This window comes from Rhipicephalus sanguineus, chromosome 4, assembly GCF_013339695.2.
Source record: "Rhipicephalus sanguineus isolate Rsan-2018 chromosome 4, BIME_Rsan_1.4, whole genome shotgun sequence".
NCBI lineage: Eukaryota > Metazoa > Arthropoda > Arachnida > Ixodida > Ixodidae > Rhipicephalus > Rhipicephalus sanguineus.
This window is the reverse complement of record NC_051179.1, coordinates 60,737,491-60,809,308: the sequence shown is the minus strand read 5'-3', so window position 1 is coordinate 60,809,308 and position 71,818 is coordinate 60,737,491. Positions and strand designations below refer to the sequence as shown.

The window sequence follows — 71,818 nt, the reverse complement described above, 5'->3', positions numbered from 1 at the left end:
AATCATGATAGACTGTGCTACGCGATACCCAAATGCGGTAGCCTTGCCGAGTATTGAAACGGAGCGAGTAGCAGAAGCGCTACTAGAAATGTTCGCTCGCGTTGGAGTCCCACGGGAAATCGTGAGTGACCGTGGCAAGTCATTTACGTCTCGTCTGATGCAAGAACTGGGACGATTAATGTCGTTTAGACAACTCCCCACTACGCCGTACCATCCCATGGCGAATGGGCTTGTGGAAAAATTCAATGGGACCCTCAAACAGATGATTCGGCGAATGTGTCAGGAGTGCCCTAAACAATGGGACAGGTACTTGGCTCCACTACTGTTCGCTTATCGCGAGGTCCCGCAAGCGAGCCTTGGTTTTTCGCCATTTGATCTCCTTTACGGACGATTCGTGCGTGGCCCAATGTCCATACTTAAGGAATTGTGGGCAGGCGAAAACGTCGATTTTGAGATCAAGACCGCGTACAGAGATGTCATCGAGCTAAAAGAGAGGTTGCAGATCACCTGCAAGATAGCTCAAGAAGAGGTCCAGAAGGCAAAAGCTTCACAAAAGAAGCCTGATGACAGGAAGAAAAGACTTCGAGAGCTCTCTGCAGGCGATAAAGTGTTGCTGCTCCTTCCATCGGCCAAGAATAAGCTAATCCTCACGTGGAAAGGTCCCTTTACGGTCCTAGAGAAACGTAGCGAGAATGATTATCTATTAGACCTAGGTTCGCGAGTTAGCTTATTTCACGCTAACCTCCTCAAAAGATATGAGGAAAAGGAAACACAACCCCGTTACTGATAGTGCCTGTTAGAACGAAGGTGTGCTGACATTTGCTCAGAACTATCGCAAAACATGTGCGACTTCATGTAAATAGCATTACTGCGTTGTTGGACTTGATGACTGTGGAAAAGTTGTTGTACCGAACAACTTTCTTGAGTGGGGGGATAATTGTAGTGAATAGAGGGAATTTGTGGAAGGAATTTATGTTTGTGAACTTTTGTTGAAATTTTGAAATGTTTGTGAGAATGAAGACGACGGCGACATGAAGGCGAGCCAGGGGCAGGTGGCACGCGCGGCGGCGGCACGAGAGAAACAAAAACAAGAAAAGAAGAAAAAGAAGAGAGGCGCGTGTGGAACGCGCAGAGGGCTGAGCGAAGCAAGCCGAAGGACACGCCGGACCAGGGCGCTGTCCGAGAAGTTGTGGTGGCCGTGCTCAGCGAGGACTGGTGCTTGCCTGGTGTTTCGGGCGTTGGCGGTGGCTCCAGCGAGGACGTGCCGGACCAGGGCGCTGTCCGGGGAGCTCCTCCTGCCTGTTCTCGGTGAGACCGGGGAGCCGAGCTACCTGCCTGAGGCTACCGGTACCGGGCGCGGCTCCTGCTGTGAAGCACACGGGACGTGTCACCTGCGTGTCTGGGCTTGCCTTCAACGACACTCGTCGCCGCATGTGGACTGACCCTCGTCAAGGCAACGTCGTCTACGAGTCGTGAGACTTCGTTTTCTTGCTACCTTGAACGGACATTCCGCGGTTAAGACTTTCAGAGTAATTTATGTGTGTTTATCTCCGTGCTTGTTTTTCGTCATCGTCCCTAGCATACCTTGTCCCTATAAATGTTGATCGAAACTTATTCGTGCGTATTCTCTTGTCGCCCGTTCCGTTGAGCCACGCACTCGCACACGTGACGAACCACCACTCGGTCCTTACAATTTTCTCCTTCCTAACTCCTTCCCTAACTCAACGAGAGCTCTCTTTTCGTCCATTGCCGCCCACCACACACAAGCAACGTGAGGCTCTAAGGTGTACGGAAGAGCTTGGTCCTGTCGCGGACGCCAGAAAATTGTAAGGACCGAGTGGTGGTTCGTCACGTGTGCGAGTGCGTGGCTCAACGGAACGGGCGACAAGAGAATACGCACGAATAAGTTTCGACCAACATTTATAGGGACAAGGTATGCTAGGGACGATGACGAAAAACAAGCACGGAGATAAACACACATAAATTACTCTGAAAGTCTTAACCGCGGAATGTCCGTTCAAGGTAGCAAGAAAACGAAGTCTCACGACTCGTAGACGACGTTGCCTTGACGAGGGTCAGTCCACATGCGGCGACGAGTGTCGTTGAAGGCAAGCCCAGACACGCAGGTGACACGTCCCGTGTGCTTCACAGCAGGAGCCGCGCCCGGTACCGGTAGCCTCAGGCAGGTAGCTCGGCTCCCCTGTCTCACCGAGAACAGGCAGGAGGAGCTCCCTGGACAGCGCCCTGGTCCGGCACGTCCTCGCTGGAGCCACCGCCAACGCCCGAAACACCAGGCAAGCACCAGTCCTCGCTGAGCACGGCCACGACAACTTCTCGGACAGCGCCCTGGTCCGGCGTGTCCTTCGGCTTGCTTCGCGCAGCCCTCTGCGCGTTCCACACGCGCCTCTCTTCTTTTTCTTCTTTTCTTGTTTTTTTTTCTCTCGTGCCGCCGCCGCGCGTGCCACCTGCCCCTGGCTCGCCTTCATGTCGCCGTCGTCTTCATTCTCACAAACATTTCAAAATTCCAACAAAAGTTCACAAACATAAATTCCTTCCACAAATTCCCTCTATTCACTACAGTCAGAAAACGCTGCCGATCGGTAGTCGAGGCTCCCGAGAACACGCGAGCCAAACATTATAGCGCAGCACGCGGCCTGGGATTTACAGTTAATTCTCAGAGTCAGCTAGAAATCGCTTCCTTTTCTCTCTGCAAATGATGCCGTAAACCTAAATGACCGCGCTATAAACCCAAAGTCCACGGCCACTGGCTGATTCGAGCATCCTGAGCACGGCCGGGCTAGACCGCACGCGAGCGCGCGCGTGCGTGCGGTCTAGCCCGGCCGTGTCCTGAGCTGCATAATTACCGTGGCCGCCGCGGGAGGCCGCCACGTGCCGCGCGCGCACTCTCCATCACACTGTGACGCGTTCGAAGAAAACAAGGAAATAAAGTGCTGAAAGTGATCACGCGCGCTGACGAACGGACCTAGCTTCCACCCCCCAGCGTAGCTTTCTGCGCACTGGCTGGTGCGAATGGAGAGAGAAAGTGCTTAAAGGGACCGACAACTGCCCAGAATATGAAATGAGTTGACTCCACTGATGTAAAGATTGTCCGTTGCACTGACTCAAACCAACCCTGTTTTTTTCGTGAGAGATGGATTTATATTTTTATTTATTATTGAAAGTCGCGAAAAATGACCTGTGGCGCCTCTGGCGGCAAAAACATGAATGATCCGATGAAGACGGCCACGTGACCGTTGATTGCTGTACGCGGTCGACGATTTTTTTGTTAGTATTGAAATATTGTTCCTTTCTTTATAATAAAAGGTATTACTCCATAATAATGTACATATAGGCCTGCGTTAGTAGTATGCATTAAAGTGGCGCTGCCTTCGCGTGACGTAATGATCCCATGCTCGTCAGCGCGTCTTGAGCAACTTTTCAGCGTGCTCATGCAACCGTGCACGCAGTTTCCAGGTCGCTAAGATGTTGGAGTGACATAGTTTTGCTACCTACACTTCGTCTCAGAAATGACGCGCGCTGCTACTCGGTGCGGCCGTGCATATGCACAGTTACGTTTTCGATTGCTTGGCTTGGCTCGTGTATCGAGAGAGTAACGACGCCGGGACAAGCCATCCATGACACAGGCACAGGCAACCTTGGGCGCAGGCGCACACAACGCTGTACAAATGCCGGGAAGGTGTATAAAGCCACACATCTCATTGTAACAGCTTGCTATTTTCAAAAATGGTTGGAAAGCTCAAAAAAAAGGTGGTCAAGCATAGCTACAGTAACTCCTGCGAAAGCAGAACAACGACAGCTTTCACAAGGGCTAGCGGCATCGCTATCAATTCTCAGCGTTGCTGGAGCAAGCCTCCATGCGTGTTTGGAGTCTTTCAGATCGAAAAATACTGCTTTTAAAATAACTACGTGCTTTTCGGATAAACCACTGCAGCTACAAACGCCATGAAGGGTGGGCTTCCTGTCGCGCCGTAAAAAACTGGGTCGAGAAAAATCAGTTGTCGGTCCCTTTAAAGCATGCGGCAAACCCTTGCAACTTCGCTCGTACTTCACGGATTCTAAAAATTCTTGCGGCAGTTGATTCGCGAGGCAAAAAACTCCTTTGACGAAGTCATTCGATGAATAGTTGAAAAAGTGTTGCAGGACTCCTTTAAAGGTGTTTTACTCAGCCTGATTATGCATGCGATTACAGCGTATAGTGAATGCTGTGGTATCGTGCTTCTCTGTCGCAGGCGCAGGGTTCAAGACCCACTATCGTGACGAATTTATTTACGGATTTAGTTATTTGTGAACACCACTCAATAAGCCGCCACACCATCCCACTTTCGCCGCAGTCTTCCCGCCAAGCTCGCTGCTGCGCACACGCCATCGGCTCGCGATGTACTAAACCATAGGCGCGAGCACAAAGGAAGCAGCGAAGGGGAATTCGAATTCGGTGAGATTTCTACACTCTGCTAAATTACCAGGGGCCGCTTTTAGGAAATCTCAAAGTGGCAATGGGCTTTTCGAAGGAAGGACTCCAATTCTCCTATTTGAATCAACCGCCTGTATCCATTAATTTAAAAAGTTCATTAATTTAATTTTCTTAAATACTGCCGTAATTTGTGCGCCTAGGCGTCTTAAGATGCCTGCTGCTACACAAAAAGTAATTATGAAGGCAGCAAGGAAATGTTCCACACGGCTTACTGTTCAGGATTTTGGGACATATCCCTCGAAACAACCTGCATATATATTCATAAACATGAAAATTTTTTGATCGTTCGAAGTTTATTCAGCTATGAACATAGTACTCCACGTCCTCTTACGAAAACGCGGATCAGCATACTGCCAGAAGCAAAATAATTGACAGAAAGCACGTCTGGTTCTAAAGCAAAGTGTAATTCTCTCTCTTGCTGTTTAAAACTTAGTACCTCATGAGACGTATACTTATCAGGACCATGAATAAAAGAAAATCTAACAGGAAGAATATAATATTAGCTAACTAAGGAGGAAATTTGCTTAAGCTGCCATGTATTGCAGTTCAAAAACGCAGTTAGGATCCGGGATCTCTGTCAGCGCTGTAAACAGCTCCTTAGTTCGTTTTCGCTGCAGCTATATTGACATTGCAGTGAAGATGTACTATCCGCGTCAACTGAAACCCGAATACCGGCAAGCCTTCGCAGTGGTATAGTGCGCGCCGTCCAGTTTTCACCATGGACAGGCGGGCATATATGCGCAGTGCGGTCAAACCGGATGCGCGCGCCTGTCAATGGTGATAACTGGACGGCGCGCACTATACCACTGCGAAGGCTTGCCGGTGTTCGGGTTTCATTTGACGCGGATAGTACAGCAGAGTATGTCGCAGGGTACCCTGCGCGAAATGGAATGCATAGTTAAGACTCGATTTAACAAAGTGATTACCACGCGCGAATTATTTCACGAAATCGTAAAGTTCGTAAAATTGAGAAAGCGATTTTTCCGTCCTTCGATATCTACAATGGTAACGCAGTAGCGACACCCAAAAGCTACCACGGCATTGTTTTTGCCGCCAACCCACGCCTGCGCATATAAAAGAACGCGCGATGGAGCCCGAGGGCAACCCTGACATGTCGCCCGAGCATGCGGGACGAAACATGCGCCAAGGCGGACTTCTTGGCGTAGGAGTACATATGCAGAAGCTCCGCCCCCGAATCTTTGTCTTCATTAGAGTACTTTAGCGAGTTACGGAAATATGGTACATAAATACGACACGGTATCCATACCACTCCTCGTTTCCCGCTCGCTGTGCTTAAAGAAGTACTGACAAGAATTTTAAATAATTTAGAATTATTGCTCTAGATGAAAAGGCTGGTGTCGATAACCCTTAAAAGAGTATTGTGGTTCCTGGAAATGCATCGAATATATTTTTAATACCGCTACCTTAAAAAGAAATAGACACTTTCGGTTTCGATATTGTGATGTGCGCGCGAATGAGTTGTGGTTTGTACGCGTGAGGTGCAGCGGTGGAAGAAGACGACGAGGACGCTGAGGCACGCGCAAAAGGGGCGCGAACACGGAGGGTCGCGTGCAGGAGAAGAAAAGGAAGAGGGTGGCAGACGGTGCTGGGCGTTCGATCGAGTCGGGTGGCCCCGGACCCGAGTGTCGTACCACAGCATCGCGGTCCACGAGTTGAGGCTTCAGGTGGCCGCCAACTTCCTCCGTCTCCGAACGCTTCGCAAGCGCAAGGATCAAGCTCCATCGCCAGTCTTCAGGAGCCAGTGCCAACCTCCCTGAAGCTCCCTTCTCACTGCCCTGTACCTCACCTCGCCACCAGGCCACAGGACTACTGCTCGTTCAACTCCATGGACTGTCAAGTGGGTGAGCCAGTGTCATCCTTGAGACCATGACTTTGGTTTACGATTAGGGACGCTCATTGGCTAGCTCGTGCTTTTTCTGTGTTTGAATAGTTTGTTTTAGTGTGCGTGTTTCTTGTGTGCATAAAGTGTTGTTCCAAACCTACAAGCAGCCTCGTCGGGTTGGTGGGAACGTCCGTGCTCCCAACCATCCACACCATAAGAACCACACGTTCACATTACAGATATTGAGGGGGCAGCTTCTCAGTGACGTGTCATTGCAGTGTGACGTCACGGGCAGCCAGCAACTTGCGACGTACTATTATAGCGGCAGATCTGTCATTGTTTGTGATGCACGTTGGCAATTATGAGTAAATTGTCGTTCAGTGGCCCCGACGGTGATTTTTGTGATTTAGGCTGCATGCAGGACGCAGAGTTCGCAAAGTCAGTGAAACTGTTGTGATAATGCCCACTGCGGTAAGGCTGGCTTACAGATGCTCAGTGACGAAAACATTAATATCAAAGTAATATATTTATAGGTGTTTTCTGACTCCGGTGTGGGGCGAGCGTTAACGCTACATACCAAGAAAACGAAAAATGTCCCTTTTCCGATGTGTCAAAATTGTGTCAGTACTCCCTTAAGCCGTTCGCAGTTCCAATGAAAGTGCGTCCCCCGAACGACAGGTTCCTCGTTAACAATGCATAGGCTGACCGTCAACAACGAGGCCTGACAACATCACAGTAATGCTTGAAAAAAGCTTTCGGGGTGTTGGGATGCCTTCACTCGGCAAAAGCACAACGAGCGAGAAAGGAGGAGCGGTACCGAATACCGCACCGTATTTGCGTACCGTATTTCCGTAACTTGCTAAAAAACTATTTTGTCAATAAAAGCCCGCGGGCAGGGGCGTAGCCAGAAATTTTTTTCGGGGGGGGGGGGGGTTCAACCATACTTTATGTATGTTCGTGCGTGCGTTTGTATGTGTGCGTGCCTATATACGCAAGCAAAACTGAAAAATTTCGGGGGGGTTTGAACCCCCCCAAACCCCCCCCCCCCCCTTGGCTACGCCCCTGCCCGCGGGGAGACCACCGTCATTGGGTTTACGCATGCGGTTACGTTTTCTTTTATTCTTGAACCTCATTAGTTCACGTAAAGTGCGTGTGCTGCCACCTCTGGTCGAGAGGTCGAAACAAGTTCAACGTACTTTGCGAACGCCACCGGGAGATGGCGGCAGCAGCGGCTTTATTGACTTTCTGTTTCGGTTGCCGATCTCTAGTTGCCGTGTTCGGAAACGGAGAGTGGTGACATATGGAGCAAGCAGAAGCATTACGATGTGATCGTGCACTTGCGCAAGATGGCCGCCTCTGACGAAACGGGCGAAGAAGTAATTGTAAGACGCGACCCAGCCAGACGCGCTTTCGACATATCTCGCGTAGTGTCGATATTCGGCAACTGCAAATGCTGCAATCACCAGACTGTGCGGAGGCGTAGAGCGTGTTCGCTGCAATCACGTCTGCAGTGCGGTTGCATAGCGATTGTATTGTGCAATAATGTTTCTTAATCTTTATATGAAGAGAGCTTATTTTTTCCTACATGTCCCAAGACGAAGGTTGGAGGTTAGGAGGGAGGGGGAGTGGGAGTGTCCGTGTACTACCCCCCCCCCCCTTTTTTTTTTGGTTTTATAACAATATTTCTTGCGACAGAATTTCGCGTTTACGTTCCACAAGATGACATCGGGGGAACTAAACGGCACGTGCTATAGATAACTCTTACTTATTTACGCTTAGTCTACCAACTATATATAGCACATAGCGCAGCGTAGTACCGTCAAAGCTGTGTATGTAATACATCTAGTGGAGGTACATTCGCGTCCGGAAGTGTCAACCTGACTTTCCTGCCAAGGTCTTCTGCGAATCACGCGTCGCTAATCGAGCAACGCAGGTGCATGCAAGCTGATGACGTAAGGGTGGTGAGCCGAAAACAGCCCGTATTGTTTTTCAGCCTTAAATTGACGAAAGGAATGCATTCCAGCAGACTAGAATCAACGTGCTGCATTAAAAAAAAAAGGGGGGGGGGGTTGGTTTTATAAAGCGCAGCTCTCGTCAAGGGCAGACGCAACTTTAACAACGGGCGCCATGCATGCACGTTGTGGCAAAGGAAAAATTGGAGTTAAAAACTAATCGATTTTCTCGCTATAGCCCGACACCAACTCGGTCCGGCTTATTTAACATAGCGAGATCACATTAACACCCTCAAATATCAACTCACGTGCCAATAGCGCAGATCGTGCAGTAAGCTTTGAAAAACCGTGCCTAAATATTGCTAATTTTACAACCTATTTGAGTAATACCGCTTTCTTTCATCTCGACGAATACAACGGCTGTAGTTTAGGGTAATTAACAATTTCCTTTTGTGAAGGGGTGAGACATAGAAGACAAAAATAGTGACGTGTTTATGTTCTGCATTTCGATCGCTCTTTCGAAATCGTAATTTGCAGAACTTCTATGTCGATGGCCTTGCTTCACCTTGCGCTGGGCTGAACCGACAAGAGAAAAAAAAATAATATCGACTGCTGAACATCTTCGAGAAATTTTAATTATGTATCAGTTAAGTGCAAGTCCACTAAGTGAGTTCGTCACCATTCGTTCGAGGAAGCGCCATACCATTTCGAAACGGTCACTTATTTGCCACGTGGTGGCAAAGTCTTGGTCTCGAAACGTCGGGTTTCCTCCAAGAATTTGTGGCTGGAGGTATTTCGACTTCTTAATTCTTCCACCCAGCCAGACAGACTTCTGTCGAAATGTTTACATTTAGGTCCTTCGAGCGTGTAAAAAAAAAAAAGAACGCAAAATGAAAAAAAAAAAAACTGTTCCTGCCAGGGATCGAACCTGGGACCTTCCGCGTGTTAGGCGGATGTGATAACCACTACACCACAAGAACTTTTTTTTTTGTCTTTATTGCAGGGCTTCAGTTTTCAACCGTGAGAAGAGAGTACATCCTGTCTACAATTGTTTCATGTGCAACAGCAATTCCATGCGAGGTACCCAATCGGGTACATCCTTTTGCATTTTTTGCAATTCAGGAAACGAAGTCAGCGTCTCACAAAAGTAATCTATGGCTCGCCGAGCGTCAACATCAGCGTTACGTACAGCCATTCGGGACCTCCAAATGCTGTAAAGCGCCAATAACATTGTGATATCATAAGGAAATCCATCATCATTTTCAATCATCAAATACCTTATGCCCTGTGCGTCCAATGGGAAATCTTTCTTTAGTGTCCTTTGCAGGACGTCCCAGAAGAACACCCCGTCCCAGCATTCCAGAAAGACATGCTCAATGGTTTCTGGTTTGCGACATAAAAAGCACTGGTCACCCCACGGAACGAACAACCCCTTTTCAGACAACCACGTCTTAACTGGCAAGACACCAGCATGAAGCTTAAAGAAGAAAGTTTTAACCCCCGGACGCACAGGCATGCCTTTTACGCGTTTTAGCACTTTGCTCCATTTTTCACCACAGTACTGAGAGCGGTACAAGGGAATGGGGAGAACAACATCACATAATTCTTTATATAACTTTTTACGGGACACAGTGCCTAAATATTTAATAGAAAATCGTGCCTTGAGGAAGCGAAATGACTCGATAATCTCTTTAAAGTAACCTTGTGTTCGACCTTTCAACCTAACAGAAGACACTACAAACTCAGGCAAAGCATTGGCCAACCGCACTTGGCAGACCGTGCGCAAAAACGGGTCTTGAACGTCACGAAGGTACAAGAAGCGATTTACAAGCTGTCGCAGAAACAAATGCGACAAACCCAAACCACCGTCACGCACACGTCGAAAAAGATTCGTCCTAGTAGTCTTCTCCCAGGTGGAACCCCAAATAAAGACGGCAAAAATACGATGAAGTTTTTGAAGGTTGACTCGAGAGCAATGAAGTACTTGCAACACGTACCACAATTTTGTAATAAAGAACACGTTACAAATGGTAGCGCGTGCAAAAATGGATAAATCCTTGGCCTTCCATTTTTCTGCTTTTTCTCGGATTTGAGATGTCTGCCCGTGCCAATAAGGTTCACTGTCGCTGTAATTTTCGAGAGGAATGCCTAAATACTTAACCGGTGTTGTGAGCCACTGGACGTTCATGAAATAATTTGGCGTGAGCTCCCAATCTCCATGCCAGAAACCAAGACATTTTCCCCAATTCACTGCGCTTCCACTAACCTCACAAAAGCGTTTTACGATGTTAACTGCTTCTGCAATACTTTCGAGGTTTGTACAAAAAATCGCTATGTCATCAGCATACGCCAGTAGCCGCACTTCACATGCATGAAGCCTGAATCCTTGAATTGCGTTACTGTTCAATATACTGAGACAAAAGCTTTCAATGAATATGCAGAAAAGGAGAGGAGAGAGCGGGCACCCTTGGCGTACAGAGCGCTGCAATTCTATAGACTTTCCTACCTCTTTGTTAACTATCAGGCGAGTAGTACATCGTGTATATGCCATCTTAACGGCTTCTGTTATCACTTTACCAACGTTCACGTGCTCTAAGACTGCTATGAGCAAGTCATGCGGAACGCGATCGAAGGCTTTCTCCAAATCAACCTGAAGCATCGCAACCGGAGAGTTCATGACATCGCTGCATTCTAGTACGCACCTCGCTTTATGAATATTCGTGAAGATGCTCCTCCCCTTTATTCCACATGTTTGATGCGGACCTACAATTTCTTTTATTACGCCCTGTAACCTACGTGCAATTATTTTCATAAAGATTTTGTAATCTACATTGGTTAGACTGATTGGTCGATAAGCGGAAACCTGCCGCAATTTGATTGGATCATCTGTTTTAGGAATGAGAATAGTATGGGAGGACAGAAATGACGGAGGCAGAGATTTCACCTCAAATGCTTCGTTGAAAAGGTGCGCCAAAATTGGAGACAACTCGTGCTTGAACTTCTTGTAAAAAGCCGCACTTAGACCGTCCGGTCCAGGCGACTTGCCGCAGTTGAGGTGATCGATCGCTCTCTCTACCTCACCCACCGAGACAGAGAGTTCCAATCTATCTTTAGTTTCATCAGCGACCTGCGGCATGGACGACAAAAATTCTTTTGTGAAGTGGTCACGATCTACAGGACCTATTGCAAACAGCTTGCTGTAATACTCGTAAAAAGCCTGCGCAATGTCATCCCTGGCATTTGTTAGAACACCATTGTACACAATCTGTGTTATTAAATTACGCTGGGCATAACTCTTTTCCATACCCAGAGCGCGTTTCGTCGGACTCTCATCAGTTACCATTTTTACCGCGCGGGCCCTAATTATTGCTCCATGATATTTCTCGATGTCTAGAAGTTCCAATTTTTCTTTAACAGCACGAATGTCTTCCTTAAAGTTTCCCGGCATTCGGCTCTCTTCCTCTAAAAGTGCCTCCAAGTTTGAACGTAAAACGTGCTCATTTCTGCGTCCTTCGAACTTAAGAATAGTGGACTTTTCTATAGCTTTCATTTTTATTCTTTGCTTAAATGTTTCCCACTTTGGACCAGTTCTAGAGCTATTGTCGTCATTAAGCTCTTCTATGCTCTCTTGTATTAATGTTTGGAAAACGTCGTCATCAAGGAGTTTGTTATTCATTTTCCATAAATCCCAATTAAATTTTCCTTTCCTTTCTTTTCTGCTGCAAATGGTAAACTTAACCAAACAATGGTCAGTGAAAGATAGAGGAGTTACAGAATAATCTGTACACAAAGGTACAATATCAAGCGACACGTAGGCACGATCAAGGCGAGAGTGACTTAATCCCTGAAAATGCGTGAATTGGACGCGATGGCCACTCGAAATACTTTCACCTAGATCCTCAAGGGCGTAATCATTTATCATATCTGCTAACTTAATTGTACTCGCCTCGCGATATGGGGTAGAACTCGTTTTGTCCCGTGCCGAACAAACGCAATTAAAATCGCCGAGGAGGATAAGAATGCGGTCAGTGTTACAATAATCACATACACGGCAGAAAAAGTCTAGACGCTGAGCAACGTCAGTTGGTGCATACAAACAAACAACTCGCCATTCATTGCCGGCGAAAACAAAGTCGCAAATAACAAGGCGACCCGATTTACAGCTTGTGACCGACTGTATACCAATGCCCAAGCAGTTATTAATAAAGAGAAGGCATCCTCCGGACGAGCCAACAGCATGACTAACACACACATTGTAACGCGCCGAAAAAGGGCGTACCATGTCATCGGTCCGGTCTGCACGTTCAATTTTCGTTTCCTGAACTGCAATTATATCTAATTCCTGCTCCGTCGCAACACGATACAATTGGTTTTGTCTCCTTTTAGCTGCCAATCCACGAATATTAATTGTTCCCACGCGCAGGGACCTTTCCAATGACACAGTTCTGCCGCCGTTCGAGGCCGACGGCAAGACGCCCTCGTCATGCATATCGACGCCTTGCACCGACGCCATTGTGGCGGCTAAAGATTTGCATCTTTGTCGCCCCTTGATAGGGACGAAGCGCGCATGCGAACAGCACCGCGCGCTTTCTTCTTTGCACCACTGACACCCACAGACGCTTCTATCTGCCTCATACGCTGATCCTGCGACGCGGCAACCACATCCTCATGGCGACGTTTTGCTGGTGCTGCCTCGGCGTCCATCTCCTCCGCTGCAGTTGCGATGACCGCCGGTTCTTTGCCCGCTGCCTCTGGAACTTGAGAGACGCTGCATGCGTCCCGCTGTTCTCTGGCAGATTCCTCCGCCAGGTTTCCCACGTCGACGCCGTCCGCGTTCGCTTCCACCGGCTCTTGACGCTTACCGACGCCCGCGTTGTCCATCGCCGACGGTGGGCACCCGGAGACGCTATCGTCCTTGGCCGCTCCCTGGTCTTTTCCGTTCATAAAAATTGCTGCAGGTGCCGCAGCCTGTTCTGCCTCTTCCTCGTCCATGATGAGCTCGCTCTGGTCTGAAACAGCAGGCCGTCCTACCGCTCTGGCGTAGCTCCGCGTGCAAGCCTCCTGTGTGTGGCCAAATGCATGACATTCGTTGCATTTTGGAACTCTGCAGTCCCGCCGTATATGGCCCGTATGTTTGCAGCGAAGGCATAACGGTGCTCGCCCTGGCGCAACAATGAGCGCTGTACCGCTGCCTAGACGAATCTGATGCGGTATATCGTCAAGTGCAACACCTTCCTTCAAAATTAGTCTCACAAACTTCGTCAGGGAGTCAGCACATTCAAATCCTTCCACTTTCCACCTGTCGTTTGTCACCTCCTTTACTTCACCATACTCGCTAAATGTCCTTCGAATGCTTTCGTTAGAAACATCTAAAGCCACCCAGTGCAACTTTAGACGCACCTCTTGCCTGTTAGGGTCAATGACGATGCACAGCCGGTCCTTGACTACCAAGCGACCTGCTTCCACAAGCTTCTTTTTGGCCTCATCTGTCCGCAGGTTGACAAGCCAGACGTGTGACATCTGGTAGGCACCGATAACAGCCACATCTTTGATGACACCGGCGTCTTGCAAGGGCTTTCGAAAATCTTCGATGCGATACGGCCTTCCTGAAATATCGCAGTGCAATACGACTGCACGCTTCATAGCATCACCTGATGAAACAGTGGGCAGTACAATCCTGTAGTCCTTTGGCACGGTAAAAGATGGGGTACCACGGCCGTAAGCGACCGCTGTCGCAGCTCTCTGGGAGCTAACCATCCTGCGTCCGCACGCGTCGGTGACCAGAAGCAGAATGACTACACCACAAGAACAGAACGGGTAGCGCCGTTCTCAATGATGTAGCAATCGCTACTATTTCGCTGCGTGTGCGTGCGTGCGAAGTTGTGTTTTGAGTCTCCTTCAAGGAATGGCAAGAAGACCTGCAGAGGGACACTAAATAGAAACCCCCTTTTTTTTTTTTTTTTCGTATTAGTAAATTACTCTTTCACGATACCAAGAACACCACGCTTGCTGCAAGAAGATGCTTGGAAATCGAGAAAATGCGCAAAAAAATAAAAAAAGAAAGATGCTGGTGACGACTCCACCTTGAAGTATCCTTACCAGTCGCCGCGACGTCATATATTTTGACGGCGTCTACTAAGGCCTACGTAGTCCCTCATCGGTAAAAATGGTGTACATTGTCTTCCCAGGGAGCCAGAGAATCAACATACCAATTTTAAGGAAATTTTGTTGAGCCATTCTGGCCAAAATACGAAAAAAAAAACACTGTGAAATCCGTGACGTCACCATCGGACATTTCAGCGGGAAATTTAAAAGTGATAATTTTGAAATTTGTTTTCTGACCTATAAACCTACGGCGGTAAAATTAACGACATTAGAGCTTTCAGCGTAACATTTATAATTCTAAACGTATTTATTGTTTCACGTTACTGTACCATTATTAGACATATAACGAAGCCATTGCGCATGAACCGATGAGCTCACTTGCTGACTGCTTTTTTTTTGTTATTTTTTTTTTAATTTGAGCCGAAACCTAAATATCATTGCGAGGCAGGGCGTAACGGGACTCCGGAAAAAGTTTGATCCGTAGCCGCAAAGCTGTCACCGCAGGTTATACTACTATCATACAGCAATTGATAATGAATGTACATCTCAATTGTATGTATATTTTCTTTCACTTTAGCAGGTAACTCGGAAGTATTAATTATTATTGCTACATGCTTCGACAATGTCGGCTGCGGTTTAGGATTCTCCAAACGTTGGGCTCGTTTAAATCCAGTACACCTATAACCAAGGCGGCATTGACGCACACGACGTGTCAAATAGGTCGCAGCTGTATATGCCGAAAAAAAAAGAAAGAAAGAAAGAAAGAAAGAAAGAAAGAAAGAAAGAAAGAAAGAAAGAAAGAAAGAAAGAAAGAAAGAAAGAAAGAAAGAAAGAAAGAAAGAAAGAAAGAAAGAAAGAAAGAAAGAAAGAAAGAAAGAAAGAAAGAAAGAACAAGGACGCATGGTCCGACTGATGCCTTGAACTGCGGGACTTGCGTTCATGGATGTTACACCGAACTCATAAAGCGACGTAGCCTAAGCTTGATGAGATATTATTTTGTAACGATCTAAGGAACACTATAGAGGAAAACGATTTTGCTCGTATTAGTAAATTACGCTTATACGCTACCCAAAACAACACGCTTGCTGTGAGAAGACGCTTGGCAAGCGAGAAAACGGGCAAAAAAAAAAAATGCGGGTGGCGACGCCACACTGAAGTTCCCCCACCAGTCGCCGTGACGTCACAGACCTTGACGGCGTCAACTAGGGCCTAAGTAGTTCTTATGTCGTTGCCATCGTCCGGTAACCCGGTCCCACCTATCCGGCCTCTCACGTTTTAGACTGCGGTAACCCGGTATTACGCTAACGAAAAGAAGTATACGGACAAACTGATCCGACCGACCGTGATGGCTTAGCGGGTTTGGCGTAGCCATGGTGGGCGTAGCGCTACTAATCTGGAGGTCACGAGATGGAGCCCCAGTAGCTGCGGCCGCATTTCAATGTGGTCGAAATGGAAGAACACCTGTGCACCGTGCTTTGGGTGCGCCTTCAGGAATCCCGGGTGCTCTGAATAAATCCCGTCACCGGCTACGACGTGCCTCACAAGAGTATTCCATGGCTTCGGTAAGCAAAGCATACTTTTTTAAACACAAAACCATCAATAAACACTCTTGTTCCAGCTCGATGGCCTCGCCATGTGCCTAATTAACAATGTGTGACGCTTTTTAAAATTTTTTTTACCAGTTCCTTCAGCACACACGAACACTAAAATAAATTAGGGGTTATTCATTGAGGTACCAGTAGGAGTGCCTAAGAATAGTGCCATATTAATATTTTTAAACTGTTTCTTTTCCTTTTTTTATTAATTTTTGTGTTTTATTGTTATTGTCCTTTTATTTTTATGCCTAACTTGTTAATTTTGTCATAATTTCTTTTTAATTTCGTAATCGATGGCTCTCTTTACCTCTTAGTTAGGTAGCGCTGTTATAAAGGGCAGACAACTCACGCAGGCTTTAAGTATCCCGCGCGCTTCGCTGACGATGAAATTGCTAATTCTTAAGCATGGAACCAAATAGCAAGAAATACTAAAAAGAAACACGCATCGGGAAGAAGGCGTAACAGCTGCTACCTCGCTTTCCCCATGCCGCTTGTCCTGTTCTTGTGGTGTAGTGGTTATCACATCCGCCTAACACGCGGAAGGTCCCAGGTTCGATCCCTGGCAAGAACAGTTTTTTTTTTTTTTCAAGTTTTCTTTTTTTTTTGCGGGCGGATAGTAGTAGGGTATCCGGAATAACACGCACTTTGATCTGCTGACATGCTCTAATTGCTGACAAATGACGTCACTATTTGACTCAAACGGTGTTTCTCTTTCGTCCCTTCTATAGTGGGGTACATCTTTACAAGGCAGCGGCACTTTTACCTCGAAGCCGTATTAATACGAGCCTGCACCAATGGGCGCGCACTCTAGACCGACGTCACGAGCCGGACGGCCGGTGACCCCGCCTACGGGGACATCGACCGTCACAGAGGCAATCGGCTGCCGCGCTTCTGTGATGTGGGCGGGGCCTGAATCACCGAAACCGGTGCTACATCGTCCGATGGATGAATGGACGGACGGGATGGCTGGATGGATGTACTGCTTTGACGGCATCGTTATTTAAAATAATTTAAAAATTGTCCACGGAGGTTTATATAACGGAGTTTATTGGAATTTAAAAATTGTCCACGGAGGTTTATATAACGGAGTTTATTGGAAGACTAGGTAACAGTTCAAGGTTTATCAGTCGCAAAGCAAGGTGGTAGCTTAAAGGGACATTAAAGTAAAGCAATAAATTAGTTTAGACTGATAAATATAACTCTGAAAAACTCCACTGTCATCAATTTCACCATCACAGGTTTATTATTAGATGAGAGAATCAATGTCAAAAGTTTCACTTTTAAATTTCCCGCCGATATCTTTCAAAGGGCCTTTTCAAAGGGCCTTTTTTTTTTCACATTTTGTCCGCATTAGCTCAACAAATTTCCTGAAACTTGGTATGTTAAGTCTCTGGCTACCTTGAAGACAATGTACTTCATTTTACCGATTAAGAACTACAAAGGCCCTAGTGGACGCCATGAGACTCCCGCCTTGGTTGGCACCCGTTGCATTAGGCACCTCGCTGGTGTTGACGCTGATTGCATCAGACAGTCTATCGATGTTGACGCCACTTGCGTCAGACGTTCTACCAGCTTGAATTCCTTGCCGAAGCAAGGAAGTTTGGGTTGGGAGCCCTGGCATAACAGCGGCCAGCGTGGCATCATCCGCAAGGGGGTGAGAGAAGAGCGCCGCGTCGCGGCGCGTGGCGGAACCACCTCAATTACATTTTTTCAAAGGGGCGTGCACCGAATGGGACGGCCGGAGCAACACCGCCGCGCGCCCCGATCCAGGCGGCAATGGGCCAGTGTAGCTAACGCGACAAAAGGCGCTCGGTAGCGCTGCTTGCGGCGCCGTCTTCGATTTCGTCGTATTCAACTCATGCGCTATGCCATGCTGCCCTCCGCGCTGGTCGTACTGTGCCGCTGTATTGTTGTTAGGATGTCTCACATGTGCTGCGCTATGAAGGCGCGCATATATTGTCTCTGATAAATCGACAGGCTTGGATTGCGGCAGAAATGCTAAAATGAACGCATAGACTGCGATTACAGCAAAACAAATGTTCTGTAATCGTATAATGAGGCTTCAGTTAACCGCTATCGCGCAGAAACGACTGTTACATTCATGACAATAGTGTTCAGCGAAAATAGAGTAATCCTACAGAAATCACATGTGCTTTCGGTTTTAATTTTTACCGGCACTACAATCGTCATCGCGTCAACCAAGCAGTTTTGTGGGCATGTTTCACGCTAATGGAAGAAGACCGCACGCAGATCGAAAAATTCTCTTTTAAAAATTTCTACTAACTTTCCAGAGAAACCGCTGCAAGGTTGGACACTTCAGACAGTACGCTTTCTATTGTGGACAAAACAGAAAAGCGATGAAGGACGGTAGACAGTCCCTTAATGAGACGACACCATATGCGCTTCTCGTCTTTCAACGTGTTGTGAGGCTAACATGTGTTGTTTTTCCGTTTCGCAGTACCCTTGCCTGGCAGCATGATCTTAAACCACGTTGGGAACGGTGTCAGGTGCCTAGTCGAATGCGACAAAGTTGTCGCGGAAGGCCACACCGCTAAATCTAAATTGCCGTTGCTTCCACGAGCTGCTGCGATTGTTCCACGTCGCATTGGTGGTGCAGCCTTTCGGGCTTAGTAAAAACCCATACCGAGTTTACCTGACCTTGAACGACGAGGCAGAAATAGCAGAATTGAAGTACACATGCCCCTGCAGTGTAAAGCAAAGCCTCGTGTTCGCATATGACTGGTCGCGGCGTGTATCGCGATTTTCGTTCTATGGCGGCTTGCAAACAGCTTGCTCTTATCAAATCTACTCTGCGGCAAATTCAATGCTGGCATATGCCGCAATCATTTCTGCAGAAACGCTTCAAAAGAGAAACAAAATATACACGCATCGCAATTTAGCAGTGGCGATAAACTCGCTCACGCATGTTCGTTTAGCGCTTACATGGTCCTTAATGTTGCTGGCTCGCGAAAAGACACTGTCCACTCAGTACAAGATCACGCGTAAACACTACCCGGCTTTCCGTACTTGTATTTACACTTCGGAACACTGAGAACGGTGCTCATCGGTGAGTAAGCACGACGGAAAATCGCAAAACTATTGTAAGGCTCGGCGAAGCTCGTTTAAATGGACTCGCGAGTCGCAACTAAGCGCGAGTAAACTTTGCATTGACTGCGCATGTAGCGCATAAAGGAAACCGAACGCACTGCGTGCTTGCAGACTCCATTAACACACTTGCGGAATTACAGGAAAGCACAGCCAAATCACGACTGACACTTTAGGCCACGTTGCCATGAGCTTTGGCGGACTGCAACTGTCTTCACGCACAAAGAGCGAAGCAACTACGTACAGGTGCCCCAAAAGGAAAACGGAGCACGCGAACTGTGGCCAAACGGGGCGAAACTGCATGCCAACGCGCTCTATGAGAAGATGCGCTGCAGATAGCGAGATTGCGTCGGCATATCCGGCTGACCCATGTCGATATTCTGGTGCTCGCCTTATCGCCGGCTCGAGCGAAGCCGCGCTGCTACCATCGCTGCTCGTCAGGGGCGAAAGTGGTGGCATTCTGGGCGATGCAGAAGATTTCGTCACGACGCGGGCAAACAAATGGATAAAGAGTTGAAAGCGTCCCCTAACGAGAAGTGATGATAGCAGCGCGGTTTCGTTCGGGCCGGCGATAAGGCGAGCATCAGAATATCGAGATGGGTCAGCCGGATATGCCGACGCACTATCGCTATCTGCAGCGCATCTTCTCATAGAGCGCGTTGGCATGCAGTTTCGCCCCGTTTGGCCACAGTTCGCGTGCTCCGTTTTACTTTTGGGGCACCTGTACGCATGCAACAAACAAGCATAAATGCTTAGATTACCCATAAGAATGCGAAACGTGTTGTCGGATATAACTACTCACTATGCCTTCTCGTAAGCGAATGCTTGAACGTAGCGTCGTCGAAATGCTTGCTGCCCATCCTAGCAAGGCGCCTTGCCGTTGCGCAGGCCGTTGCGAAGCCTGGCGAGCCACCCTCGGCAATCTTCAGCGTAAACGAGATAGTATTGGAAGCTTATCCCTGTTTCTGTACAAGGTAGGTGGCATTGCTGGACCGTAAAAGAACGTCACCATCGAAAACGAAGCGTTTTCTGCGGATACGGAACACAGAATTGTGATTTGGAAACAGCGGCATCGTACACTTCCACACACACGGGCTATGTTCCCACATGGTTTTCCTATCGTAACGGAGCGACGGGGCTGCCACCTGTAGGTTGATCTCGCGGCTAAAAGCTGGCCAGCAGCCATCCAGCAGCCGCTGGCATAGTATATTAACTCTATGGCCGCTGGTCTATGGCGATCCCTTCAGCCCGCTGAATGACCTGGAGATGGCGGTCTGGATTTGCGCTGAGCAGCGCGGCGTCCCACTGCTCAGGATTAAAGGGGTACTGACATCAATTTTCGAAACCGAGTTTACTCAGCCGTACAGATCTCGTGTGTACAGAGACGACTCTGCGCAAGTGTGAAGCTCGTTAATGTTGGTTGGTTGGTTGGTCAAACTTTATTAGTTGTCCTGAGAGACGCGACTAGCGCTTAGTCGGCTCCTTCCACGTTGTGACGGGCGGGCTAAGCCTTACCGCCGCATCGTAGGCTCTCTGGACGGCCCAGACCTCATCTCCGTTGTTGGGGCTTACGACGGCGGAGCATCACTTGGCTTGGTTGATTGATCGCTGCCCAGTAACAAGAGGCATCGCCAGAGCCTGTGCTCTAAATTAGCTACCTCCCCAAAACGGGGGCACGAGATGCTAGTGTATCAGGATAAATTTTGTGAAATAAAGCCAAATTTATATGCAAACCCGTCTGTAAGTGTCGTTGTCTGGGTTCTGTGTAATTTCCTGCGAGGAGAGGGCTCATTAATGTCGATATTTTGTTTTGACATAAAGGTCAACTTGACGCACATACTTAGATCGACACTTGCGTGACGTCCGGCTACAGTACCAATTCTGGCATGATTTATGGCTACTTCACGCACCAGAATGGCTGGTTTATGATGACGTCGTGCGCCAAAACCTTCAAAATGGCCGCTTGAGCGTTACCAACTGAGCCAGGAAGCGAAGCGACCGCGGAAACGTCACGGTATCTTGCGCGAGCGCATGACGAGAAGTTCAGACCATGTCGTGACGTCACGATACAGTTAGGAGCCGAATCTAGCTTTTAAAAACATGTTGGAATTATTTTTGTCAGGGCGCGCTCACGCTTATCAGCACATTATCTAGGCTCTTGAGGGCTTGGACTTTAATTTGACGCAAAAACAAGCGACAAATGAATACTTTCGTGTCAGTACCCTTTCAACGATCGCGAGTCCTTGTGACGGGTTTGTCGGGAAAGCCAAGATTATATGCGTTCGGTGTGCTAACTACTTGTTGGCATTTATTGCATGTGCTATTTTGTACACTTCTGATGGATGTACGAGTATAGTAGGAGATTAGTCAGAATACCCGTCTTAATAATAATATTAGATTATAATAATAGTTGTTGGGGTTTTATGTCCCAAAACTACGATATGATATTGAGGGACGACATAGTGGAGGGCCCCGGAAATGTTGACCATCTGGTGTTCTTTAACGTGCCCCTAAATATAAGTACACGGGCCTCTATAGCATTCGCCTCCATCGAAATGTGCCGCCGCGGCCGGTATTCGATCAAGGTAGCTATTTGGGCGAGTTGGTCGAACTTCATCATTAAACAGCGCACATACACGACTACAAAAGAAGAACATGCCGTCGGTTATTTGCTTCTTCTTTTGTATTCGTGTGTGTGCGCTGTTTTATGACAGTATTCGATCCCGCGACCTTAGGGTCAGCAGCAGAACACCGTAACGACTAGACCTCAACGGCAGGGGAAGAATACCCGTCTTGAGTTGCCTCCAGAAGACTTACTGTCAGGGATGTGCCCTGCGCTGTACAGGGTTCTGTTAAGTCTGTAGCGATTACCCAACGTTATAACGAATATCTTGCTCTTAGACCACACCCTGTTCGAGCTGATTCTGTAATTGGTTTGCGGTTCCTTATGCGATTGCATGGGTAACTTCGTTCCCGAACAGACAGTTGTGCGCTGTCTTCCAAACAATGTGGTTGGGGGCGGAGTTGGGTTTTGAGCCAATAAGGAATCCGCCTTTATCACAGTGCGCCACGGCGCATGCGCTGTTTCCCTAGCGGTAGAGGCCCGAAACGTATTGGTAAGGTCTCCGCCCACCTCTCAATCTCAGGGACTTCTATAGTTGTGGCTGTCCCGGTCGTCCCGGATCACCAACCGAAGCTCTGCCCCTTTAAGAAATCCTAGAAAAACGACAGAGGGCGGTACAGGAAGATGAAAAAGGCGGATTCGGGAACTAGCGATAGGGGAAATTATTCTTCGGGCAAAAATGACAAATTTCATATTTGAAATCACTTATGATTTTGGAGCGGCAAGAGGAGATGCCGCTGGTGATCGCCGCTTGCTCCGCTGTTTCGGGGTTATCAGTGGAGACGAATCCGGCGAATGTGATACGCCTCTCGCGGCCTCCGGCCTCCCACCGAAATGGTGCATGCATGTCCTCTATAATGTGACGTGGCCTTACCCGTCGAACCAACGATAACTTCCTGCTGCTTAGACAGGCAAAAATTTGTCTCCAAACAAAAGGACTGGAAACCTATGTTGTAAGAATAGCGTGGTGGTTTGAATACAACAGCTTTTTTCAAGAGCTCTTGCACTCCACGCAATCAAGTATACACTCACTCGGTATTACACACAAGAAATGTGAGTGCACATGGAACGCGAAAACTTTCTGTAGATGAACTAAATATATGGCACTTGCGCAGACAGGGTACGCCGGCACGTGCGTAATTGTTTTTGGTTTGCTACCAACAGCCCTGTTCTAGGTACCGATATTTTCTGGGACAAAAAAAAAGTCTATAAGTTATCGCGTGAATTTTTCAAAAGAGCGCCGTCATTGTAATTTCTAAGCGTGGTGTTTTAAAAATGCAATCTGCTGCTTTGAATAGCCTAAAAAGAACACACACATATAGACTTCCTTTCGTCTTCCCCGCACAACCAGAAGAGGCGCGCTGACACCTTCCGTGGGGTGAATTCCTTAAAGTTGTATCTACCATCTCCAATGTCCACAGTCGATAACGTCTCTGTGGCTTCCGCAGAGCAGCGATAGCGTACTATATTCGATAGTCCTGTAATGCAAACGCACCGAGGTCGCATGTTCGGCGCTGCTTTGGGGCGTGTTTTTTTTTTTCTCGAGGAGGCGCAAATGGACAAACGTTAATGTTAAAAAAAACAAAGAAGGCAATAACCTATTATTAATTTTAGTTCAAGATTTCCTTCATCTTCGTGCATCTGTCAAATTTCGCTCATTACGCAGTTATCTTAAAAGGGCCCTGCAACACTTTTCGAACATCGTCAGGAAATGGTGCCTATCGGTAGTCGAGGCTCCTGTGAGCATGTGAGCCAAACATTAAAGCGCAGCACGCTGCAGGAATTTCCAATTAAATCTCAACAACTTTTTGTTTATATATATATATATATATATATATATATTATATTATATATATATTATATATATATATATAATATATATATATATCTATATATATATATATATATATAATGAGCCGCGCGCAACATTTGTACGCTGGGCAGCGCGCGCCTTCAAGGCAAGAAATGAAAGTGCTCCCTTTCATGCCCCTCCCCCTTCCCTGTGTAGCTCTTTCCTCTTTCTGCGCGCTCGCTGGCTCGAGAGGAGAGAGAAAATGCTTAAAGCGTGCGACAAATCCCTGTAACTCCGACTGCCCACTTTTCTTGACGCAATGTACTACGCTCGCTTCAACGTTGGCAGGAATCGGTGTGGCAACACTAAGGGAGACTGGTATCTTGTCAGCTATGTGCGACCAGACAAAGTCACCAACTGCTATCAGGGCTGTTATAGATTTTCTTAAGATCACAGGACTGGACACCAGACTATAGCGAAAGTACTATGTCACGTGGTTATTGTATATACGCATATCTCTTTCCTCTCCCCATCATCACTCCTTTTTTTCCCTTTTCCCTTTTCCCCTGTGCAGAGTAGCAGGCTAGAGCGCACTAGCTCAGGCCCACCTCTCTGCCTTCAAATAAATTCTCTTTCTCTCTCTCTCTCTATCTCTCTCTCTCTCCGCTCGTACTTGACGGATTCTCAAAACTTTTGCGGCAGTCAATTCGTGAGGCAATGAATTCCGACAATGAGGCCATTTTATGAATACTTGAAGAAGTGTCGCAGGTCCCGTTTAATGCGCAACAGTGCAGTTCAGTGCGCTCAGAACATACCGGCCTCCTTAGGCTCATTCCCAACTCCGATTGCGGTCTCACATTCAGGGCAGGAAAAACCAAACTCCCTATAGAAACTTTCCCGCAAGTGCGCTTCCATTCCCTGCATATTCACCCAACTAATGGCGGCACCTTTCGTGCTTCAAGTATAGAGATGAGGTCCTATTTGCAACTGCTGGGGCTTGTCTATTATGCGTGCTTATGTTAAGACAGCCAGGCCTACATTTCCCACGCCATACAACAAGCAAACAGCGCTTGAACACGCTGTTTACAGTAAGTGACGTTGTGCAAACTGTATAGCATGGAAAGATAGCTTTAAAATTATGAAAAGGGTCTAAAGGCCGAGGAGCCAGCCCCTGCAGTGTGGCTGCGTGGTTCTGACAGGAATTGCGTACTTTGCTCGATAAGACGCGGTCGCGGGCGCTTTATCTTGACAGGGATCAGCAGAGGGGTAATACCTTTGCATGTGCTGTTCTCGTTGCTCGGCCTGCGATGAAGTGACAGACATCATGAAGGTCGCTTAGCTCACTGAAGCACCCGCCACGGTGGTCTAGTGGTTACGGTGCTCGACTGCTCACCCGCAAGTCCCGGTATCGAATCCTGGCCATGGCGGCCTCATTTTCGATGGAGGCGAAAATGATTGAGGCCCGTATGCTTAGATTTAGGTGCACGTTAAGGAACCCCAGGTGGTCGAAGTTTCCGGAGCCCTCCACTACGGCATCCCTCATAATTATATCGTAGTTTTGGGACGTTAAACCCCAACAAATAATAATTATTATTCACTCGCTGCAGCGGCCACGTTTCCTGCGCCGGCGTTTCGTTGAGTTACGTTTGGATGTTAGAGGAGCAGAATGCTAGCCTTACTTCGTATAACATTCCAAATTGTTGCTGTCGCATTCATTGCTTCGCCCTTGCAGCGAAACTGTGACAATTAAAGTGTAAGCTGTCGAGGTCACAACAACAGCTGAATTTGGTGGCGATGTTATCCACCATCGCCGAAGGATATTCCTCGTGCGCTTACGTTGCGACTGTGCTGCTTGTTCCACGCAGGCCTAGCGTACTATTCATTAATCTTTTGGTGCATTGGAGAAGAGATTTAATAATACAACTTATCATTATTTATCATTAAGGTTCACTCAAAGGGCTCAGGTTTGTGCTCAATATCCCAAAACTGCGCAGTGGTGGGGGCCTAGCTACACTGACATCATCTTCAATAGAAGCTTCGTTTACGCTTAAAACGAATGCATGTATATAGTGCTCTACATTATCTTTTGCAACGAGATATTTGTTCGAGAACATGTGGTGCGGTTTTAGAAAATACCTTTGTTACTTTCAGCGAACGCTTATTCGAAGTCAAAGGCCATACATGCTTAGTGCTTCTATATTCAACGCAGTTTACATGAATTCTAATGAAGTCAATAATCGTCTCCTAAATGAGACCATGCGAGGAACTAATAAACCGGCCGCTTCTATCAAGGTCATGTTATGGACCTCAGAGGCAGTATTAGAGGCGGCAAATGACATTCTCAAATCACTGAGAGATAGTCTCCCTGTTTGTCCCTTTGTACACGAAGGACCACGATCTCATTTTGAGTCAAGGACTGCCTATATATAAATGCGATGTCAAAAAAACATATTGCGAATGCATAGCTAGTGAAGGACGCGACCGGAATGATAGCACGACCGGAGTACAGGTGCTGCTTTTCCGGCCTCCATGTTTTCCTGCGCTTCTCGCGCTGTCCTTGGGCTGTAACCTGTTGCTCGCAAACCACCGGAACATTCCAACTATACGCGTACTGCATAGTATGTTTCCGTGCTGGGTCGATAAAACAAAAACGCAACGCAAAGTGCTGTACTACGTGGTCGTATCAAAAGCGTCGGTTTAGGGAGGGTATTGACAATTCGACGCCTATTTGAAGCATACTGTAATGGAATTGCTACGAGAGGGGTCACCGTCCCAACAAACATGACATGGTAAACTGAAGTCGAACACATCGTAAACGGCGGAAGAACGCTTACTATACACCCTATCGAAGGGAACCACAGAATCAAGTGGCCACCACTCCACACATAGCAAAACTCAATTAGACTAACAAATTAATCCTCGTTATGACTTTAATAAATGAAGTTTCTCCTCCCGTATGCAAATACGATAACAACGTCTGCTTTATTGTAACCTTCACCATTTTGAAGACTCCTACTGATTGACAAGGCGCCTGCGCCTAATTTCCACACGTTTCTAATCCTAATATCCACGCGGCATTCGCAGGAGGGCGGTATGTTTCTCAACGTTGCCATCAATCAGGTATTCCTTACGGTTATTGACCCATGGTTTTCTTCTTCTTTTTTGTCTTTTTTTTGCGTAGAGCGACATAATTTAGTGGTGGAAGAAATATCCGGTGGAGAGAAGCGGACAGCACATTGCGGGGAAAGTTGAAATCTTTGGAATTGCTTTATTCTAAACGGCTGATGGCATTGAAAGGAGGGTACTTCGGTTATTAACGTTAAACATCAGACTTTCGTTATGGCTGACAGCCCAGGTTTTTTTGGGTATATAGTAACAAGGTAAAGAATTCGAAGAAATATCTTCTGTTGAGGAGCGAACGCTGTACATAGCAGTAACTCTAAAAGAAAGCTTTGATGAGCTCAAAATGTGGCTGCACCTCCTTATGGGCACCATTATTCGGTCTCAAGGAAGCTGGTATTAAATGCGAAGTATTTCCTTGCGAACCAAAAGCACTTTGACCATTTATATTCGTCGTTCTATCTAGCACCCTACGTCCGGGTGCTCTCGTGGTCGCCTCCTTAACCTGGTTTATACCGAAATTGTCATAGGAGGGTATGAGTGTATGATGAAGAGACACACGGGTCAAGACGAATAACATGACATACCTGGTGCGTAAGTCATGAAACTCGTTTCCAGAGTCCCGTGTGGTACATACCCGCATACCCCGAGCCATGGTACTCGGGTATGCGCCAGAGGTATTTCACAGTCTTTATCAATCAAGAACAACGAAAATCCGACATTGAAAACGCAGGCCTTCCACTCAACATTGCCATAGCGGAACAGTCTTCGGGACAACTTTGCATCCATATCTAACCGCGAAACTTTTCTTGAGAGACTGATTACGTACCTTGATAATATTGTACGATGATGTTCAACTGTACAGATTGTAACCTTCGCTTATTCGATGCTAACGTTGCCCTGTTATCCCCCTTACTCAAAGCCCATGAATTGGCCTGTAAGACGCTGTGAATAGATAAAAAAAAAAAAAATTGGGGGGACGCTTAAGCTTCGCTTTTAAGAGTTGAACGCGATAGGGATATCCTGCCCCTAGTGCGCACTTCAAACACTACGAGTGTTTAACAGAATGCGCGCACTAAGGTGTGTGTCTTATGTAATGGGTAGCATGCTTTAAACCAGGGGCAGTTATGCGCGAGAAACTTTTTCGAAGTTGCGATGCACCCACTACGTGGTCTTAATACGCGCAGTAATGTGCCTTATGTAATGGGTGGCTGTCTTTAAACCACAAAGTCGTTATGATAATGACATGGTGTGACGCCAGATGGCAATGTACGCTTGTACCACGCAATATTACTGCGATATTGCATCTCGTACTGTGACACCTGTATACAGGACGCGTATTTTTGGGAAGTATGAAAGTTACTTTCAGTGAAGCTCCAAGCAGAGACGTGGCTGTGTGGTAGAACACCTGCTTGCCACGCAGACGGCCTGGGTTCGATTCTCACTCGGACCCAACATTTTTATTATTTATTTTATTTGCAGCTTTTTCGATTTTTTGGTCACGGACAAGATGATTTTTCGCTCACAACCAACGGCCCCGACGCCGGCGGCGGAATTTCTGCGATACGAGCTCTTTAACGCTATCGCGTTAAAACGCCAGGCCTCCGCGCAACGCGCAGCACATTCACGGCGAAAGCTCGAAGAGCAGCCTCTTTAGAACCCGTTTCAAACTCTCTTGGGGCACCTAACAGAAGTACACATGCAAGGTATCCACTACGCCATAAATCACAATTTTTGTAAAGTAGGGGAGCGCCCACTAAGACACTCTTCGTCTTTCTGCGGACAAGCGAGGTACCCGCTACGCATCTGTGAGGCATTATGTGCACTTTGTTGGTGCTGCATGTGGCTGATGATCAAGAATTACGGCTGAGCACTTTTAGTGGGTGGGAAGCTTTAAACCACACACTCGTTGCGCAATTAGCATTGTGTGACGCCTGGTGGTTATTTTACTCTTCCGCCATGCTATATTACGTATGTTAACGCGATTCCTGGCTCGACATTGCGCCTGTATAGGGTCTCTTCGCAAGGGAGTTTCAAGCACCAGCTTGGCTGTGTGGCAGAATACTTGAATGCCACGCCGAGGACTCGGGTTCAAATCCCATCCGATCCTAGGTATTTCTATTTATTTCATTTTCTCTCATTTCGCGCGATAGCGGTTACGGACACCGGCGGTGCTCAACTACGGCACTGTTGTTGTGATCTCATAACAACCTTCGCTGTAATGAGGCTTCATAACGTTTAAAGAGTAAACTAACGTCAAAGAACCGCGAGTTAAGTCTGGTTCACACCGGCGACTAGCAACGGTCGCGCGACTAAGTCGCAAAGCGACTGGTCGCAGACGGTCGCAAATGGCCGTTTTGGTCGCAAAGCGACTGCTTTGGCTCAGTCGCTCGCTGCTCCATTTTTCAGTCGCGCGACTGCAGTCGCAAACCTCTGAACCAATCAGATGAGCAGGAACAGGACGTCAGCCTATTTTACGGGGCAACGGCAATGCGAGCTGTATACGAGCAGACGTGAATTCTATATGGCGACGGTTATAAGTCGCACGCAGGTTTGAACATCGGTCGCTTTGAGTCGCTTTTCGACTTCCAGTCGCAAACGGTCGCGCGACCATTGCTAGTCGCCGGTGTGAATGAGCCTTTACAGGCGGTTCTTTGACGCTGCCGTTACAATTTGCGACGGCGTTAGGCGAGCAGCGAGGCAACCGCAGGCCTGCAGGTGTACATGACACAAAATATTAACAAAGAGAAACCCTTACGTACAGCAGCCCATGCTGCGAAAACTTAACTTTATTAGGAAATTTGGAGAAAAAGGAGAAAGAGAGAGAAAACAATGAGCCCACCTATAGACAGGTGCCAGAAATGTGGTATCGTACAAAATGAGCTCGTCCATCAAAAAATATGAAAGACAGATGAGCGACACGCGTTGCCGAGAAAAAAAAAAAAACTTCCCCGAGTCACAAGAGAATGAAAGAGAGAAAAAAAGGACAAAACAACAAAAACAGTGATAATTAAGCTGAACGAAAGCCCTTTCTTCTGGTGAACCCTTCAATTCTTCGAAGAAGGTTGTGTCTTCAACTTGCTCCAGAGCTTCGCCTGCGAGTAACACAAACAGATGACGTCAGATCAGAGTTACGTCCCACAATCGTTTATCATTGCACAGCACTGCGGAGACCGAAAAGCTACTGCCAAAATTACACTGAACATAGTTTTGGGACAGTTTAAACAAAAGTGTGGGCTGTCGTACAATGAGAAGCAGGCAAGGTAGACAACAGAAGGTGTACATTGATATTCGAGTTCAATTTCAAGTTCAAACAAAACAATTATCTGTATTTTTTGCATGATTATGAGGCACGGTGTAGTGAAAGTCACTATGGTTCCTTTTGCCTCCTGGGGTTCTCTAAAAGGGGCCCTACAACACTTCTTTGTACTTGATCAGGAAACGCTGCCGATCGGTAGTCGAGGCTCCTCTGAACATGTGAGCCAAATATTAGAGCACTGCACGCGGCAGGGAACTTAGAATTAGGTTTGAAAGAAAAATAAAGAAAATAGAAGAAAGAAGGGACAGAAAGAACTCCAATGGCGTTCTTTCTGGTTCCTTCTTTTTTCCATTTCCTTTTTCTTGTTTGTAACCTTGCCTCACGTCTTTCAAGAGCTTATAGCGTGCGTCGAATCCCCGTAAATGCACTCGTGCTTGACGGATTAAAAAAAATAACGTTTTGCAGCAATCGATTCGTGACGCAATAAATTCCGATAGTGAGGTCATTCGGTGTAACTTAAAAACGTGTGAATGCGAGCCAGTTGGTACGTATTCATAGTTAAAAACAGCGCAAGGTCAACATGGATAAGATGCACACAGGACTACTCGGAGAAGTGCTGCAGTACCCCTTTGACGTGCACCTAAATTAACGTTTCGCGGGGTGCTTTTCACTTCGCCCCCAACCGAAATGTAGCCGCCGTGACCGGGAATCAAACCCGCGCCCTCGACACTATTATACTCGAGTTTCGCCAACCCATGTTGAGACATCCTTGGTATATCGCCGAGGCCCCATATTTCGGTGTACATTGTGCCACAGATCCAATCGGAAGCTGCCACGAACTTGGTTAATTTCTCTACCTTCCCCTTTCATCTCTCTCTCTCTCTCTCTCTCTCTCGCAGTTGAAGATTTCACGCATGGCGGCCGTCGTGTGATCACGCTAACATGTGTTTCCCATTGGTGCGCTCCTTTTTCTGCGCGTTTCTACCAAATTTATGCTGATAGCGCCTTGGTCGGCTGCTCTAACGAGCGGCAACCGTTCCTGCGGATTCGGGCAGCGCATTCGCCCTGCGCTTCTTTGATCTCGCCGACAATCTGGGAACTACTACGGCCGGGGGGAAACTGGCAACTTCATCACGGAGGGACGCGATACTTCCTTCCATGCACAGTATCTAACGCGGCTGCGGAATCCATAGTTTGGTGCATTAAGCGCGTGGGTACTCAGACACACGAATATTTTTTGCTCGCTGTACACTCACTCACACTCTCAAAACTCTTCAGCACAAGCGACGTTCTGCGAGGTTTATTTGGCTCGATCTCGTAAGATAAAAAAAAAACGAGACCGCACTTTATTTAACTAAGACGCCCGTTCCAGGCAAGAGCAGTGTGCGAACGCTTAAAAGGGCCCTGTAACGCTTATCCAAGTAACGGCCGAATGAAGTCGCTATCGGAGTTTATTACAGCACTAATCGAATGCCGCAAAAAAATGTATGATCCTTCAAGTACGAGCGGAGTTGCAGCAATTTGTCGCTCGCTTTGAGCGCTTTCTCCTTTCGTAACAGCGAGCGCGCTGAAAGCTACGCAGAGGGGATGACCAGGGGTCAAGAAGCTACGTCCGTTCGTCATGACCTTGAGTACTTTTTTCTCTGAACGCACGGCTTACTTTCAGTGTGATCGCGAGCGCGCTTGTTTGGTTCTATACTGTGTGTAGTTCTCGCACTGTAGAGCGCAGCGCGAGCACGTCGCGGCATCTCTCGGCGGCCGTAGTAACTATGCAGCTCACTACGCTCAAATCAGCCAACGACCGTGGACTTCGTGTTTATGACGTGGTCATCTTCCATTATGACATCATTAGTCGAGAGAAGAGCAAGCGATTCCTAGCCGACTTCGAAAATTAATTGTAAATTCCAGGCAGCGTGCTGCGCTATAATGTTCGGATCAGATGTTCTCAGGAGCCTCGACAGCCGATAGGCAGCGTTTTCTGACCATGGTTAGCAAGTGCTGAAGGGCTCCTTTGAAACGAACCCATTGGTCCAGATCATCACACATCAGTGGGCTGGCTTCGTCCAACTGATGTCTTACGCGCGAAAAAGGGTGCAAATGCGCTGGCAACGTAGCATATGCAGTGGACCCACCTGACACTGCTCGCTGCAGAAGGTCTGCGTCCTGCAGCAGCTGCAGACAAACTTGACTCGCGGGTCCCCGCAGTTGACGCAGACCAGCCCCGCTTGGAGCCAGGACATCTCGGGCGCCGAAAGCTTTGGTTGAAGCGAGAGCAGCTCGGTGGGCAGGCCTGCCTGCATGTTGGCCTGCACGACAGAATGAACAAAAGAGATACTGTCAGCCAAAGAAGAAAGCCTGCAGGTTGCTTCAGAGTCATGCAGGCAATAATTGTCCATTCGGCCATATCCATGACACCCTAACGAATTTATATGTGTTCTATATATTAGCCATATATTTCCGCTGGACTCTTACGTAAACATAAGGCATTATTGGAATGGCATATACGTAAAGTTTCAGCAGGGTAGTTGTTTCGACAACTGCAACTACCGACTCGTACGTTCTTGTATCAAATCAATCTTCATTAAACCACGCACAGCGGATCTAACAAAGGGTCGAGTGTGAAACATTCGCACTTGTGTTCACGCACTTTCTCCATCACGTGGAGCGAACTTAAGTGCAGCAGTTGCCAGTTGAGCTGTGCAACGTTACACAACCGCAAACAACGCGCGCAACTGGCGTTAAAAAGAAAAATCTGCCCATCAGCATTTTGTCCAACAAATATACGCCCTATAAACATCTAAAGAGGAGGAGGTCATCAGTTGAAGAAAAATTCAAAGCGGGATTTATCCCAACTTAAAAAGATTAAACGCCATGTTCCCGACGTGCTATCGAGGTTCCTGCCCCCGGTCCGAAGTGCGTCACTAACTGGCAACATAGTGACAGAAAAGCAAAATGTGGAGTGGCAGGAAGTGTTTTGCCATCAAAAATTAAATAGCGGATGCATTTTAGACGACAGCGGAGGTGGGCAAATACCCCTGACCGCCGCTCCCTGTTGAAATGCCACTGGCCTGAGCTGGTTAATTACCATGCGACTATTTGGTTTAAAATGGCAAACACAAAATATTTAAAGAAAAGAACGCATGCAGGGTGGAAAGCCAAGAATAGCAGCTCACAACCCGAGTGAGCAGATGCGCAGCTGTTTCAAACAACTTGAAAATAAATACGCTACACAAAAATGGCTAAAACAAGCTCAAGGGCAGCAAGACTTTGATCTGGGTGAGTTGGTTCATAGCAATGGGAAGGTACAGCGCAAATGAGAAAATGGACAAGCACACGCAACACACAGCGCTCATGTGTGTTCCGTGTTCTTGTCCACTGTCTCAGTTGCGCTGTGCCTTCCCAAAGCTCAAGGGGTCGAACACTTCGTGAAGCGGCGCCGGTTCGAGGCATACTGCGCTTTTCGTATATGCGCACGTACCATGACATTGAGAATGACTCAGGGAATAAAGGTTACATGAAATACCTCAGTACCTGAATGAACCTGGCATCGGCCATATCATTTATGATAAGCCGCAACAGGCTAGTTCCAATGTTGTTCCCAGACACTATTTCTCCACTGCTGTCACGCTCCCCACTCATGTAGAGAAATATTCCGGGCGCTTCGTGCTACATGCAGCTGGCGAATACTTCGAATATAGTGCGATACCGCAAAAGTAAGCAGGAACCGAAAAGGAACACTCCGCCCAACGAAAAGGCACGCGATGTTCGCGAACTACTAAGATTCACGCACCAAATAGGAATTATGCAGCGCAGGCCCTTTATGTGCCTTCGTGTGTTGCACTTCGCTTGAGAGCATCAACACGATCGTGATCACTTTTCCTTAGTCCAGACGACCTAAGCAACTGTACAATGCAGTGGAAGCGAGGATTACTCACCGGACTCTCCTTCTGCAGTAGGTGACTGATGTGCTCCCAGGCAGTGGGCCTGTTTTTGGTGGCTTGCTCGAGCAGCGCTTTCTGGTATAGCTGCTGCTGCTGTTGCTGTTGTTGTTGCTGCTGCTGCTGCTGCTGCTGCTGCTGCTGCTGACTAGGCATGTTCTGCTGCTTCATCTTCTCAAGGAGCGCGGACGCCTCGGCCTGCGCTAGCGCGGCCTCCTTGTTGACGCGAAGCTGCTGGTACAAGCTGTACGCCATGGCCTGGTTGTACATGCTGGCGGCAGCAGATAGACCGGCACGGCCCAATGGGTACGCGCCAGCAGCCGCGGCAGCCGCCGCCGCAGCAGCTGCGTTGACGCCGGCGAGCGATCCGCCAGACCCGAGGGCTAAATTAAATTCCTCCTGTTGTCGGGCCAATTCGGCAGCCACGTCCCTGGTGTCCTCTGGCCTCGACGCCGCTGCCGCTTCGGCGAGACGCCGGTGGTGAGCGGTTCTTGACATATCGCTGGCTAGGCCAGCCAACGTGTCGGACCTTGACAGAGATGATATGCTTCCGGCGGCGCTGCTGTGCGACTTGGTGAGGGAACTGGGCACAGAAGCGGCCTTAAGGAGCGCAGCAGTCGATGAGGACGAAGCGTATTCCCGTAGGGCGTCGCGCTGCAGGTGATGAGGTAGGCCGGCTGTCAAGGAAAGAGGCGCACCATTCGGAGCGTTCCACCAGCTCGACACAGCGGCTGCAGCAGCGGCGGCGGATGGGGAAACCATGCTGCTAAGTCCCCGTGATGTGGGCGTTTGAGCAACCGGAACAGCGGCATTCGGAGTCGCAGAAGGCATTGGCCCTTTGGGAAGCAACAGCCTGGGGGCCCTCTGACTCGAGGCAGCAGCCGCAGCGGCAGCGGCAGCAGTTGAGGAGGATGAGGAAGAGGACGACGACGACGATGATGATGCCGACGGGACGCTGAAGGCTGATTTGGAAGGTACCGCTGATGGCACAGGCCTCGGCGGTCTGTTGTCGCCGCCACGAGGTGAGACTGAGGAGCGCGCCGTAGACGCCGAAGGAGGCGCACCTGATGCGGCACCGTTTCTGTCATACGGCATGAGACCTCGGCCGGGAGAGTCGCGCTCGGAGGCTGAGTTTGCCCGTAGGCGATGAGGCGCCGGGGTACCGGCGAGGAGAGGGATGGGCAAAGCAGGGGAATGCTGCGTCTGCTGCTGCGACTGCACGGCCGGCTTCTTAAGAAGATGCGAATCGGTCTCGGTCGGCAAGCTGACACCCATCGATGTCAGATCCGCGGTAGCGGTGGCAGCCTGCGCCACGATGCTCGGCACGTCCGTGAAACCCGGGCTATCACTGGATTCGCCAGAGCCGGACTCGGTACCGAAAGCACTGATGACGGAGCATATTCCCGGATACTTGCTCTCGAGTTGCTTTAGGGCATCTTCTTTGGCTGTCCGCAAGCTGCTGATGCACGCAAGCTCTTTCTCCTTGTACGTGGCCAAGATGGTGAGATGGTGGATCTGCTTTTTGAGCTCCACTATCTTCGACTCGAGCGTACTCATGCCGAGGTTGTTTTCCGGAAAGCTCATGGGCGGCACGGAAGCCATGTTAGACGTCTTGCCCAATGGTGACTGTTGTTGCTGTTGATGCTGCTGCTGTAGTTGTTGCTGCTGCTGTAGGTGGTGATGCTGTTGCAGCTGCTGTTCCTGATGCCTCGCCGTGAGGCGTGCGTTCAGGAGAGACTTGGCTTCATTGACGATGTCCGCGTCGCGTCCTCGTTTGGCAGAGTCTTTGGTCGGTTCGGCCGAGCCGCGGGCATTGCGTGACTCAAGAATGACCTGGACGGGAGATGAGGCGGCGCTAGAATCGCTTTCCTTTGGTTTTCGACTAGGGTCCAGCAGCAGACGCTGCAGAATAGAGTCCGAGGGCGGCTCGGAGGTGCTTGAGGTACCCGCGCCGCCTTGGGATCCGTTGCTGGAATTGCTGTCGGAGCCGTGGGCTCCGCGCCTTTCGCGTTCCTTGGAGCGGGTGTCTTCCTCAGCGTGTGGCGGCGCGACGTGTCGAGCCGATGATGAGTAGTTAATGGGAGAGTTGGCCGTCGCCTCCTGTGACGCAGACTGACTAGTAGTGGCCATTTGCGGTTGCACCTTGCCCACAGGAATGTCCGCTTTCGCTCGAAACGATTGCTCTGAAAAAAAAAACAAAAACAAAAACAAAAACGGTCATTGCGTGAGCTACGCAAGACGCGGAGAAAAAGAAACATTACGTCGTCTGCCAAGTTACGAAAGTCTTCCAAGCAGCCGTGCGTCATTGTTTATGGTCTCGTGCTATGGCTTGCCCTCCAAGCAGACCTCAATAAAAACCGATCGCGGTCACTTTCGCCGAGGCAAATTTACTTTGTGTACCGCTGCCGAGAAGGACCGTGAACACGACTCATCTAGGTTATCCCGCCTGAATAGGCGCGCGCGTTTCTTTTTATCGCGGCCATGTTGACAGGACGCGAGATAAGCATGTTTGCTAGCCGGGCGCGCTAGTCTAACAACGCTTTAGAGAACAGATGTCGGTCCTTCAGAGCCCTGTCTGCTTATAACGTGAAGGGGAAAACTTCCATGGCGCAGAGAAACGAGGCCAACGTTGCCAAAGCAAACTCGAGACGGACATTACGCATGCCAAAGCAAGCATTCGCCGACGTAGCGAATTATATTCCTTACCGCTTTTGCCTAGTGGGCTTTTCACAGAAGAGAAACAACCCACCTATGGCGTAAGTACGCCGAAGACACTAGATATACTTACTAACCTACCCTGTATCTACCGATCAGTGCTGTTATGCAGACGTTTCGGTCTCTAAATTTGCTGCTTTACAGTGCCTTAACAAAGGAGATGCTGTTTCGATAACCTTGACCTTCACCGCAGCTTTGAAAACATGCGTATCATGCACTATATTCGAGGTGCTGCAAAATATGGCTGTAGTCTGTGCTATTATGCCGGATTCATACTGTGTCCGCTATGTAGTTAGCTCACTAACAGCACTAACAACACTTAGCAATGCTGGCATGGCGGCATCGCAGGCGGCCTTTTGCTTCCACGAGCCATTCGTAATAATTGTTCTTTACGCAGTGAAAAGGGCACACGAACGGTTAGTGTCACAGATGCGTGCATTCTAAACGCAGCTGCAACTTGAGTTTTCAGGAACGGCGGACAAATGAAGGTCGAACAAGGTATAACAAAATTCGAAGAAATTAAAGTGCCAGCAGCAAAGAGTTCGTTGTAGGATCCATTTTCATCTACCCAGAGAACACAATCGTGGAACAGCTTTTATGCGCAGATAACATTTGCGCTGCTGGACACTGACCGCCGCAGTAACAGCTATATTTACAATGAACGTTATAAGGAAAAATACTAAACCACTTTAGACTTCGAAACTATTGTTTCAAGACTACTTTCATTTCTACGATCGCCAAATATTAATCCTTAACGGATAAAATTATAAATAAGCTTCTCTATTTTCTTAAAGACGTGTATCACGAAAAAACCATACTGATGTTCATCTGCGTGAAACAATGAACTTCAACATATTTTATACTTGGGAGAATTTCAGCACCTACTATGTGCCGCTGAATCCTTGTTCCCTCTACATTGTAACGTCGCCATTTTTAACGGATAAGCCGTTAACAGGTAAACTATAAAAAAATCAGTGTTTATATTTTCTTCGTGTCTTTTAGGCTCACCAGGCTTGTTTCAACGGTAAGAGCAGCTGTTTAATTGCTGCACAAATGTTCACAGATATAAGCTCAACATAACGCTCTAAATTCACCTACACACACACTAGAACAGAACCACACCGGTTAACCCTAGCTTTCCATTATGTGGCTCACTGCCAAACACGAGCTTCAAGTGCCTACATTAACCGAGCTATTCACGGTGTCGCGCTGATCTCACCAGGCTATTCAGGTTATTCCTGACAGGGCGAAAATCATGGTGCTGCAAAAGATCGACGCAGAACGGTGAGTCAGAAACGGCCGCATTGTTTTCGTTGGCGCGTAACAGCAGTATCGCAACGGGTAAAAATCAATAACTGCCTAAGAGCCACCTGAAGGGACGAAATCTATTTATATACTCACAAAACAACATCCAGGTGGCACGACACCCGAAGTCAGTTCTTATTGTCCACCTGAACATTACGACACCCTAGGCCTACTTCCTCGATCAGCTGGCACCGGCACGTGCTGACGTCAGCGTCTCCATGAATCCGGACTAAAATGTATATTCACACACTTAACAGCCAACCATCTCAAACACCGGTGACAACACATTGCCGGGTAAACGTTTGACATATATATACCAAGCACTTTGTTACACCACAGTATTGATTGACTGTCATATATTGACATTCAAAAGCAATGGTTAGGAGGCTCACGTACTAGGTTATCATTTCTAGTTCTAGTAACACGGAAAAACTTCGGAGTTCTTCCCCTATAGGGAAAATGGTGGCAAGCGAAGTTTGGCGTGTGCGTGCCTGACCTACTCTTTCTTTCTTTCTTTCTTTCTTTCTTTCTTTCTTTCTTTCTTTCTTTCTTTCTTTCTTTCTTTCTTTCTTTCGCATTGCTCCCTCGAAACTGTTTCCTTCCTCCATGCCAGGAATTGTACCTTCCCTCACGTGCTCAGAAGCGCAACACCTCTTTTTCTATAGGCAACAATGATGGCCATGCGTGAAACCATGAAGCGCAACATCGTGGCAACGTGAAATGACAAGCGACCTCGATAAAAGATCAGACTGCCATATCAGAAACGGCTGATCGCCACAAGTCCACGATCGAGAGAGCATCGATTATTGGAAAACGGCGCATACAAATACGCATGCAACCGGCGCAACTTCGAAGGCCGCATTGCTATACTCTTGACGGCACGGGTTTCTCCTGTACCATGCCGCCGCCGCCACCAAAATCTAACTCATAAAAACTTCGCTCAAAAAACGTTGTTTAGAGTGATATGGACACTGCGTGCTGTGTGGATAGGAAACGTACTCCTCATGGGCGATGTTTACAAGTTCGCAAGATGTTTTGGCATACGCTCATGTTTGCTACTTAAAATAAAAACACCGCAATGCGCAGACCTTGAAATCCTACCCCGTGGTATTATAGCCCATATTTTTATCACCGCGCTAGGCCAGAGCAACAAGTTGCACAAGACATGCATATGGGGCACGCAGCATTAGCGGAAATGCCGTTTGGTATCGCGGGAAAAAGCGTAGGCACGGATTACGCTGATCTGCCTCGCAGTAGTGTTTACTTCCGCCGTTGCTAAACGTCAATCGGCCGTATTTTCTCTAAAGAAGAACGAACAAACAAACAAACAACAGGCATCAGCCGGCGTCGGAAAGCTAAAGCACGCTTCTATTTCCGACACGCGAGTTCTTGTAAAACCAGCGCGTCTCCTGTAAACAGCATCCCTAAGTTAGAAGCCCGAGAATAACCCCGGTTATTAGTAACCATGACAACGGAATACGGATGTAGAGCTGCATTTGCGAAAGAGACCGCCCACGCCAGATTACAAAGGCGCGCTTGAAATAGATGTAAGCCGAATTGGCGACACTTTCTGACAGCGAACTTGATTAAGAGAAAGTGCCTGTCTCTCTGGGGATTTGCTGTGCACGTTCTTTTTATACATGTATAAAAGTATATTGCTGGCTCCCACTCTAGAAAACGCCATCTTTGTTTGCGCATAGGAAGATTTCCCTCCTCATTTGTACTTCAAATTATATATCGTTCGAGGTTGCTTATTCCCAGAAATGAATGCGTGTTGTGTTTTCTTTTCCTTTTGTTTTTTTTTTGTTTACTGCGAGCACGATCAACCGTATGATGTTTTTCCATGTAGGATACAACTTCTTTTTTTGTCTTTTCCGTACAAACGGCTCTCTTCTAACTTACATCTTATTTATAGAAATGTTTCTATTATCGTTAGTACATTGTTTTTCTACAGAGATGACAGCTGTATTGTATCAGTTCACTGCCCATTTGGACTATTAGTTCAGATATATATCTTAAAAACCCCTTCATAAAGCTTTTTTTTTTTTTTTTACTTGACCGATGGAATGCAGACATTTTGCATAAACTAAGCTGATGCGTCCACAGTGACCCCGTAGCCGTCTTCAATGCATTAAAGAGAAAAAGATCAGTTCCCAAGAAAGTGGGCAACTGCGCCAGTTTGTTGTCATCCATGGTCAAGAAGGTCTGTATGCGCGAAGTCATCAAGTGGCCATATTGGTGTGACCGTTTTTCACCGCGCTCATACAAATTTTAATGTGTGCAGTGCTCGCCGATTGAAACACGATACCTACCCGGAGAGCGTGGCTGCTGACGGTGAGTGTAACAGCGAGGGCGAGTGCATGAGTGACGTGTGGTGACTGCATACGGCAAACAGTCGTCGTTCAGTTTGTGGTTCTCAGTGGATCCGGTGGAGCGCTGCGACCCTTCGTAACGCACGCCCGCCAACTCCAACCGCTTCGCGCGTCGCGCCACGTGAGCGCAGTGTTTTTAAAGCCATGGCAAGCACCGCTCCACCGGTGCCACCAAGAACCACTCACTCTAAGCCAAAAATAAAAAAAAAGAGAGCAACTGCGGGTTTTAGTCCTAAGGACCAACTGTTACTCCCCAAAAAGACCACCTGGAACGAGATGGCTGACATGTCTGAAGTTGGGCAGTAACAGTTTAGTGTTCAGTTTGAAAGGGAGCAACAGATGGAAGAACGGCAACAGTTGCTCTCGGCGCGCAACCTTCGCTCTCCTGCAGGACGCCGCAGGCAAATGTGGACGCCGCAGGCACCCTATATAGGTCGATGCACCGGCCACATTTTCTTGCGGGCTGGCATAACGAAACTACTTTGTGTAAACTGAACAGAGAGATACACACGCTAATAAAAGGCATGGTGGCACTAGAACGCCAGCACCTGAAGCTGCTGTCATCGCAAGTCAAATGGCTTGTTTGCGTACATTTGGCATACATATATAGCCTGAGAATGTGGCAATAAAATGCGAAGCTTCGCGAGACTCCGTGTGTACTTCACGACAAACAAGCGCTCAAGAGAAGTACACAGTTGATAGACTTTACATTTGCGGTTTTATGCTGAACGGCAGCCTCTAGTACAAAGCAGCAAAAGCCACGACTGCAGGGTTGCAGCCAATGGTTGCAGCAGGGATCACGCGACGCATATTTACATCGAGACGCGCAGCGAGCCTGACAGCGAGCTAACGCCGGGGGGACCCCAACACCGCCGTTGTTAGTGCTGCAGAGTGAACGACTGTCCACCGGACGCGGTCACCATTTGTCACCAGCGCTCTCGCCATCACTGTCACCCTCACCGCTCGCAGTCACGCGCTTTGAGTATGGCGATTTAATCACCGAGCAATGTACGTACAGTCACGCTCAATATGACCCGCAATACGGGAGCGCGTGACTTCACGAATTCCAAGATCACCCATGGCTTCCACTAGCCCTTATTTCCACAACTGAACTTTCTCATTTGGGGACGATCCCAAATAAGAAAACACTTTGTGGAATTGAGTGCAAGTTGAAGCCAAGCATTATATTTGAGCTCGCGAGGCCACGCGCTCCCGTGTTGCAAGTCATATTGAGAGCGACTGCACATGCTAAAAGGAAGGTTCAAGCCCGCGCCCGCGTTCAAACCAACGCTTGCGCTCGCACACAAGCGTTTACAACTCGCTAAAGCACTTAATGGACAGGCATGCATGGGCGAAGTGTGTGTTCACTCGTTTCAACACCATTTCCATGCGAATCAATGGCAACTCCCAGGCTATCACTAGTGGGCACCAGTCCCTCCACTGCTGGGGCATTGCTTTTGAAAGCATTTGGGCGCACGCCCACATTGACTCGCGCAATGCCGCTCCGCCAAGAGGAGAATGCTTTTATGAGATCGAAAGAAAAATGGAAGCGAAAATAAAACGCGACGGAGCAGTCGAGTGCTGCCGCGAGATCACCTCCGGCACGAAAGATATCGATCGGTGGCCTTGGCCGCCACTGGCGGTCACCTCGCGTATAGAGATACGAGAGAGTCTCTGCGCCTCGCACTTTCGCCTCCGCAGGAGCGGTTACGCCACAACAGAACGCTCACGGAGGAAGGCTGTATACGCACTACGCACACATTCGCACGGGTTTGCGCACCGCCATACAATGAGAGATATCGCGGACGTTTAGTATACCTAGAAAGTAAGGAGAGAGAGAGAGGGAAAGAGGCCGGGCGAGACGGCTGTGTGACGACGCATGGTGCATTTCTCAGGAATGGCGACGTCGCAAGGAAGATAACAGCGACACCACGTGCGTTCCGGTTAACTGCCTCATTCTAGAAATGCTGTGCCGTTGGGCGCTCCGTGATAACAGATCGTAACGCCCGTAGTAGCTGGGTCCTACTCTGACGACGAATGAGGGCCTTGCGCAGAAATGGCGCAGCCAGGGGGGGTGGGCTACCCTCCCGAAATTTGGAAACTGTATGTATACAACTTAAGTGAGAAAGCATGTTCTGGGTGGTGGACCAGCCTTCGTCAGTTACACCATTGGTGAAGGCTGCCTCACCAAATTAAACGTTTGACAGCATATTAAAGGGGCCCTGCAACACTTTTCGAGCATGCTCAAAAAGCGCTGCCGATCGGTAGTCGAGGCTCCCGAGAACACGCGAGCCAAATATTATAGCGATGCGCACGGCCTGGAATTTACAATAAATTCTCAAAGTCAGCTGAAAATCGCTCCCTCTTCTCTCGACAAATGATGTATTAGTCCGCAAAATATGACGCGATTGTCGGCAGTTCCACCATTGGCTGATGTTATAATCACGATAACACCCTCATTGTTACTTTCGTTGTTAATTTTGAGTTCAATAAGTAGATAATATGTATGTTTATATTCTGTTATCGCGTTAAAAACACCGAACAAACATTAATATTAGCACTTCCGGTCTCACCGACAGCTCGTCTGCTCGTAGTTGCGTGGTTCCGTTTTCTTCGCCATGCGCAGTGCCGAAAACGTGAATATTTCTGTGCTTTTGACCATCGCCGGTTGCCGTTGAGAGTGGCAGGAGGGCAGCCGTTCGAGTGTTGCCTCGTCAGCTGGGAACTGCATCGTCGGCACGTTCTCACGACCGACCGAGGCAGCCGTGCAGCATGTCTCCGATAACAGTGCTGGCGTCCGGTAATGGCGGCGCTTGGGGGTCGTCTGCCAGTGCCGTCTTACGAGGCGGTGTATCGGAGTATGGGCCGAAACCGATCTCAGCTGTCATTCGTTCCAAACGAGCGCGCAGGTTTGCTTCCAGGGTTGGCAAAGCGATGAAAACACTACGGCGTTCGAGGTGCACACCCAACATTACCAAACCGACGCGCAGTTTTCAAGCACGGGCGATACACAGTGCGATCGGCTCCGCCGTTCGCTGTCTGTTCAGTATGTCATCGAGCCGTACCTCGGCGTATCCTCCCCGTAGTCTCAGGTTCCCGAGAAACCGCGACACAGCAACCAAGCAGACTCGCATTTTCACGGTAGCTGCAGACAGCCGGGGGATGGGTCAAGTAGTGTAGGTGGCGTTGGATGGGTCCGCGCCGATCCTTTCCCACGATCCTTTCTTCTAGTCTTTAGTTCTTTGTTGTCAGCCCGCACTCGCTGTGCGCCCGCATTCGAAGAGCAAACAGCATCGAAGTACCGCCACTGGGAGAAGGGTGCACGCAGCTTTGCCGTGTTGAATACGATTCAAGCGCGAACAGTGCGACGAGGCGGTGTATCGGAGTGTGGGTCGAAACCCATCTCAGCTGTCATTCGTTCCAAATGCGCACGCAAGTTTGCGTCCATGGTTGGCAGAGCGATGAAAACACTACGGCAGTTGGAGGTGCACACCCAACATTACCAAACCGACTCGCAGTTTTCAAGCACGCGCGATACACGGTGCCATGGGCTCCGCCGCTCGACGACAACCGCGCGAGCCGACCGGAAGTGGCGCCACAGACCACGTGGTCGCGCCGAGACGCCAGAGAGAAAAAAATGAAAAAAATGCCGCCGGCGCTGACGTCGCCTCCTCGCAGCTCCGCCCTCCCTCCCTCCCTTCACGCCGCGCGCAGCTTTCCGCGCGCTCGCAGCGTTGAGTTGAGGGAGAAAGCTGCGGAACGTGATCTCTATAATTTGGTAACACCACTTAGAGACGCTGCGCCGTGCTCCCTCAAGGGCTGCAGAAATTAGCGTCTATTTCCCCCCCCAGAACCACTACAACAACACTTAGACTTGACGGATTCGAAAAATTTTTGCGGCATATGACTCGTGAAGAGTCATACGTCAATAATGAGACTATTCCAATATAACTAAGAAAGGTGTTGCAGGGCCCCTTTAAAGGTGTTTCTACGTACAGGGGGAGGGGGGGGGGGATATGGAAAGAAACGCGAACAGCGCAGCGCGCTGTTTTCATCACGCTCTGACGTTGGTGGAAATAAAATGATGCTAGATGGTTCTTGATCGCATCATGGATGACTATAGTGGCTTTTTATCACCATCCAGGCTGCAACCGCTTGAAAATAAATGCGAAAACAGCAGAGAATGTAGATGCCCCATGGTCGCGTTTCTTACCATCCCCACTGTACGTCGTGTTTTCGCGCTTACATAACGACGGAGCCAGTCCACTTTCTTCACCACCACGCGTCCCTCCCCCTCTATCTCTCTCTCTCTCTCTCTATTATATATATATATATATATATATATATATATATATATATGTCCCCACACTTACACTTCATTAGTGCACGAGTTCGAGTTACAGTCTTTAAATCAGAAGGGTTAAGCGGGAGGATTTCGGAAAAGAAACATAGTACAAGTAGGGGAAGTGATGTTTTTCCGCCTTATAGCAACTGACTCGGGGCCTTAATGAGCACGTACTCAAATTTTAATTAGAAATGAAAGTGAAGCAATGGTTAGGGAAATGTGTGTTGATGGCGCATCCAAATGTATTTAGACTGTTACCTTAACGACCAGGAAGAAGAACACGTTCAGTTGTGAAGAGCTCTCATATGGCAGTGAAAAAGGAAATTACACAATGTAGCGACAACGACAAAAATGACAATTATGGGGGAAGTTGAACAGACGTAGTACTCCAGCGAGGAATCTGGTGTTAGTTGCGACATGGAAATTAAAGCCAATACCTAACACACACACACACACACACACACACACACACACACACACACACACACACACACACACACACACACACACACACACACACACACACGTGTGCGTTAGTTCTGTTGTTTGATCACCAATCACGGCGAAAAGTCTGCTCTATTGATTGAAGCGGACGACTGAAGCCCAAAGCGCATTAAAAAGACACGCACTGAGTCAGCAGTGTTAAATAGGCGATACTTTGCAAGCACTAACAAACGTATCATGGGTCCAGGGATAGAAATACCAGGTGGCGTATGTAACGGGGCCATCATCCTGAGCAGTTTTTTTTTTTTCCCGAATAGTATGCAGCACGAAACAGCTGCATCGTAACACCCGAAATGCTGCAAGGCCTTACTCAGAAAACAAAGCAAAAAACAAAACGTTGATGGAACGAACAAAACAACAACGAAACGTCATATTCATAGCACAGTGTTTATGGAATGCTCCGTTGTAAATTCGTCATGCTGCCAAAGAATTAGTGACACAAAACGCTTATCTCGCTCTTGCGCGGTGTTTTCAAAGAGCGCGTTGTTGGTTCCGCTTTCACAGCTGGAGTGTCGCAAGCAGGCCCGCGACCTCGCAAAATGCGGCTATTGGGATGCATGCAGTGACGACACGCACCGCAGAGGCGAGCGACTAAATGTAAGCGCTCCAGTGGGCGTGTGTAAAACGGCTCTCAGACATGGGCATCCGCAGTGGACTGCCATCAGAACATGGGCGTCCACGCCCTCAGAGCAGTAAAACGACCATGCCCTCGGAGCAATGAAAGGAATGCTAAATTCGTCCACCAGTGATCTGTTCGAAATCCCCGTGATTCACCCGGCGTAAGCGTTAGAGATTATGTTGAATAGCTGTTGATCGATCACGCTTGTGTCATGCCAGCCCGGTCAAGCGGCCATACACATTTCCAGTTTCCAGCCGCTAGACATTTTCGCCGAAATAACTTCGAGTGGCATTGTTGCCGACGTGTCCGTCAGTATGGTATGCGAAGCATTATGCGGGCTCCCGTCTAAACAGATACAGCTGAACGCCTCTACAAAGAAGTAACCCGTACACTGGAGTATTGCCGCTTCCTGACCATATACTGCAAGCGTTACTGTGAGCGGCCTTTAGAACAAAATGACCTGTAAAACGATGCATCTTTGAGGTCCTGATAATTTCTTCATAAAACACTGAGACTATACCCACTATATTGAGTCTAAAGCCTTAGATGCCTCATCAAACGCGAACATTGACCGTCGGTGGCGTCAGCGTCCCGCGGCGTCGGCTTCAACACGAGTGACGCAAAAAAAAATCACGTCTTGACGTCACAGTATGACGTCATCAGCGCAGCACATATCGCCACAATTTGTGACGTCATCATGACATCACATGATGACGTCCTCAAATGGCACTGACCAAGCGTCACCATCATTTGACCAAGCGTCATCATCAAATGACGCTTGGTCAAATATGGGCCGATCACGGAGGCAGTGCAAAATTAGGTGAGATGCGGAATGCCAGGAATACCTCCGATCTTGGAGGCAGTGCAGAACCACGTTAGGTGCAGAAGGCTTTCGGTGGTTGGCGGGGCAGGATAAAGACATCGACTGAGAAAAAAAAGAAGCTGGCTTTCGCATTCGAGTCGTCTGAGGCGAATGCATGAGTGACCCTTGTTACGTTTGGCCTAAAAATTCATCGAGGCCGACGCCATTGACCGTACAGCTGTCTACCGGAATGCTGTCTTCTCCCCCCGTATCGGCGCTTAGACGGAGGCAGGAATGCCGATTCTTCCTGTAGGAGCTTTTGCCGGGCGGGCGGACATGTCGCTGTGGACGGATTTCCCAGAAAAAGGACGTCGGAATTCGGAGACCCCTTTTTGGCTTGTTGTTCTCTGCGTGAGATAGCATCGCGGGAGAGTTTCTCACCCAGCCACATCTGCCTTCTACCCTACCGCAGCAGGGAAAATTAACCCGTGCCGGAGGGAGCGGTCTGCGTGTTTTCCGGAATTCGACACACCTGCTTTATCGTGCGTTTTGGTCAGCGTGGGACTGCGCCGTTGAAGACGCTCCCATCAACCCAGGTGGGGCCTTCACCCGTGGCAGCCATCATTCAACGCTTCTTCCAAGTATTACTGGCAGTGGAAGCGGAGGTCATCGGCCCTTTCCCCTTTGGACTGAAACTCCTCGCCGACCTTCTCACCTACGAGTCTTCGGGGCGTGGCGAGTGTATTGTGTGACTCTTTGCCTCCTTTCGGGAGGCCGGACGCCAGGACGACAGGTCACCGGATTGGCGGGAGACGCTGACACCGGTTTGCCTGTGCTTCTGCAGTGACGGTCTCGGGGCTATAAAAGCCAAATACTTTTGACGTTATTTCTCTGCTCTCTTTTCACTCCTATCTCTTAACCATGTAAATAAATCTACGTTCCTTCTTGAAAGAACGCGCCTCCTCACTGGGAACCTTCGGCTATGACGGACGGCGGGAGCCAGCTACCGTAACGAGACCCGCCGTACCCGACTCCTTACAACTGGTTGGCAGCGGTGAGATGGACCTTGCGACATGGTGCTGCGTTTGTGGTGAGTGCTTGGTCTTTGCTATGACTTTCCAGGCTTCATTTTGCGTTTACACTTGAGTAGTGTAGAAGCTGGATTGTGTTTTTGTGGGTTAGGTAGATCACCTAGTTATGCGTAACAAGTGAGTGTGAGGGATCACCTAATTATGTGTGAGCAGGACCAAAGCAAAGCGGCAGTCATGGATTTGAGGACGATGCTGAAAGAGGAGCTTTTGTTTGTGTGCGAGCATCTCGGCATCAGGGTAGATAATAAGATGGCAAGGACAAATATGTGGAAGCTGATTATTAGGGAATCCAGTGAGGAGGACATTAACGACGCGTTAGTAGCTTTCAAAAGGTTTGAAGAAGAAAGAGAAGAACGCGAGCGAGCCTTAGACGAAGAGATTGAAAGGTTGGAGCGTAAGGTTGAGGCAATGCGGCGGAGAAGTCAGACGTCCGCAGAGGTTGCGCACGAAAGGTGCAAAGAAGTGGCGAGTGCAGTGCACTTCAAAGCCACTGAGATAGCCGCTTTTTGTGAGGTACCACAAATGAAAGGTACGCGTCTCTACGAGTGCGACATGCGCACGGAGCCTTCTGCGGAGAAAACCGAGAGACAGGTCGCGGATAGTGAAACCGCGCCTGATAAATGTGTGCGTTTCTCTGATTGTGCGAAGGCCGAGCAAATGGAAGACGAGACCGCGGCTGGTATCGAGACTGAAAGGATTCCGAAAGGCATTCCGTGTGGGACCGAGGCTGGTTCCAGCCGCCCTAATAGGGTCATTGAGGAGTTGGAGACTTCCCTCGCACCCCAACACGTGAATGGCCTTCCGGAAGTCGAGAGAGAAGAGGACAACGCTAGTCCTAAACGTAGCGGTGACGCGACGCTCCAGAAAGACAGCGCTATCGCAGAGAGCCTCTCTAAAAAAGTTTCTTTTGATAGCGGAGGATTTACCCCAGAGTGTGATAGGGTAGAGGGCCATGCTGTCGAGAAGGGCCCAGCTGTAGGTTTTGCAAATGAGAGCAGAGATGAATTGGCCCGACAGGGCAACGGAGCTGAGAAGTCGAATGACTTAAGCAAGAGAGAAAGTGGCGCACAAGCATCCATGAGTTGTGAAGATGCCGATGTCGCAATCCAGAGTGAAGTCCACCGTAATCGGGGAAATGTTCGCAAACGTCGCCGCAAAAGAAAAAAGCGGACTCGTGCGGCGCCGCGAAGTGTTGAGACAGGTGGCACACGTAAGAGCGAAACACGGGACAGGCGAGCGGGCAGTTTGAGAAAACGCCCTTTGAGGCGTACAGTCGGGTGCAAGCGACCGCCGCAGCGCAGAAAGAAAAAGGACAGGTCATCGGTTAGTTCAGGGAAACGTCCTTCGGGGCGCGCAGTAAGGTGCAAGCGGCGAAAAAGGGGAAGCGGGGGAGAACAATGCGCATCTCCACGACGGAGGGTGCCTTCGACAGGTACAAGTTTGCGGGGACAACCATGTCAAGGTGTTCCTAGACGCAAGGCAGGAGGAGTAGAGCGCCGAGCGAGAGCAAACAAAAGGAGAGGATTGCCACTCTTTCCCCCGCGTTTCTCGTGTCCCCTTCGCCTTTGTGAAGGAAACCGTCGGAATTCCCGAATGAGGCGTGACGGAGAAGTACAGCTAATGGCACGTGCTCATTGTAGTCTCTGGCGATCTGAAATGCCGCCAAGACCGCGACCGCCACGAGTACGACTAAAAAGGGGAAGAAAGCTGTAAGCTTGTCGGAGAATGTAACAGTTTGTTGAAAGGATTTTTTTTGTAAGGTTATTCTAGTTTGATGTAGTGTTATTTTGTTATCTCCGACTGGTTTGTTTAGCTAAGCAGTTTCTTACTTTTGGTATTTTTAAGCGGTGTATGTGTTTCTTTTATTGAGCCTATAAGCATTGTGCGAAATAGTTGTGGGCGCAATGAGTAACTTGTGCGGAGGCAGTGACCCGCACGGAAGCGAGCTGACCGCGTAAGATGAGTCGCGGTAGTCATGAGTGCAAATTGGTACGACCGCTAATTGTGAAGCAGTGGTAGCGTTTGTCGATCGGAAGCGCAATTCACTTGTTTGTGTTCTTTATGTATAGCGCATTTTAAGGGAGCCAATGAGCAATTTTGAGGAAGGTTTTAGAGTAAAACCAAAGCGGTTTTTGAAATGCTCAGGCTGGCGCTGAATGTGGCTATTTTAGTAGACCACTGTCAGAATTGACAACAAGCATGTGGGGCTGGATATTCAGCACGAATCCAACGCAGATTACGTCAGGTGCTCCCAAGGTGTACGGCATCAAGAGTTATTGTCTATGCGTGTTGTTTTTCGTGAACATTTAGGTTCTGTCGCGTGTTTAGAGAAGTTGAGTTTCTAGGGATGTGGCGTATGGCTAATTGGGTGGTTTAATGTTTCAGCGCTCTATGAATGCGAGCAGTGTAGAGCTAAAGAGCACAGCAGAGCGCAGTGCGTTCTTTATCAGAGCGGCTCAGCATTGACCACACGAGCCTGTTAGTACGCGATGTTTATTCCCTCTATTTTGTTTAGATTCATTGATGGCTTACACGTCGTGTGATCACGTAAGCTGAGCGTTACGCTTTACCGAACATTAAGGTCAGGGACACGTTTCAGACAGTTGTATGACGCAGCTGAATCTGTTGTGAAAGTGTTTGCGAGTACGTCAGGTTGTGTCTCAAGTAGGTAATTGCGGCTACGTTTTGAGTTTGTTTTGAGTGAGCGTAGAGAATACGCACAGATATCTTGTGTAGGTTTTAGGCAGCCTTCATGTGAAAGTTGTGTTGTTGGTTGTTTTTCGTGTAGTTAGATATGAGAAGGTAACGCTACATAGCAGTGCGGATGGTAGGAGCAGACTTGTTTTAAAATCGGTTGTTTCAGGGATCTAGAGCCAGATTATATCTGCTTTTGGTGTTGTTTTGCTTGGACGGCCAAAATTATCTATCTTGTAGGCATCTCCTCATCCATGAGTGCTGTAGCTTTGGCGGCACGAAATTCCGTCAATATTTTAGAGTAGCGGGTTTTTCATTTATTTATGTCTTGAGAAGCCTGGAGAGTTTTTAGCGAGTCCAAGGCGCTTGATCACGGCATGGCATTGTGTTGTATGGTTCACTTTGCTGCTGTCGATCATTGTGAGGTGGTTTGGGAGTTTGTTGCGAGTTCGCAGTTGCGGTTCCAAGACAGGACGTCGTCCTCGTCACCAGCCTCTCTCTTCGTGCCCAGCGGTTGTGAGCGCTGGCCAGTCGAGATTTTCCGGGCGGCGGAGGAGCTGTTACGTTTGGCCTAAAAATTCATCGAGGCCGACGCCATTGACCGTACAGCTGTCTACCGGAATGCTGTCTTCTCCCCCCGTATCGGCGCTTAGACGGAGGCAGGAATGCCGATTCTTCCTGTAGGAGCTTTTGCCGGGCGGGCGGACATGTCGCTGTGGACGGATTTCCCAGAAAAAGGACGTCGGAATTCGGAGACCCCTTTTTGGCTTGTTGTTCTCTGCGTGAGATAGCATCGCGGGAGAGTTTCTCACCCAGCCACATCTGCCTTCTACCCTACCGCAGCAGGGAAAATTAACCCGTGCCGGAGGGAGCGGTCTGCGTGTTTTCCGGAATTCGACACACCTGCTTTATCGTGCGTTTTGGTCAGCGTGGGACTGCGCCGTTGAAGACGCTCCCATCAACCCAGGTGGGGCCTTCACCCGTGGCAGCCATCATTCAACGCTTCTTCCAAGTATTACTGGCAGTGGAAGCGGAGGTCATCGGCCCTTTCCCCTTTGGACTGAAACTCCTCGCCGACCTTCTCACCTACGAGTCTTCGGGGCGTGGCGAGTGTATTGTGTGACTCTTTGCCTCCTTTCGGGAGGCCGGACGCCAGGACGACAGGTCACCGGATTGGCGGGAGACGCTGACACCGGTTTGCCTGTGCTTCTGCAGTGACGGTCTCGGGGCTATAAAAGCCGAAGACTTTTGACGTTATTTCTCTGCTCTCTTTTCACTCCTATCTCTTAACCATGTAAATAAATCTACGTTCCTTCTTGAAAGAACGCGGGGACGGACGGCGGGAGCCAGATACCGTAACGAGACCCGCCGAACCCCAAACCTTACACCCTGTAAGTTTTTTTTCCTCAATACGGCGCGATAGTAAGGTCTCACCTTTCACCGATAAATCGAGCGGTTCCAAGCCCGACTGGTGATGCTGCTGCTGTGGGAGGTTTGCCGTCCGGCCAGAGACAGACAGGTCGTTGGGCTCCTCCTTGACCACGACAACGTCCGGAGACTCGGTTCCGGAAGGCGGCGTGGACAGCGATGCCGGCCACGGGTACAGCGACGATGACGACGACCCCGGCACATGGTGGCCAGACGATGAAGATGCCGTTTTTTCGATTAGTAGCTCCGGAAGGGGACGTGGTCGCCGGATGGACGCCCTCACCAGGGGCGCCGGATCTGTCGGAAGGGTTCGGAGCTGCCGAAGAACCTCGAACACTGCTGCAGCAACGAACGTTATTTTTTTTTTAAATGAAGGAGTAATGACGGCACAGAGCGAATGAATAGAGACTAGGAGAATCATCGTCACGATGTGAACCTTGAAGATCTTAGACATATCCGATGACCTCCCTGAAAGCAGTCATACTGCCCTCCGGGCGGTTGCAAATGTAATGACGTTAACGTAATTAGATGCAAAGTGTCACACTTCCCGTTGACAACGGTCAACTGCGCATGTCTTAAACTGTGAAACTACAATTCGAATCCTGCTGCTATGCACGAGAGCGCTGCTTTATTAAGCTACAAATGGGAGGGTTGGGCTGGCTGGTTTGGGTTCATTTTGAAACAGCGCAAAAGACGAAAGACACAGAAGAAGACTAAAGAACACGAGCGCTGCATAGTGTCTTTTTTTTTTCTGTCAACCTTATTGCACGTTGTTGGCTGTGCCGAAAAAAAAAGCTGGGCTAGGTAAGCAGAAAAAAGAAAAACTCAGCGCAGCGTCAACAGTTTCCTTCTTGTCTAACGGCAGGCGTGGTGTCAGCGGGATAAGGAACACCGGGAGGACGTAATCAAAGAGTGCCGTGTTTTGAAACGTGACACTCAACAGCAGGACGATACTCCACTGAAGTTTACCAACGGCGCGTTCCTCCGGTCTTGCGTTGGAGTTATCAGTTTTGCGAGCGAGCAAAGCACAGTACACGGTAAGCTGAAACATTAGAATGCACGGAATAGCTCGTCGAACATCGAAAGACGCCCTCCCCAGCACGTATTATATTGACACACTCCGATCTGCGCCTGTTACGTGTACAATCGGTCTAGTGTACTACCTGAACAAATTAGATGTAGCGCGAAACGATACAGGGACACGAGAAGGCACGTAAGGACACGTGTCGGTGTATCGTTTTGCGCAGAATCTAAGTTGTTAAGATGATTTAGCAACAAGAACCACATTACAGCCCTTGTCTAGTGAACAAGACTACCAAGCCTTTGGGAATAGAAACATAAGTATCGATGATCAGCATTGTGAAAGTTTAGGCTTTATGGTAAGTTAACAAGTATAGACATCAAGTACGGGTAAAACACACGTACGGGATGAGTTCGAGCTCGAACACGTAAGAAACACGAGCTCATGTACAACAGCAGTCAATAGCGATGCCAACTCAAGTCGGGCAAATCACAACGATGCGAGTTACAAGCACAGAGGTCGCGTTATTTCCCCCAAACTGCCACTGCGAGTCTCACCTGAGAGTTGTCGGCGGCGATTTGAGACGACCTCGAGAGGAGCCTTCCGCGGCGACGCCGGCAGCGCCGACGGTTGCCTCTGGTGTCCTTATGTTGTCCCCTTCGTCGTCATCAATACAAACGACACCAGTATCAACGGCCGCCTTCCCGGACTCGCACTCTGCACCACCACCACCAAGGCGCTGCTGCGTCGTGTTCGCAGCCGGAGAGGCACCGCGCAAACGACGATGGGGCGACCGCCGTTGACGCGACTCACGCACACCGGAATAGGCGTCCACCTCGCCCGCGTGCGAGGCTGCGCGCACCTTGTCTGCAGCACTGTCGCCTCGCGCACTTGACGCGCCAGACGGCGGCGCGTCGGGGCACGAATCGTCCGTATCACAGATCACCAGTTGCGACTCGCCGTCATCGTCGTTCTCGTCGTGATCACCACCACCAGCACAAGCACGTTCACCAACGAAGCCGTACTGAGGCGACTGCTGCTTTCGTCGTCCTTGCGAATGACTACGACCACGGGCACCAGACTCTAGGGCATCGCGTGGCACAGACACTTTTTCACAGTCACTAACACAGCCTCCTCCGGCTCGCGCACTCGCTAAGGGGCTAAGTTCGCGGGGCGCCGTCGTCACACTCGGCTCCATATATCCCAGTTTGGGCGGTTCGGAGGATGATAAATAAATACTGGAATTTACCGGCGCGGAGCAAACTCTTGCCCCCATAAGTACACGCGGTTCACCATCACATTTCACGGCATCACTTCCACCGGGGTTCGCTCGAAGTTCGTCAGCGGCACCGGACGATGCCGCCTCGTCGGCAGGCAGCGACAGGTCCATGTCCTGAGAAGCACCACACGCCAAGCTGGGGACGTCTGCGGACGATTCCGTGTTTGAACTGTCCATGTCTGACGCGAGATCGACGGACCGCCGCCGACGCTTTGCGTCCGGAAGCGACTCGGCACCGTCCCGCAGCACGAGTAGCCCGTTGTCCGGATGGTCGGTGGCGGCACCGTCCTGCTGCTGCTCCTTCTGGTAGCAGGAGCGCCGCCACTGACTCCTGGTGAGCATCCGCTTAGTGGGCACCGTCTCGCGCTTCTTGTAACGCTTGGAAGTAGGGCCGTTGCCTCCGGACCTGGGAGTTTGCGAACCCTGTTCCGAGGAGGAACCGTGGTCGGAACTCCCGCGACGTCGTCTCTTGACAGCTCCTCCGGTTGCGTCAGAGTGGTCATCGCGGAGCACGCTGCCGAAACAGATCTCCTCATCGTCCCCAGCAAAATCTTGGCGACTAAAGCCGTTGGACTCGCAGAAGCTGCTTATAACGTCCTTCAAGTTGGCTTCCGACAGCTTAGATGGTACCTCGCCGCCAGTAATCGCGATTCCATCAACGACGTCACGCAGCAATTGCTTGACCGTGAACTCGACGTCGTCTGGCGGCGCCATGTCGATGGAGGCCATTTGTGCTCGCTTGAGTGCGTTCCTTCTCTTCGCTCCCACAGGACGGCCCCTCTTGCGGAACTTCTTGCAGTCAACGCTGACAATCTTGCCCTCTTCGACTGTGGTGAACACGCTGATGAGATTGTCTAAGCCACGGTCAGAGGGAGACAGAGCGCGGGTGCATGCTGACGCGATTGACTCCTCGTTCTGCTCACTGCATTCCAGATCATCCGTGCCGTTCAGCAGCGAAGAGGCATCCTCTTGCTTGACTTCCACGACCGGATCACTGCTTGAACCCGCTGCGGAAGCGACCACGTTGTCAGACGCCTCGTCGCCGGCGGCGTCCACAGTCGCACCGCACCCCTCTCGCGTGTACTCCGCGCTATTTGAACGCGAGGCCCGGCCCGGAGACCACTGCAGCGCTTCCGTACTGTCAGACTCAGCGTCACTGTCACATGCTTTCTTGTGGTCATCTGGCAACGTTAGCTCAGAGCACTCCTGCGGCGCTGAAACCACGTCGATGTCAACGTCGTCACAGGCCTTTGCCGAGGGCGATGCCAGTGATCCTTTCTTGACGTCTTCGAGCTCGGCTTGACGCGGTTCACTCGCACCCGACTCGGAAGACGCATTCGGAGCTGGCGAAACAGCCGGTTTGGCCGGAGTACGCAGTTCCCGCTCTTTCGGAGCGCAGCTGCCACGGTCTGCGTCGCCGTCGTTACGACTGCCGTTGCGGCCGGCGGGGCTATCTTCCTCCGCACAAGGTGGCCTTGCATCCGGATAAGCGGGCGAGTCTAGAGCAGCCGTGCCGTTATCGGCGGCGCACCCGTCATCACAATTCGCACTCTCCACTGGCCCACCACGGACGACAGCCGAGTCGGCAACAGGACGGCTATCGGACGCGTCTTCTTGGGAGATATCACCATCGGACTTTACTATTAAGCCGTCACTTAAGGCGCACCCTTTGTTCGCGATATCGCTCTTTTCGGTGACATCGTTGTTTACGGGAGGTGACGCTGCGGCTGTTTTTTCACGAATTTCCGCCTCGGCGGCGCTTGGCACTTGACACTTATCGGCGGCCTCAAAACTGTGCGGGTCGCTCCCGTTCACCGGGATGTCGCCAGTTCCTTCGGAGCCGCGAGTTTCGCTCATCTCGGCGTCCTGCGTTGTACCCACCAGGCGCAACGAGACTTCAAATTCGCCCTTGGCATCCGCAGACGTTGCTTTTACTTGACTAGGGGTGCTCGCGACTCTGCGGAAGGCGTAGTCGGGCTGATAATTGAAGCCGTAAATGTCGGGTGCCGGTAGAACGATGCTGAGCGGCGAAGTTTCAGCACGCTCTGTTGAGCGCGGAGTTGAACTGGCGGCTTCCGCGTCTGTCTTGACGTTCGGCGGTAAAGGGCAGGCTTGGTCCCGCTCTTTTTCGCAAAGGCGCACGGGCGGAGAGAAAGATCGCTCGGTGTCGTCGGAAGATACGTCGAGAACTCCGCAGCTCTCCCGACTCCTCCTGGGGTCGGTCTCGATCAAGAAGTTGATGATGTCCGACAACTCCTCGCTCTTGTCGACCTCTTCGTCGTCGCTGCTTCTATTGACTTGCAGTCGGAGAGGCAGTCCCGGGCACGCCTCGACGTGGTTCGGTGAGCGCGAGGCACCGCTACCCTTGTTGGTGTTCTTGATGGATTCGATCGAATACTGCACCTTCTTGGCGCCACCGTGTGCCGTTGCGGCCTCGGACCCGGGGGCCGATTCGCATTGTGCCGGTCTCTTCGTGCTGATTGCCAACTTAGCCTCCACCGAGCCGAGAGAGAGGCCGTTGGCTGGGCCGGTCTTGGGCAGCTTGAAGACCGTGCGTGACACTCGAGACAAAGAGTGAACCTACGCTGCGTCTCAGGTCAAAATCAAGAAGAACCCTCCAGCAGCTCAACTTGAGGACGTTTCTTCTCGAAGAGTGCAAACGATTGACGCCACGTCAATGGAAGTTCGTCAGACAACGCGGAAACTGCGTCCCCACAAATTTCAATGCGATGTCTGAGGGTAAAGACACCTTCGTAAAGTCTTTTACGAGTTGCCTAACGGCGTGTGAACGCAACGGGACACATATTGTTGCTCAGGAGCTCGGTGCCGTCACAGCCGTTCAAGGTAAATCCCACCGGTGAGCTCAGCTGCCGGGAGTTTCTGCAACGAAAGAGCACGGGGCAGGTTAATGCAGAGCTCGCGGTTTGGCCAGGCGACATCAAAACAACGCTTTATTAAATCACAGTATACTTCATCTCGGACGTTTGTGCGCTGTGCCTACACTGTGAGTGGGTGTAAAGTTACGGACACGGCGCTTGAAGTGCCATACTGCCGCAGTCTATCAGTGTAATGTGCAAGTGCGTCATCCTTCATGATGTTGATTGCTACTGATAAATGGCGTCTCCCGTCGGTGTTCCAACGCTAAAAAAACTGTTTGGAAGAAGTGACCCTGAAGTAGGACGTTTCATAACGCACACTGCGATTATACGTTTACGGAGTAGGAAGATAGAGTAGTGAGCAGTGGTTGCTTTTGCGATAACGTGTTACGATAACGTGACATAACCAAGACATGACAATTAAGTGTGCCGCAGAGGGCAGCTAAAGACTAATTTTGACCACTTGAGTTCCTTTAATGTGCACGTAAATCTATGTATACACAGGTACGCGTTATTTATTGGAAGCGAGAATCTGTTATAAATTCGGCACGTCGCGTGTTTTATTTTTTTTTTATGTTGCGCCACATTAAACCACTTTACTGATGGCACTCGTGCCCGACTGTATTCTCGGCATTGCAAGTTCTTTCTGATAATTCTGTCTAATAAGGTCTAGCTAATAATAAACACACGCACGCAGTATGAGAAAGTAGTCCGGTTCCTCCATTAAGAATACTCTGCGGGCCTTACTGTCGAAGAATAATTATTTAATTACTAAGCAAGTAAGGTGCCTAGTTAAGAGGCACACTTTGACTTCAAGTGTAGACTGCTTCGCGTTGGAACTGATCGTGTAATTTAACACATTTATTGAGTTATCCATAATTCGTAATCAAATGGGAATATGACTAGCCGCGCACCGGTACGCCACGGGATCCTTAATTACATTAACGCGTGCGCCAACTCCGAAGGTATCAAGATTCCGGGAAATTCCAGTAGATGACTGAAACAAAGATTTACACTTTTCCACTTCTCATGCTTCATTATGCTTTCGTCATCCAATTACTGCGGCACTACATGACATCGTCACCAAATACAGTAAAACCTCGGTGATACGATCACGGCTCGTACGAATTTCGGGGTGATACGAATTTTTCTGTGGCCCCGGCCAAGGCCCATTAGCCTGCAATGTATTGGAGTACGGGTGTTGCGAACCGATTTGCACTCCGCGACGTTTGATACGAACGTACGCTGGCGCACAGGTGCGGCCCGCGCTGTCGCGGAAGACGCGGTAGTCACACGCGGTCGCGGACGTGCGCGCGGCGCGACCATCAATGGTGCCTCGTGCCTCCGAGATAGCGCGCGTGAATTTTGGAGGCGTTTATGCGCCTTAGCGTTTAGATTACAGACGACGTTGACGTCGCGATATTTTTTTAGACGCGTTGAAGCGTGCACCGGTGCTCGAGGCAGCAATGTCTTTGTACTGTGTTAACACGTGCCTGGCACGTCGATGCAAGAAGACTGAAACTTGGGCTGCGGGTCCGTCATGAAGTCCCATGAAACGTGGATGAAGACCCCAAGAGACGAAGCGTACGGTCTTGGCGAAGGAGCTTGGCCTCTATCTATAGTGTGCAAAGCGCTTCTTAAGTCACTTGTGCCGCAGTACTTTGTTGTCATGCAGAAAAGCGTAGTAAGATTAGGAAGGGGCCACAAGCGGTCACGGGGCACAACACATCTGGTTCATTAATTACACAGGCGCTCATGCACCGTATATTCACAAGTACAAGTATGATCGTTGACGTCTAAAAACTTTACTGGCAATCATTCAGAGCTCTTCATGACGTCGCTGCGGCCCTGAGACACACTAAATCAAAACGTATGCCAACTTTCTTTTGTCGCATACTAAATTTCCATAGTTTCGGGCGATACGAATTTCGGATGATACGAATATTTTTCGTAACCCCGCGAGATTCGTATCACCGAGGTTTTACTGTAAAATATAAAGTTGCACAATAAACGTAACTGCTTTCACTAGCGCACAACACACGGGCGTTTCTTTCTTCTTTCCACTTGGCATTTAATTCCTAGGCGTAATGACTTTTTTTTTGGAGAGTTGATTTCTAGAACTGATAGAGACGATACATACGTTGTAAATGCAGCCCCACAGACGCCCGTTCTCATTTACAACACGCGTCGCCAACACACTCACGTTCGCACTTGTCGCACATTTTGAACTGTTTCGAAAAATAGCCGAGTAGAAATGGTAACCCTCGAAGGCAGTGTACTCTCTAGCCCAGTCTCCAGCGCGCGACACGCAAAACAAAAAGAAGCATCAACGCGTGTGTAAAACTGCGTGCTGGCCCGACCGCTCCATATGGCGTTCTTGTTTCGCCTTGATAGCAATGTAGCGCACAGCTGCGCTAGGTGAGAAGGAAATGAAAGAAACAAGAGAAAAAGGCCTTCGACATGCGCGCGCCAGAGCCCCTGCAAGCCAGGTACGTTTAACACGTATATAGCGCATAATATACGTGATTGCTTAAGTAGGTGGGCGTTCCTTCATTATGTCCTGAATAATTCGGATGAAAACGAAAGTACGTTCCGGGACCTGAAGGTGTTCATGACCTTAAGTAACGTCACCGAACGAAACTCAAGAACGAAGAAGTGAGAAATACATCAGTTTGTATCTATTTTAAACATGGTGTACATAAGATCATGTTTGTAGAAGCAATATATATTTACCATCGTCGCATTAAGCGGCATCACAGAATGCACGTCAAGTTAGCTTGAGACCCTTCAAGAACGAACAAGTGACAGATACATCAACATGTGTATTTTATACTAAACATGGTCTACATAAGACCATAGTTAGTACAGAAGCGATATACGTCAACTATCGTCGCATTAAGCGGCATCACGGAACGTGTGTCAAGTTAGTGTGAGACCCGTCAAGTTCAGGAGGAAGCAGGGAGACGTAAAGCTTTAGGCTTTGCGAAAAGAATCCCTGAGAATAAAGAATGGAGAGAAGAAGAGGTTATGAGCAAAAAAAGCCGAGTACCGATGAAAGCTACACTATTACGAATCATGCTCACACGCTATGCGACAAACGCAATGCCGGCCAGGAGTGAAATAACATCTGCACACAAAACGATCCTGCCTTGCTACATAACATGGGTACGTAAATCGATCCTGCTTCCAATACTGTGACTTGTCTTGGACACAAAAAGGTGTGTCGCTTCTAATCTACTGAAGCGCTACTTACGCGGCTGTGACAGTAGAGCACACTTGGTGTTTCAGACGAGCTCAATATCTTAGCCCTCACGTATCCCTGAGATAACAGGGGACGCGAGCAAACTGAGCACTATCGGCGCCTCCGCCCACTATTTGATTTTGACATTGCCCATTACGCAAAAAGCCAGATACTGCTTGTCTTGCACTGTTATGCTATCTTATGCTTGCGCAAGCCTCAATGCGACGGTATTTGACTCTCGTGCACTTCCACCAAGGTCAACGCAGGTTTAAGTGGCGTAGGGGGCAAAAGGCCAAGGCACGCTTCTCCGCAGTTACGGTGCAATGGCTCTTGTATACTAACGCATACGTTGGGGTCTGAAGTAAGCAACGCTTTCGTAAAACATGTCAATTAAATGCACGCACGTGATGTCTGCAGATTCATTTCCAAGTGCACGATACTCTTTCACGCTCTTTTCCGGATCAGTTGTGCGCATTGCGTTATGAAAGGAGGTTCAAAAACGGTCCTCCGTATATGTAACCCTTATAACACGAGACGTTAAATGTCTGTTGTTAATGGTTGCTGTCATTCCAAGCACTATCGCACTTTGTCATTAGGAGACTCGGAGCGGCGGTATTACCGAATCGAATACGATGACGCGCCTCACTTGTCTATATCAACTATCCACCCCATAACATTTCTCCACTTATAGGTTACTTTATAAAGGGTGAGGTAAGGCGTAGCTCCAAGCAGCGAAGCGAGCTTTGCCGGTCACAACGAAAAAAAAAAAAGTCTAGCGAATATCTCTAATCTTCGAAAAGAACCTGACTTAAGGTCAAGTAGCCTAACATCAAATAATATGAGCTTACCGTCTATCATAATCTGAAGCCTGCGAACGCGTAATAAATAGCAGCCATATGACTCGTCGTTGCAAGAATCACGACCAGAGAGGTTCACCGCAAGCTATAATACAGCACTTACAGCCAGCAGGAGACGCTTTCTTATTTCTGTTTCTGCACCTGGGTTCAGTTGCCTCGCACACGATGCTGGCGAATCGTTTGCAGCTGAAGTCCGATCTTTTCGGATGTCTTCAGTTCCGGATCGGCGTACAGCGGAAAATGAAGAAAAAGAAGAAAGGATGGCCGCTCTCGGCGCACGTGGAGATGTGCGCAGCCGAACGCAACCACAGTATGGCGAATCAAACAAAGAATCCCTTGCGCTCAGAGATCGGAGACAGGTGTAACTGCGATCGCAGGTGTGGATTTCGTAAGAATCCACGTGATGTTTCGACCTTTTTTTTCTGTATTTAGCGTTCGTCCAGATTTCCTCGATATCGTAGGCGTTGCGTGGTTGGAACAGAACCCCATCAGTGCCCCGGATGTACAGCCTACCTACGCTGAAGTGGTATTGTCAACCGACACTCGTGAATGTACAGGCGGCTGCCACATTCCGGAATCCCTTCTCCCTCGTCCCATCCACGAGATAAAGCGATGTTGCGTAGCGGTGTCGCCGATGTGCCGCGCGCCGTCGGGTGCGCAAGCTTCCGAGAAAATGTACGCGGAACACGAGTGGCTAATAATGTAAAACGCGCGTCGAGATTATCTCAACCACGAAGTGCGAGTTGCATTTTCCCGTGTTATATACTCCCTAGTCGGGGTGTGGCTACCGGGACTGAAGGTACCAGCCGTTATTCCTTAATTTCTCCCTATCTCGTCATGACATTCCAGCGAGTAGTCACAATATGCACAACCACTCACACGACTGGTCCATTCAGACAACAAAAGCTTTCAATGGAACAGCCATTTGCCATAAATTCGACGAAGTTTCGTGACTGCAAAACAGCGCGAAAAACGAAGACACAGGAAGAACACACAGGGCCAAGCGCTCATTGCCAGGCCCTTGGACGAGGTTGTTGATCTGTCACACGAGACAAATCTGACATACGTCGTTAGAAGTGGAGAGAGAGAAAAGGTGAGTGTGCGTGTGCATGCCCTGGCTTAACAGATCTCACTGAATAGCCATCTACATTGTGTAAATGAGCGAGATGAAAGAAGTGGGCTGTCGCTCGGTGGCCGACCGTGATCGGACTGTCCGTAACGGGTAGAGGAGGCGTCACATACATAAACTGTGTTGTCATTGTCGAGTATAAAATGTTGAGCATTGATTACTATAGAGCATTTAAGAGACATAGATGACTTTTACCCAAAAAGTTGCTTGGAAGACGTTGCGTATCGATCGACGTGCCATCTTTGTGGCGTGCACTGAAAGTAGAAGTTCGCTCCGCCAATTATTAGTTTCGCACCTCTTTGTATACAGCGAGCATTAAGACACAAGAACATAATAGCAATAATAATTGTAGGAGTTTAACGCCCCAAAACCACGGTATGATTATGAGGGACGCCGTAGTGGAGGGCTCCGGTAATTTTTACCGCCTGGGGTTCTTTAAAGTGCACCTAAATGTAAGTACATGGGCCTCAAGCATTTCCGCCTCCATCGAAAATGCGGCCGCATGGCCGGGATTCGATCCCGCGAGCTTCGGGTCAGCAGCCGAGTGCCATAACCACTAGGCCACCGTGGCGGGTCGACAGACACAGGAACAGTTTAGGCACTAGCCGGATAGCACTTTGCTAAAAATGACCGAAATTAAGAGGTGAGTGACGCCCCGAGAACTTGCCGAGAACATTACGCATACTGTGAGGGGAAGAAAATTCGTTAAAAACGTCTAGAAAGCATTCTCGAATAATGCAATTGTATTTTTTAAGCGAAGCTTACTATAAGTCACGAATTTCAGAGGCGGCGTCAGTAATAATTCTGGGGGTTTTACGTCACAAAACCACGATATGCTTATGAGGGACGCCGTAGCGGAGGGCTCCGGAAATTTCGATCACCTGGGGTTCTTTAAAGTGCACCTAAATCTAAATACACGGGCATCAATGATCAAGTATTTTCGCCTCCATCGAAATTGTGAGGAGACGTCGTACGCAAGAAACCCGGTGCCGGATCGCGTAGAGAAATGTGGCCCTCAAAGCTGCGGCGGTAACATGCGTATTTGTGTGCGCCGTTTAACAATAACTGATGCTCTCTCGATCGTGGACTTGTCTGCGATTAGCCGTTTCCGATATGGCAATCAAATCTTTTATCGAGGTGAACTGTCATTTCACGTTGCCACATTTCATTGTTGCCTGGATAGGAACTCATGACCATCGCTGTTACCTTTAGCAACTCAAGTGTTGTGCTGATAAGCACGTGGATGAAGGTCCGATTCTCGGAATGGGAGAAGGAAACAGTTAGGATAGGGTATAGCGCAATGAGAAAGAAAGAAAGAAAGAAAGAAAGAAAGAAAGAAAGAAAGAAAGAAAGAAAGAAAGAAAGAAAGAAAGAAAGAAAGAAAGAAAGAAAGAAAGAAAGAAAGAAAGAAAGAAAGAAAGAAAGAAAGAAAGGTCAGGCGCGCACACGCCAAGCTTCGCTTGCCTCAATTTTCTCGTAGGGCAAGGGCTCCTGCATTTTTATTCCTTAACACAGCCACTGGAAGCTGAGCGGATACAGTAAGTATAGAAACAGCAAAACAAGATTAAATGTCGTAAGGAGAGACAGCAAAAGAAGATTAAATGCAACAGTGCTTCACCAAACGGGAGAAAAGAAAACTTCATTCGTTTGTTGTATGTATTCACGCTGACATGTATGTCATCAAAAATGAAAAATATCAATAAAAGGTCAGAACCCGGCAGTCCCTTCGACCCGCTTGACGACCCGGTTTATCATATACGGTATTGGCCTTGCCGGCCGAACCAGAGCCACGAGCGCCACGCATGTTTAAATACCACAAATTGGTGCACACATGAACAGAACCTTACAGCGTGAAGCTACGGAACGTCTATATTTTACTTTATCTTTAACAAAATGCGAACAAAAATTATTTCCCTTCCTTGATGAATGCTTCAGCCAAAGGCTGCGCCTAGAGTAACTTCGAACGGAAGAGTACACGAAATGCTGCAGCGCCAAGCAAAATTATTCGCAAATCCAGTAAAAGCCGACGTAAAGACTAATTACCACAGAACGGCAAAAAAAAATTTAATTCGCTGAGGAAAACCATCTAGCGGATTGCGAAAACACGAGCACGCTATGGAAGCATCATCATCCGCTGGAAAAGGGGAACACGCCAAGCGAAGATGTAATTTGGTAGCAAGCGCCGCTTCGTTTCCAACCTCGCCCTGCGTGCGCCAAAGCCGAGAATCAACTTAGCCCTCTTCGCGATGAAATTCCCAGACAGAGTGTAGCGCCTAGCAACAATGTTTCTTAGTTCGTTAGCACTGCTGAACAAGACAGAGCGCTCCTTGTGTAATAAGAGGGACTTATAAAAGCGAGGAGTGCTGCGCTTCCCACGCGATATGCTTCTGCAAGAATAGAGAGACGGGCTGTCTAATTCACGTTCGCAATGCACTGTACGCATCCTCTTCCTTTGTCAGGTCTTATAAGTGATGGTGCGGATTCGGTTACCAAGGCCTTCCACCGGGAACCCAGTGCGGCTACCAAAGCGGCTATAGTTGAAGATGCCACTCCGAGTACGGTTACTTAAAGGGACCGGCAACTTTTCGTATCTCACGCAGGTTATCTTCAAACTCCAAACACGCGACACGCCTCCCCGCCTTCGAAGTTGTTCACCTATGCGTTCTAAATGAATGAATGAATGAATGAATGAATGAATGAATGAATGAATGAATGAATGAATGAATGAATGAATGACAACGTAATCGCTAGACAAAAAGCAACATTATAATGCCTCAAAAGACCAGCACCACACATCAGTGACATTACAATGGGCAGTTGAAAAAAACTGAGGAGGAGGAGCTCGTATCGAGCTTTTTACAAAGTGCTCTTTGCTACGGGTAATCCGCCTTCGCATATGGTACGTATAGTATACATTTTCGCTAGACTTCTTATGTACAATTCCAGCGAAAGAAGTTTTTGTGATTCGGACTATTGAACGCTGTAATGAGTCAAAAACTGTGACAGAAGCACAGTACCCACCGCGTATGCACATGAGAAGGTCAGTGCGGTCTTAATGCGTCAGTGTAAATCGTTCTGTCAAATAAATACTCGGCAGGCAGCCGCGGCATTCGACGGCGGCATCGCGAGGACACGGCAGCCCCCGACTATTAAAAACACACAGACACATATACAGACACTCAAAAGGGGTAGGGTAATGTAACCCACGCATTTATCGACCACCGCATGCAGCTCCACTGCCTGTGGGTCATCATCCGCGATACAGATATATAGATGACACGCGCGCAAGGGATTTCGAGAGAAGCATGTAAAACTGCGGAAAATCCCACGCAGAATCTCCGCGGAAGCGGCTGATCCGCTTCCGCGAAGAAGCTGCGTGGGATATTCCGCGCCTACATCCCCCTGTTAAGGGACATTCAGCCGCTGCCGGCGTGGGCCCGGCGCCCACGCCACTCCTGTGTAGGAAAAATGTGTTGCACATGAACGAAAAACAGCCCTACTAGCCTAGGGCAAGAGAGTTTTCCATTAATTTCATTTTAAAGAAATCTTGAACGACAATAGTTGAGCTACCATGGCAATCATGCGCAGTAGTGCGCGTATTTCCGCAACGTTAGATATTCGGCAAGTTTGTACGTCGTTCGCATTTTAACACGCCGCGTGCAAATAAGAAAGTAATAGTCATGACAGGATACACATATGTCAGTGTACATATTTTGAAGCTTCGATGGGCCGCTCGGACGAAGTGAACGTTTCTGATAACGCTTGCGCATGCGCGGTCCCATTCCAATGGTCTTATTTACGTCGTAAGTGCTAGCGCCTTAAAGTTTACAGTGAATTATGAGGGGGGGGGGGGGGGTATCGTGCATGACCATGATTAATTTTGACCCAGCTCGGTTTCTTAGGTGCAAGGTAGCAATAGCCTCTTTTCGCCATCGGCCCCACCTGAACGTGGCCGCTGCATTGCAAGAGCCGACCGGCAACCACTGAGCTACCCCGATGCGCAAGCTTTAACCACCTGTATTTTGAGTTAGTTCTCGTGAGACCAGCTCGTGATTCAAGCACGCACCCTCGTCTGTAGTGTGACAGTGGTAAAATGTCACAGGCGGTGTGGAATGTGGCAGCAGATCGCGCTCTATACACGGTGCTGTCATTACGAATTTCCGTTGTTGTGCTTTAAAAAAAAAAGCGCAATTCACCCGACAAGTAATGCCGCGAACTATAAGCACCGATCGATGCGTAAAAATTTCTCATGAGAAACAGAAAACTGGCGGCGGCGTACTGATGTCAGCGAGAAGAACCATTTGATTGCGTCCATTAGCAGTATAATGATACAAGCCTGCAAAAAGTGTGCGCAAGTGACGTATACGAAGTTTGTCGCCTCTCACGCGAAAATCCCTTAAAAACGCATCCCGGAACAAGAAAAGTCGACCTATCGACCGAATTGATACAGGAGGCTTATTTAGCTTGAGTTGCGGTAAGCGGTATCGAACATTGCAACGGGTCCAACCGTTTAACCGGATTGTTTGTCATCCGTTACATCCGTCTCGCTAACCGTTAGCGATATCGCGTATTTGCCCCTACAGCTGACAAGTGCAGATGTCTATGGCAAGCACTCCACATTGCTGCAATGGTCGAGTGTCAGCGCAAACATAACGAGCTCCGCCTGCGTGCCTGCGTCTCTCACCGCTACACAGTCGGTATCTGCCAAGGCTACACCGTTCCAATACTCGTTTATATGCTAAATACATGGACTGCAGCAATTTATAGGCCATCGCTTTGTAGTTTTATACAGGCAACACGTTACGAAGAGTTTTTTAGGCGCGTTTATGGAGTTACGAAAGCCACGAGGTGCGGCGGCATGCTCGATATCGACCATCAACTGGACCGAAGTTCCAGTATCATTTGATTAGTATGACGCTTTCAAAATAGACGTTATGAAGTTCTTGTCATGTATCATGAAATGATAACCCTCTCTGAGCAAGTTTTTATAGCTCCTAATTCATAATTTGTTACGCACTTCGCGTTCCAGCCGGAGTCGCATTCTGGGTCAGGAAAGTGTTTGTCCGGCTGGTGCGGTTCACAACGTCGTTCAATTTCATTGTGTACTGCTGCAAAAAGTTGCGCATTATTACACATTTTAGGGATGGCTTGGTGCTCTCCCATGTACATTGTACTCTAATTGGGCCACTTTTTTTAAACACTAATCCTGGGGACAGCTACGCACAGCTCTTCCATATAGAACACAGTATAGCACTCCAGATCGTTCACGTTTAGTTCTAAGCACAAATTCAGTTGTCGGTCGTAGTCATGACCTTTTGGGCTAGCGTTTTCCCGGTTCTAGAGCACATAACACTGTAAATAGTCAACTGTTTTTCTAGACACGGAGTGCAGTAAATACACACTACGTTATCTTCGTACAAGATTCCGATAGACGAGCACATAGTACTCTTCGCGTTTTTTCTTTTTTTTTTCTAAGCCCACAGGCCGTGTTTGATTCTCGTGCATGACAATCTCTTAAGGGACAGCTAAATACACTGCCTTCTTCCTTCCTTCCTTCCATTCCAGAGTAGAGCTCTTAAAAGTCTGCCCCATTTTTCTTAAAAAGAAAACACACATAAGTCAAAACACAAGTCAAAGTAAGAAACGTTTTGACGCAGGAACAGCTTACATTTCTCCCGTATATAGTGGATTATATCGTTTCAATCCTCCCCTCCCCCCCCCCCCCCCTACACACACACTAGTACACCCCGATTAGCAGGTTATGTAGTCGAGCGTTCTAATATAACGGCGAATTAAATAACATAACGTTCTAGTATAACGTTTTCTAGCGTTCTAGTATAACGTCAACAAGTGTGCGCCGCGAAGCGCTAGTCTTCATATGCATAGCTATGTGCTGAACCGAGAACCGGTGCAAAAATAACGCTGAGTTACCGTCGGTATGCTGTATATTACAGAAGCAAGATGATCCAAAACAAGGACATACAGCCCTATTCAACAAGAGATGTACACGGCTGTAGGACAGGGACCACAGGTTCGAAAAGGCCAGCCGTTGCTTCGAGGACGGCACAGTATTCTTTCCACGCTGAGCGGTCTTTGCGAGACTAAAAGCTTCTCGCACTAAACGTTACGCGCACAACCGCCGGCGTTCCGCGCGTGCGCACAGCCTGATCCGGCTATATTTAAGCGTGTCGCGCGGTTATCACTTACGGCACGCTAAAACTCTATCATTAGAGCACGGTTGGGTAAACGTACCTCCTCTGCTTCTTCTCTTGGAACCTTTTCCGTATCCGGAAGCCACTCAACGACAGCGACAGTCGACAAGAGGGGGACAAGGGGCGGGCAGGGTCGCTACACTAAGCCCGCTTTTTTTTTCTTCTTGCTAACGCAATACCACGAAAGGAAAGAAAAAAAAAATCACACAGAAAGCGAGCGAGGACAAACAGCTGCAGGCGAAGGCAAAACGAGGGCAACAAAGATATAGTCTTGTCGCACAGAGGCTCTGGCGAGCGCGTGGGATCTATCTGCATACACGACTATCGCAGCAATGCAACATAAAGAAGCAGTGGTTATAAATGCAACAAAAGAGAAAGAAAAGCGAACCTATTGCGGATGCTTTCCCGAGGCAATCACACTCGCGAACGCGGTCAGGAGTCGGGGACGTTACGCTGCGATGTCCAAGACTATGCACACCTCCGTGGGTATTCGAAAGCCCACAGGTGACGTCATGGAGCTAATTAGGTAACAATTGAGCCGACTCACTAACCTGGAGCTAATTAGGTAGGTAATGAGCCGACTCACTAACGTAAAACGAAATTTGAACGACTATGACACTGCCGTGAGTGAGTGAGTGAGTGAGTGAGTGAGTGAGTGAGTGAGTGAGTGAGTGAGTGAGTGAGTGAGCGAGTGTGTTTTTTCAAACTTTTCTTTCATTCTTTCCTTTCTTACCTTTCGCTCCCACCTTACGCCTTCCCCAGAGCAGGGTAGCAGAGCGGATAATTTTCTTCTGGTTAACCTCCCTGCCTTTCACTTAACCTTTCTCTCTCTGACCTTGAACTAACGCTTTCGAAATGGTTTGCACTGTAAAAAAAAATTTCATCGTGGGCGGAGCCACCAACTTGATCTGGGGGCCTCCGGCTCTCCAGAATCGAGTTCCTCAGGTCTCCAATAAAGTTCTTGTCATGTCATGGTGCATTCGACGTTTGGCGACCTTGCTAACTTCATGTCATGACATACAAAAATGACAAAAGCAATCGCATAACAGCTGAAGATGGCGGCACCCAGTGTGTCGAATGTAATATTGTCTATAGACTACGCGAGTAAGGACCGCACGATAGAGAGAGAGAGAGAGAGAGGTTTATTGACAGAAAGGCAGAGAGGTCGGCCTGAGCGACAGTATGCTCCAGCCTGCTACTCTACACGGGGGGAGGGGAAAGGGGAGGAAAAAGAGTGATGAATGACGATGGTGAGTTAGACTGGTGAGTATGTACAGTCCCGTCAAGTTGGCGCAGTGCTATAGCACGATAGATTTCATCTAACACGCTGCCAAGCGTGTTAGATGAAATTTACTGACACACCTATATATATAGGCGCACCCCGGCGAGGATTCCACAGCGAGGTGCGCCTATGGAGGACACAAATGATGAAGCATGTATGTCTCCGCCGCTACATCCTTATGTTTTTCTGCACTCTTACTTCACTGTCAAGACACTGCAGGAGCTGCGAGTCAGATTTTGTTCCCTATGAAAGGTATTATCAAGGAGTTTACTTCAGAGGTGGTAAAAAGAAAATTAAAGGAACCAATAAAAGTTGCATTCATCATGCAGATGAGTCTCCTTCCATGGATGACAGTATCGAAGCGCGGGAGATCGCGAATGGTTGCTAGTCCATACCGCTGAAATGGCCCTTTCCTCAACCTCCCCCATTTATCACTCTGAGTATGTATATTCGTATGTGTGCACATCTGTAAATGGAATCAACAGACGAAATCAAATCTCTCGGAAGGCCATTCTATAGTCGCGGACAACTTTTCTTGGCAATGAAGGGAAAGCTACGGGGGCGGAGCGTCTGCACATGTACTGCTACGCGAAGTAGTCCGGTTTGGCGCGCGTCTCATAACGCCGTGGAAAGTGGCGGGTGCACGCAATCAGCGTTTCATTTCGACGCAAACGCTGCTTAGCGTCTGAGGTACGGGTAAAAAGGCGCGACTGCAAAAACGCAAAGTGACAACGTATAAAGTAAAACAAATACAAATATCTCGCTTGTGTGCGCTGAGTTCCGTCTCAGAGAGCTACATGTAGAAAATGAAGGAGTATTTTATTTATCTCACGCAGAAAATACGGGCGCAGTTGTGGGACTACATTCATTAGCGGTAGGATACGTGCATTGTGGCTCTGTAGCCTTCACTTCATTGCCAAGAAAAGTTGTCCGCGTGTATAGTCTCTGGCCGTGTTCAGTAGGTGCTGGCAGTTTTGGCTATGGCGTTTTAATCTTCCGAGCTAGAAGAGCTCGCGCGTTCAACATCCGTCCGTTCCGGCCGTCTTTCGGTGATGTCGCAATTTTTTCAATATATATGACCGTGTTGGTCTTTAACTTATGTAAACGTTGAAAAAGTCATACCTAGCCGAAATTAATATGGAACACGCTACTGCTGGCGTCAGCCAGTGTGTTTGGCCGAGATTTGAAATATCGATCCCCGTGTGCTTTATTTACTCCGACGTTCCCCGACGTACGCCTTAGTCGACGTGGGCAAAAAATGGCGGCCTCTTGCTCAGAGCGGCCGAAAATGAATACGCATTGCGGCAGGAGCGTGCACAGTTGTGATGAAACAGCCTGCGACTAAACAGCCGTTTCCTCAGCGCTGCCAAAGTTTCCACGGCTTGAGAAACAACGCGACCAATCTCATTCACTCTGTAAACTGGTGTTCGAGATTGCGAAACCGCGAGTACGAGCACAACCCAGAACGGCTGTACGCACGTTCAACCTTCACTGATCTGATACGAATGGCGCGTCCCGCCCAAAACGGTGCGGCAAAAGCGGAAGAAAAAGTTTGCGGAGCCCTTTCACGGAACGAATGCACGAAAACGAGGCGGCGGCGACGCGTTTATACACTGCTGGCGTACGGAAGTCCTCGCGCTCACTTTCGAAGGGCGCATCTCGTGTTCCGCTTGCGCGGCGCAAAGTGTCGAGTTACTCCAGGGTCACGACGTTTCCTTTTTTTTTTTTAACACTTCGTCGCTCTTTTCCGGCCGCCGACGCGCAGAGGTCGTCGACGGCGGGGCATATAGGATATACAGAGGTCCGTAAGCGGAATCAGAGCCCGCGCCTGCCTGCGCAAACAAACAAGGAGGCGTGTGTGTTTGTGGGTTGGGGAGGGGTGAGGGGGGAGCGTCCGAGACAGTCTTCCGGCGCTGAGCGGTGACGCAAGCGGAAAGAGAAGGCCTTCGCCGTCTCACAGTCACTTCCCCCCCTCTTTGCTCTGAAGTCCTTGCCGTCACCAACCGTCACCGAGAAGCGATAACCGACAGCGGAAGCCAAGGACGATGGCTGCGGTTCCGTTCTCTAGAGTGTGTCAGCATAGATATCTTACTCTCGCGTCTTCATTTTTGCCTAATATGTTACTCTTCGTTGGTACAACCACTGCTCCACTTATTCATGGACTTTTTGAACGATATCCAGAGCAATGGCAAGGAACCCGACCCGAACGAAAAGGTGACATT

The 71,818-nt window shown here is 48.8% G+C and overlaps 2 protein-coding genes and 2 non-coding genes across 4 annotated transcripts; 1 reads left to right on the top strand and 3 right to left on the bottom strand.

Annotated features, from left to right (window-relative positions):
• Positions 1-9,194: 9,194 nt before the first annotated feature.
• On the bottom strand, positions 9,195-9,267 carry Trnav-aac (transfer RNA valine (anticodon AAC)). The gene has a single exon. It is a non-coding gene; the product is annotated as a tRNA-Val (tRNA).
• Positions 9,268-12,808: 3,541 nt separating this feature from the next.
• LOC125758229 (uncharacterized) lies at positions 12,809-14,044 on the bottom strand. The gene has a single exon (XM_049415208.1). The coding sequence runs from the start codon at positions 14,042-14,044 to the stop codon at positions 12,809-12,811; it is 1,236 nt and encodes a 411-aa protein (XP_049271165.1).
• Positions 14,045-16,485: 2,441 nt separating this feature from the next.
• Trnav-aac (transfer RNA valine (anticodon AAC)) lies at positions 16,486-16,558 on the top strand. Its single transcript has one exon. It is a non-coding gene; the product is annotated as a tRNA-Val (tRNA).
• Positions 16,559-29,386: 12,828 nt separating this feature from the next.
• Positions 29,387-59,097, bottom strand: LOC119391237 (serine-rich adhesin for platelets). Its single transcript, XM_049415207.1, has 6 exons — positions 59,079-59,097; positions 53,309-56,560; positions 51,706-52,038; positions 33,822-36,007; positions 32,019-32,192; positions 29,387-29,722 (listed from the first exon to the last, which is right to left on the bottom strand). Exons 1-6 carry the CDS (start codon positions 59,095-59,097, stop codon positions 29,675-29,677), a joined length of 6,012 nt encoding a protein of 2,003 aa, XP_049271164.1. The 3' UTR covers positions 29,387-29,674.
• Positions 59,098-71,818: the final 12,721 nt, after the last annotated feature.

Excerpts from the sequence above, each read along its gene's own strand:
- LOC119391237 (XM_049415207.1), bottom strand. Across the intron at positions 32,193-33,821 it reads TACTGCAGAAGGAGAGTCCG|GCCAACATGCAGGCAGGCCT; the intron begins GTGAGTAATCCT and ends TCTGTCGTGCAG. Across the intron at positions 29,723-32,018 it reads TCTGCAGCGAGCAGTGTCAG|GCGAAGCTCTGGAGCAAGTT; the intron begins GTGGGTCCACTG and ends TGTTACTCGCAG.
- LOC125758229 (XM_049415208.1), bottom strand. The coding sequence starts at position 14,044 with ATGGTTAGCTCCCAGAGAGCTGCGACAGCGGTCGCTTACGGCCGTGGT.